Raw genomic sequence first — 72,089 nt, forward strand, 5'->3', positions numbered from 1 at the left:
TCTACCTGCCACTTCTCCTCCAGGTGGAAGAAGACTTGGCAGTGCTGAATGTCAGAGCTGTTGTCCACTGTGTTCTGTTGGGGGAGAGGAACACCTTTATAGCCACTCAGCTGCCATGTACTTTTGTGACATCACAGGTAGTCCGTAGCCAATGGCAACAGCTGGGGAGGCATCATCATCATCTCCTCGGGCCTCACAATTGTGGGAGCATCTCAGCAGTAATTGATACGTGTGCTTGTTTATTATTTAAAACGTGGACTGATACCAGGGAGGGCACACCATAAAAGTGTTATAGGGGACCTTTTTCAGCAAAAGGGCCGCATTCCCCTTCAGAGAAACACCCCCCCCCCCCAGGATTGCATGCCAGTAGTGGTGGTGGGGTCACAGGTGGAGGGGACCAGCCAATATGTCTCTTATCTTGTGCAGTAGGCTCCATTTCAACTATGCGGAAGTCAGAGGTTTCTACGGGCCCCGCCAGCTCATCTTTCAATCCCCTTAAACAAGAAGCATTATGAAAGTTCAAGGAAACATTCCAAACAAGCAAAAGCACTTGAGGGTGTGGAGTACAGCTGGTGAGGGGTTTGACTTGGAGAGAGGGCTGCACTTGACTCATGGGCTAGAAGTTACTTACCCCTGTCACAAAACCCAGGGCTTATATCCTACATTAGTTCTATTCAAAGTATTCTTCTTTCTTCTTCATAGCCGAGTAAGATTGTCTTCCATAAACACGGTTTTAACAGTGAGTCCGTAGGTGACTGTGGAGGCCAGTTCTGGATCCACACGTCCTTCCACAGTGGGGACATAGGTTTCTGGGCAGGAGTTGATCACGGTGTGGATCTGCCAAGCGTGCCTTCCTCTTAGCACATTTCTCCCTTTTACCTTTTCTATTCAAAGTAGGCCTATTGAATCAATAGTACTTGTACTTGAATCCATATATTTTGATGGGTCTGCTCAGAGCATTTGGACATCATTCCAATTATTACAAACACCAGCATACAAAGACAAGAAGAAAACTAAACAGAGGAGGAGGCTAAAATGCTAGTTTCACATTAAAAACAAACTAAAAAGCCTGAAGGCACATCTGAATAGGATTGTCAGGTCAGGAGTATCCCAGACTCTGAGGTTTTAGGCCACAAACCTCAGTGATGTCATGGGGCAGGTCCCTGTGATGTCACAGGGACAGGCTCTGATGATGTCATTAAGCATGACACATTAAGCATTAACCACAGCATAGCACCTGAAAATGAAGAGCAGACTTTTCAACCTCTGCCTGTTGTGAATTGTTGTTGTGAGGGAAACATGAGATACTTCTGGTCTTATCTAATGGATCTCAAATGATCCCAGGGAGGGGGACCTCCAGGGATTAACCAGAAGGTCTGTGTGGATTTGGAATTTCTGGATCCATGATCCAAATCTGTATCTCGATTAAAGGGTTGTTGAACTTTACTTAGACACCCTGAGCTTTCAGGCAAGCAAACCTGGGTATCAGCAGAAGCACTTGGCTTCATCAAAAGAGCCCTGGCATTGTGGGTGCAAGGCAGAGCAGGTCTGGCATCAAATCACATAAGTGACTGGGCATGAAAACACATTCAATTCCTGCAAATGGAGAAAATTGGGAGCATTTAACTTACAGAACGGAGAGCAGGGGGGAAAACACAGCGGGCATTGCTTCAAAACTGCTTTGGCAGGGAAGACTGGGTCAAGGAGACAGATGACACCATGGATTTTCTTAATGTAGGGTAATTACTCACCAAGGAAGGCATAGGATGACAGCTACTTTACCCTTGAGATGCCAACCATCCAACCATCATAGCATGCTAACCACTGGTCTTCTGGGGGACAGTACCAGGCGTCTGCAAGTAAGCCTATAACTATGCTTGCTTTGAAGTAATTCCAGTTTAAATCAATTGTGTTTACTCAGGAGTAAACATGGTTAGGTCGGAGCTGAAAGTGCACAGTGTAAATATGTATAACTGTTTCTTAAAGCAGATGTATTATATGTGGGTGGTTCCTAAGAACAATAAGTAAATATATTGAAGGTGGAATTTACTTGCAATTCATTAAGTACCATTTCAAGTCATTGCCAGGATTTCTAGCTGCTTGCCTCTTTAAAAAGTGGTTTTGTGTAATACGTGAAGTGGAGATGTTCAGATCTCGCATGTAGTGAGATGCACAAGCAACATGTGCCTCCAGAACTCATCTGTTTCACTACAAGAGCGCAAGGAAGAAGTCTGTGCCTCTCAGGGTTCCCCTTTTGCTTGCAAGAGATGAGAGAGAGAGCAGAGGTTTATTCAGTTTCATTCATGAACTTTCCAAGGGGCTCAGCACAAGTCCCTCTCTCCCTCTCTCAAGTCCCCATCCTTTAAGCAAGATTAAGTGTGGTGACCTTTCTCCCAGAGCAGTTTGGAGAATGGATGGAAAGAGATGGCAGCAGTGTTGGTAACTGACTAAAATTAATAAGTGGCCTTTGTACCCTCTGGAGGGCAGAAAGCAACACGAGGAAGCTAACTTTCATGAGGTGGCGATGGGGTGAAGGAGTATATATGTAGATAATACGCAACACAGACTGCTTGGGCATCTCTTGTGAGTCCAAGCATCTGCTTTCTCATGTTAGCTGTGCAAAATTTGAAGAGCAGGCATGTTGGAGAGTTCCCACAGCTGGAGCAGACTTTGGCTCTCCACATCTCTGTATCTTGCCAGCATTCTAGTGCATATTTTATTCCTAATACACACTTTTTAATGCAATTTTGCCTAATATAAATATTTTTGCAAGTATTTTCCCCTAATATAGTGCATTTTATCTGTTATCTCCACTAATACATTTATTTATGAGCACTTTCCCATAGAATATACCTTTTTTAGCACACATTACTTGGTTGGAGAACTTCACTGCAAAATTTGGAGTAGTGCACATTTTGAAAGATGGCTGCGCTTCAAGTTTGCACATGGTCTTAAGAAGCATCAGGTAGGCAAATTCGCCTTTAAATGTGAACTGAATCAAATTTGTCCTCCACCCTTACTTTGTATGTGTGTGAGAGAGTGCTTGAGACATAAAGTACAGCCCCTCACAAACGTCTTGAGCTGACAAATCAATTCTTATAAAAGGGCCATGTCCTTGTGGCCAGCTGGAATGTAGAAGGAGGCATTTGGAACGGGGAGTGCAATTCTGGGAGCAGCTGTCCTAATAATCTGATCTATTTCTGAGGCTGAGAAGTGTAGCAAATCCCTCATGCTGTCTACTTGAGATAAACATTTCTTTTAAATAACTGATGGTATCAGTTTCCTCACTGCCTGGCCCATATCCTCAGTCCCATTGAACCTGGGAGTTTGCTCCAGCTGGGATCTCATCCAGTTCCTGCCTGTTGACCGGCCAATTTATCTTTGTGGTCAAGTGCACAGGATTATGGCTATATTGATGGCTGTTTTGTGGCAGGCATTCCACCCCCAGATTGAAAGCCCAAATCTAGAAAATTCAAATGTCATGCTTGAGTGATCCTGGCCCCAATATTTGAAATTTTGAAATGCAGTTTAAAAAATGAATAAATTCTGGCAGGGAGCAGGATGGTGGCAGGTGGAGAACTATGGCTATGAGAGAGGTCATAGAACTACGTACCACCACTTACCAAATGTGGCTAGAAACCATAAGGCAGGAATTGGTAGCCATATTGGGCATCAAAGGTCCAACCCTTTCCCATTGAAATCCATGTAGAAATGGGAGGAGACAGACTTAGTCTCGCCCCCAGGTAGAACTGGGATGGAAACGATCATAATAGGCCCGGTCCATCCCTATTAATACATGAATAGAGATTAATAATAATAATAATAATAATAATAATAATAATAATAAATTTTATTTATATCCCGCCCTCCCCAGCCTTAGCCGGGCTCAGGGCGGCTAACAACAATAAAACAGTACAAAAGTACAGCATAAACAACACTCTAAAATCATTCATTCTAAAATTAATTAATTCAAAGCACTGGCAGCCATTGGGCCAGAGCTCCGCGAAGATTGCCGAAGGAGGGAGTCAGGCTGTGCCCTTGCCAAAGGCCTGGTGGAACAGCTCTGTCTTGCAGGCCCTGCGGAAAGATGTCAAGTCCCGCAGGGCCCTGGTCTCTTGTGACAGAGTGTTCCACCAGATCGGAGCCACAGCCGAAAAAGCCCTGGCTCTCGTTGAGGCCAGCCTAACTTCTCTGTGGCCTGGGACCTTCAAGATGTTTTTATTTGAAGACCGTAAGTTTCTCTGTGGGGCATACCAGGAGAGGCGGTCCCGTAGGTACGAGGGTCCTAAGCCGTATAGGGCTTTAAAGGTTAAAACCAGCACCTTAAACCTGATCCTGTACTCCACCGGGAGCCAGTGCAGCTGGTATAGCACCGGGTGAATGTGATCTCGCAGCGAAGACCTCGTAAGGAGTCTCGCTGCAGCATTCTGCACCCGCTGGAGTTTCTGGGTCAGTCTCAAGGGCAGCCCCACGTAGAGCGAGTTACAATAATCCAGTCTGGAGGTGACCGTCGCGTGGATCACAGTGGCTAGGTCAGGGCGAGAGAGGTAAGGAGCCAACTGCTTAGCTTGGCGGAGATGGAAAAATGCCGCCTTTGTTATAGCTGCAATCTGCACCTCCATGGAAAGGGAGGTGTCGAAGATTACACCCAAACTCTTAACGGACGGTGTTGGCACTAATTGCGCCCCCGCAAGAGATGGGAGTTGCCCCCCCAATCCCATATCGCCCCGCCCCAGCCACAGGACCTCTGTCTTCGAAGGATTTAGCTTCAACCGGCTCCCACGTAACCATCCAGCCACAGCTTCGAAACATCTGGTCAGTGTGTCTGGGGCCGAGTCAGGATGGCCATCCATCAACAGATAGAGTTGGGTGTCATCAGCATACTGATGGCAACCCAGCCCAAAACTCCGAACAAGCTGGGCGAGGGGGCGCATAAAGATGTTGAAAAGCATCGGGGAGAGTATCACACCCTGAGGTACTCCACATACCAAGGAGTGGCGCGATGACAATTCCCCCCCAAGCACCACCCTCTGTCCCCGACCAGAGAGAAACGAGCGCAGCCATTGAAGGACTGTGCCCTGGATCCCCACGTCGGCAAGGCGGTGGTCCAGAAGTTCATGATCAACCATGTCGAAAGCTGCTGACAGATCTAGAAGAATCAGCAGCCCCGACCCGCCTCGATCCAGCTGTCTACGAAGATCATCTGTTAGGGCAACCAGAGCCGTCTCGGTCCCATGACCAGCGCGGAAGCCGGACTGGAATGGATTAAGTTGCTTCTGGAAGCAAATCCCACTGAATAGGTAAAAGGTAAAGGTAAAGGATCCCTAGACGGTTAAGTCCAGTCAAAGGCGACTTTGGGGTTGCAGCACTCATCTCGCTTTCAGGCCGAGGGAGCCAGCGCTTGTCCACAGACAGCTTTCTGGGTCATGTGGCCAGCATGACTAAACTGCTTCTGGCACAGCGGAACACCGTGAGGGAAACCAGAGCACACGGAAACACCGTTTACCTTCCCGCCACAGTTGCACCTATTTATCTACTTGCACTGGTGTCCTTTCAAACTGCTAGGTTGGCAGGAGCTGGGAAAGAGCAACAGGAGCTCACTCTGTTGCGGGGATTCGAACCGCTGACCTTCCGATCAGCAAGTTCAAGAGGCTCAGTGGTTTAGACCACCCTCCTTGTCCCTACTGAATATTCTCTCTGTGATAAAAGTATTTTTTTTGTCCTGAATCTCCATCATTTAGCTTCATTGGACAACTCCAGATTCTAGTAGTATATGAGAGAAAGAGGCAGAGAGAGAGAGACAAATCACTTCTCTGCATCCACTTCCTGCTCACTGGTTTTGTGAAGATGAGGAGCTGCTTCTAAGCACTCTCTGAACAGAAAACTTAGGATGCCCTCAAGTACGTGCTGATTGAGGAGCTCCAGGGGTTCTTTCAAAACATGAATTGCAAAATAAACAAACAACTTTTGACAAATTGCATTAATATGATGATGGGAGGTGGGCAGGAGCTCAGCACTGCAGGATTCCACCTCTTCATATTTGCTGGATGTCCCTGACTCTGTAGCAATTTACCTTTCCCACTAATTGCCGTTCTGCACTAATTAGTGGGGAGAGTCCTGAGATTCAGGGTGGAAGAGCAAAACAGATTGAACTGGAAACTGGTTTATATCAATCCCATCTACAGCCCCTCAGCAACTCTCAACTTACTATGACTTTTACAGTGCAATCTTCTCAGAAGGAAGAAAATGAGGATAGGATTGTGGCCTTTATATATTTTATGCAAAAAAAACCCAAAAAGCGTAATAGAGTCATACCTTTCTTTTTGATAATGTCTTGCTTCCTTTTCAGGAAGTCTTTAAAAATGAGATTCATGTTTCATTTATATTCTCTCTCTGTCTTTCTGAATAGTAGCCATTCTGTGACATTTCCAATTGCAAAGTCTTATTAAATCTGAGGCTGTTGCCCTAGGGTAGGAATGAAAAACACCTTATTGCAAGGGGAGGAGATGTACTGCTATGACACAAACTCGATCACCTCCTCTGTCATTAAGGGAATTTTGGAAGCCTGAGCTGATCTATATCCTGAATTTCAAGCATTTTTAATAGGTAACATTCCACATTTGCTGAAATGATTTGGTGAGGACTAGTTTTAGAAGGGTTTTGAGAATTACATTTTAAATGTGAGTTTTAAAACTGCCCGTATTCAAATATAGAATATGTTGGCCAAATTTAAAATTTGTAAATAAATATTTTATATGTAACATTTAACCTCAAGCGTTTTAGAAACTCTTGATTGGTGGTGTTTACAATTCACAGGATAGAAACTGTCTTGGCTAAAATGGGGTGGCACGGGCAGGTTTTCAATTATCTAACTTTTCGCTCTGAAATTTCTTCAAGTTTCTAGGGTGGAATCTGCACACATGTTAAAAATGCTTGTGAAAATGATTTTTTTATAATCGTTTTGAAAAATGTATTGAATTTGCTATAGGTCACAGTTGCCATCTAGTGTCGCAATTGTATATTGCACATTACAACACATTCAAAACGTTTCATTTGCAGCTGTATAGCTGAGTCCTAGATCTCATTGTTGGTGAGAAAAACTTGACAAGGTGTGGCCAGCATTTTGCTCATATATCTCTCCATTCTGTGGTATGGATGTGCCCACTTTCCCTTGCCAAAACCAAAAGCACAACAGTGACGCCTCCAGGCTTCTTGCATTGCATCCCCTATCAGCCCAATCCTTACCAAACGACTTGCAACAAATGTCGCCTTGTATCTTCGCTTCCTTAGCAGAGAGCTCTTGTTCAGCAACATTCCATAGCTACTGATCATACTGTCCTAATTGCATTGGTTTCTGAAACACCTTTACCCTCTTCAAAGGGTTCTTTAAAATATTTGTTTTGTTCTTCTGCAAACTCCAGAACTCCCTCAGCATGCTGACACCTTCCTCTTGATTCCCAGGGGTTCTGTTCGGGATCCATTCTTTTGGCACTGACCGCTTGAATTCCCTATTATTTGAAAAAAGATACCTTGCAAGTTGCTTTTATAAAACTGGGTGCCTCTTTCCTTCCCATAGCTTACACTTCTTGCAGGTCTGACGTTTGCCGGTTGCTCAGTCTAAGGATGTCTATTATAGAGCTCAGGATACAAACTTCATAAAGTTGAATTAGCAAATTTAGTTGCCACCCCCCAACCCACAGTGCTGGAAATAACCCAAGGCACCTGTTTCAGCTAAGCTAAAATCTTTCCATTAACTTCAACATAGACTGTGATGAGACCTCATTTTGTATATTTCAGATACCCAATTGACTTGCATGGAAGCTTGATTACAGCAAAGATGGGTAATGCTCTGGCATGAATTAAACATAACTAAGAACTGAAAATACATGTAATATTCCCACATTAGTGTGATTAACAAAACAGAGTATCTTTCATTTATGTTGTCAGTTGCTCCGATAAAAATGCCAAAGCTATCAGCAAGCCTTCTGTTTATAGCATTTTGCTGATCTCCATACCGTATCTATACAAACCATAAGTGGGAGCTATACTTGAGCCGTGTATCAGCAATCCTGGATCTCCGCCTTGCAATTCCAAATGATGCCTCATCTGCATGTATCTCAGGGAGACAGCTGCCTTCAAAAGCACAGGATGGGTAGAACATATTACATCAAACAGAACATTACCTGCAGGTTCTGAAATATTATCTATATGTCATGGAATGCAAAAAAAAAATGGGATGCCAGACACTTTAGGTAGGTAAAACTGCAGGTAACCCACACACGTTAAAAAACACAAATCGGGAGTTTGGGGTGAAATAAAGTAAAAAGTGAAGCAAACAATTTAATTCTGAGAACTACCGGCTGGCTGACTTATCAGTACAGTGGTACCTCGGGTTACAGACGCTTCAGGTTACAGACGCTTCAGGTTACAGACTCCGCTAACCCAGAAATAGTACCTCGGGTTAAGAACTTTGCTTCAGGATGAGAACAGAACTTGTGTGGCGGCGGCACAGCGGCAGCAGGAGGCCCCATTAGCTAAAGTGGTGCTTCAGGTTAAGAACAGTTTCAGGTTAAGAACAGACCTCCAGGACGAATTAAGTTCTTAACCTGAGGTACCACTGTAGTTGCTACAGAGATGCCAACAGATCCAACAATGTTAACAAACAGAGAACTTCTGAATGTACTCACTGCATGGCCTCAACCAACATCACTTGGCTTCAGCAAATAAAGGCTCTGTAACTGCCACCTTGGAAACAACAGAATCACATTTTTATTGGAGCAACTGATGATGCTGCAAGCCGAAATGTTTTGCAGCATGGGGAAAAGATAGTCTGTTTTGTTCATCACAGAAATGTATGTGCTGTTTTAATGATTAATTGAATAAGGCAGAAGAACAATTGCTTGGATGTTGAAATAGAGAGAAGAGTCATTGCTGCCAGAGTGGGAGGGGAGATGTAAGGAAAGAGTTAATCTGATATATGAACAGGAAGAAATTGGACATTGTGGTTCTTAGAGAGAAATGATGGGGAGCTAGGCAATTATTCAGTACTGATCTGCCCTGTGATAATAAATGTGCTGCAATAGGGAAAGTGTATTATTCACAGTTTATCTTTTAAGGGGGGAAAAACACCCTTATTCTTGACTCCGTGTCAGTCTAAGCAATCACCTTTCCCGCAAGGACCCACCAGTGTACTAAGTCCTTCTGCTCAGTCCCTCAGCACTTGCGCTTTAGAGTTCCATGGGAGTCCCACCATGTCCCCTATTTTTTATTATTATTATTATTATTATTATTATTATTATTATTATTATTATTATTATTTTGCTGTCCCCTATACTTTTTAATATCCATAGAAAGCCACTGGGTGAGGTCCCCTGGGGATTTGGTGTGAGGAATCATCAATATGCTGGTGATGGTTTTATTTATCCTTGTCTTCATAGTCAGATGAGGCTGCCGAATTTCTGAACTGGTGTCTGGATTTGATCATGGGCTGAACGATGGCCAATAAACTGAAGCTCAGTACTAACAAGACAAAGGTCAGAAGCAGATTTAGGGGAGCGTGACTGGTTCCCCCATACTGGGTGCTGAGCTGAGAGGGTGCCGCAGGAACTGCTGCAACAATGATGGACAACAGAAGGCGGGAGGTGGGGCTGAATTTAGGTGTCGCACAGAGCACTGCTGAAATATTACAGCCCAAAGCCTGCCGTGTGCCATGGGTAAATGGTTTTCTTGTTCAGAAAAAGGATGTTCAACCAGTTCTCAACAGAGTGACGCTCCACCTGAAAATGAAGGGTGTTTTTTTTAGCATGTGGCTCCTCCTGGGTTCAAGTGGCTATATAGCACAGAGTTTCTTCCACAACTACGTATAACTTTGTTTGCCAGCTGTGGTCACTCCTGAATAGGCACAGTGTGGCCATAGTTAGCCATGGTAAACTCCCATTTTGATTGCTGCAATGTAATACATGTGGGGCTTCCTTTGAAGGAGGCTTGGAAGTTTCAGTCAATGCAGAATGCAGCTGCCAGAATTTTGTATGGGAGCAGTTCATTTGGATCACCTCCCACCTGGTTTAAAAAGTGCCTCACTGACTGCCTACACATTTCACAGCCTAGTTCTAAGTGTTGGCACTTACCTTTAAAATCGCTGCTGGCTTGGGATCCAAATACCTAACAAATACCTACCCATCTGCGTACTGTCCTGCCCACATTCTGAGGGCCACTGTTGATGCCCTTCTCAGAGTGCCTCTTCTATCTGAAGTGAGATTCATGCCAACTAGAGTGGCAGTGAGATATAATAATAATAATAATAATAATAATAATAATAATAATAATAATAATAATTTATTATTTCTACCCCGCCCATCTGGCTGGGTTTCCCGAGCCACTCTGGGCAGCTTTCAACAGAACATTAAAAATAGAATAAAACTTCAAACATTAAAAACTTCCCTAAAGAGGGCTGCCTTCAGATGTCTTCTAAAAGCCAGATAGATGTTTATCTCCTTGATATCTGATGGGAGGGCGTTCCACAGGATGGGTGCCACTACCGAGAAGGCCCTCTGCCTGGTTCCCTGTAACCTCACTTCTCACAGTGAGTGAACCACCAGAAGGCCCTCAGAGCTGGATTTCAGTGTCCGGGCAGAATGATGGGGGTGGAGATGCTCCTTCAGGTATACTGGGCCGAGGCCGTACTGGGCAGCCTTTTGAGGGTCACAAGCCAGTAGCGGGCAGAGCAGAGACAAAAGTGAGATGAACAATGAGTGGAACATGTTGCCTTTGTACAGGACGTTAATAGCCAACAAACATCCATCAGTACTATGTATCCAGGCCAGAGTTATTATCAGAGTTCAAGGGCACATTCTATCCAGACAATAACAGTCAAGAAGGATATGAAGCAAGGCCAGTGAGGGGGTGTGTCCTGGGGGAAGGGGTGTGACCTGGGCAGAGTCCAAGGGCATGAAAGAGAAGACTGCAGTTCTGCATTTGGCCTTGGGTCTAAGGTTCTCCACCCTGAAACAGAGAGAGGGCTTTTTCAGCTCCAGCTGTGGAACATCTACCCAAGAGGGCTTACCTGGCACCAATAAACCAGGCTAAATCTGTCTTGCTGCAGCAGGCATTTTACATATTTTTGCTTTTCTTTGTTGTTGCTTTTGTTTTGCTGCTCATCAGCCATGGTTTTGTGCACTGTATTGTCACCTGGCTGTTGTGTGTAATTATTGCACGCCACCCTGGAATCTGTTCTGATAGTTTCTTCTATATTCTGAATAGTTTAAAAAAGCAGTTGGAGGAAGAGTCACACCTCACCAGCAATTACCTTCAATGCATTGAAGGGGACATTTGGGTGACACATCAGCTGAGGTTACAACAGCCCATTAAGGCAGCAGTCTTAAGGTCTTCTTCTTTGGTGATCACTCAAAGCCGAGTAAGATTGTCTTCCATAAACAAGGTTTTAACAATGAGTCCATAAGTGACTGTGGAGGCCAATTCTGGACCCACACGTCCTTCCACAGTCGGGACATTGGTTCCCAGGTGAGAGTTGATCACGGTGTGGATTTGCCAAGCGTGCCTTCTTCTTAGCAAGTTTCTCCCTTGCGTTCTGAGTTCGAGTCTTAAGGTAGTGCTCCTATGGAAACACACTGCGTGGGAATCAAAGGGATCACTGTCAAAGTTTAATACGATGGTGATGTTAGTCACATTTCCCAAGCATTTGTGATCATTTCTGAAGATCAGAAGGTGGAGGTAAATAAAGCCTTGTCTTTAAGAAACCAGAGCAAACTTTTAGCACCTCTCTGACTGTTTCATAAGGAGATACATCAGGATCTGTACTCCAACGGAGACACTAATGGGCTCATTGCTTATCAGGAGTTTCAAGCATAGAAGCCATTTCAAATGGCTCCTGATTTAATCCACTGTCTGTATCACCTGCATGCATATTGTACAGACTGTCATTGCTTCCACACACACTGACAATGAGGGACAGGAGGAGGAATTCAGTCCAGTTAAGATTTCAACATGAGCCTACTTAATTCTCACTTCTTGAAACAAGATGTGAACCAAAACACGGCCATCCGTCAAAATTCGTGTTTCTCTAAATGTTGTGATACAGTTGTCCAAGCAAATATTTTGCAAAATAAATAAATAAAGTGTAGAAAAATGCGCGTATTAGGGGGGAATATCCATATGTGAAAGTGCACCTTGCTTGCAAAAATGTTGTTTGTTAGGCAAAATTGCAAAGACAAATGTGTGTATTAGGTGAAATTCGCACTAAGCTGATGGTGATCTTTTTGCGAGGAGCTTGTAAGAAAATCCATAATCACATCTGATGCAAAAACGGAGGACTGAAGTTAATATAGAAAAAAACGAGAAACTGAGAGAAACTGTAATTGACATATTCACTCCACCCTACTGATAACTGCCTGCTTTCAGCAGCCTAATGAGCATCTTCAAGACCAAAAATTGCACAGCGCTTTTAAAGGTGAACAGAAGCAGGGCCGCTACTGTCTTCTGCATTCTGTGTTTCTAGCATTTAACAACAAAGAACTTTGACAAACGGAAATGGCATCAGTTCACCAAAGTTAGATCTGTGCAGCAGATTTTCTGCCTGTGCGGCGCACACCTGCTGTGCATTTGACCTTCAAAACAGCCTCCACAGCCCCCACCGTTCACACGCCTCACGTTCAGCTGCGCTGCAGGTGGGACTGCATGTTCAGTCAGCATAGCAGAGGAAGGCACGGACAACGGCAGTCTAAAGCTGGTCTGTGGTTCTACATCTCCCCTGCTGCAAAAGAGGCTTCTCAGCGTGCCGTCGTTCGCTTGGCTTCAGCTAGAGCCAGGAGTGCCACGGTAGCAATATGACTTATTGCAGGCAATCAGCAGTGCCACATGATGCTCACTAATTACAGTTTTGGAATGGAAAACAACTTTGGATTTTTTTTTTCTCCAATTCTCCCCAAAATAACAATGATTGAAAAGTATGCCCTTTTCTAAACCTACTCACTGCCATAGTTTCCCCTGGTGTTGACACCACGCTACTAGGAGATTCCAGAGAAAAAACGTGGGACCTTCCAACTGCCAAGAAGATGCTCTTTTGGTGAGCTATGACCCTTCGCAGCCATTTCCCAATTCTACCATGATTAGATAACCATGGATCAGTCATCATTTCGCAGCCTCGCCTAGTACACGCGTGAACTTTCCTAGGGTGGTCTTATCTACCTACAGTAGCACCTCCACCCCCATCGTTCAGCCCAGACACTGAGATCCAGCTCTGAGGGCCTTCTGGCAGTTTCCTCATTATGAGATTACAGGGAACCAAGCAGACGGCCTTCTCAGTAGTCGCGCCCACCCTGGCCCTCACATCAGATGTCAAGGAAATGAAACAACTATCTGACTTTTAGAAGACATCTGAAGGCAGCCCTGTGTAGGGAAGTCTTTAATGTTCAATGTTTTACTGTGTTCGATGTTTTAATTTGTTGGAAGCTGCCCAGAGTAGCTGGGGGAAATCCAGTCATATGGGTGGCATATAAATAATAATTTATTATTACTATTATTAAGTGGGTCTTCTAAGTAATCCAACACTTCATTCCTAGTCCTACCATGGGGCCACACTGGCTTTTGACAAATGAGGCCTCAGTGGCCACAGATTTCCTTTTAAAAAAGTTGGGAAATACTCATGTCTGAAAAGAGCCACTGTCACGCAGTGTGGATATTACTGAGATGTATGGGCCAATGCTCTGATTTGGTATAAGGGAGCTTCCTACATTTCATGAAGGTCAGTACAGTAGTTGACTTGGACCGCTATGTCACAACCTAACCTACCTCACAGGGCAACAGTGAGGGTAAAAAATGGAGGTGAGGAGAGAACGGTGTATATCAGTCGATGTAGACAATATTGAACTAATTGGACTACTGGAGGAAAGGCAGGATACAAACATCATGAACCATAGGTAAGCAATGGGGTGTCCTCCAGATATTTTGGACTACAACACCTCTCATCACTGGCCATTGACTATGCTGGCTACAGCTGTATTCCACAAACATCTGGCAAGCACTACGTTGGCTACAAATGCAATAAACCAATAAACAGTAACAACTGCGAAACGTGCTTCATTTTACAACTGGAACGCAGATCGGTCAATTTACATTTCACGGTGATAGATTCAATAAATGATACAAACTGGAGTACTTCCCCCCCCCCAAAGCACATCAAGCCACCACAGTTGCAAATATTTACAATTTACAGGTGTGCACCAGGAAGACCTTTTATCCATCGCTGGTATGGCTGCCTGCGCAGAAAAAAATAACAACGGACAGCAACCCACCCATACAGTGACGACACACCCAGCAGTGCAGGACCAAAATATATGCTTATTCCGAAGGAAATATACTGCAGAGAAACTAAAACAGCTGACAAATCAGCTGCAACAATGAGGATAGCAGCTAGGTAAAATCTTAAGGGAATGTCTTTACTACTGCTGAGTGATTTAAGCCTTAAAAAAAAAAAGAAGTCTTGTGCTAAAGGAGCTACCCTGATGCTGTCATATGGGTCATTAACCTTGTAGCTTGAGATTTATTATAAATGACACATGCTACAGTGGTCGTGCATCAAGGTCACATGGCCCAAACTGATGGCACCCTGACAGACCTTTCTCCCTGATCACACCAAAGCCATGCAGGGAAGGACCACAAAGAAATAAGAGAATGCGTGTGTTTTTTTAATGCAGAAGGCTTTACCACTGGCACCCCCAATTGAAATGGCTTCTCTGGTATAGAAGGACTGGAAAGACGTCTCTGCTGAAAACAATGGAGAGCCACTGCCGGTCAGAACAGACGGCACTGAGCAAAATAGACTCAATTTGCTTAATGTAATGACCGCTCCCCGCTTAAAACGGGGGGTGCCCTTTGCGTGGACGCGTGCAGCCCCTAGATCTGGAGCGGCTCCAACAGCATAGGCTTGGCCTTGCCTTCCCTCAGGTGGGATACCTGGAGGTCTCCGCCTACCTCAGTCAGTTGTCCAATCCCACCTGGGGGAAGCGTTGCCAAGGAGACCAGGCCAGGTAGGGGAGGGATTACCTGTCCACACAATAGAGGGAGGATCTTACCTGGGAATCCTCACTTGGCTCCAGAGCTTCTCCCACCCTACCCACCCTCAGTTAATGTCTTATTTTGCAGGTTAACTTTTCTTCACAGGTTTTGCAGGTTAACTTTTCTTCACAGGTATGCGGGCGCTGCTACGTTAAGGTCGCTGTTAAAGGGCTGGAAAGGAATTTCCCTGCATTGGCAGGTTTCGCCTTTCCCGTAGCAAAACGTCACAACTTTGGCGGTATCAGGCCTTGGGCGGAATCCTTTAGTCCATCTTCCTCTTTGCGGCGGCGATACCAGGGTTCCCCGTTAATGGGGTTTCTGAAGGGAGGCTTTGACCGTACGCTGAAAGGTCGTCATTGCTCTCCCCTGCGGCGGCGTCGTAACGGGGGCAGCTATCTCTGCTTGAACATATGTTCTCCAGAGCCGGCCCATCCCCCCCACACACACACTGGATAACCCTGATGCTCCCTAGGTCCCCGGCTGGGGACTGGGGAGGGAGAATGCCCAATGCCTGAGCCAAGGTCTACCCACATTTGAAATTTAATAAAGTTGTGGCCAATTTAATCCCATAGCATGTTGTCTTGAGTCGTTATTCCACATGACGGGGGGACCGCGCAGGATCTGGGGACTCCGCCTGTCCACGCAATGGGATAAAATGAGTTACAGTAACTTGGATATTCTACTAGCTCTTTCTGAAGTCTTCATGGTAACTATTGTGGGGCCTAAATGCTCAGTGAAAGCTGCTGCTGCAGGTAACAACCAAGCGTAACACAACTGCAAGTATTAGCTTTATTTTGGCATTCGCTCCCATGTGATTACACTCGTGTGAAGGGGAGAGTGGGGCCATATATGTTGGCCACGTTCTCTCAATCACATCCCTATTGGCCTAGCCCTCCCCTGCAAGGGGAGGTTGGAAGAGGAGGACCTGCTTCCCCCTTCAGACCATTCCCTCCAACGTGTGGACAGCAGTGGGGCCAGGCCAACGGGGAGGGTTGGGGTATGCGAACACTGCCCTCAGTCTCCCCTGACACAATTGTAATTGCACGTTGGGCGCAATTAGGAGACACATACGTCACAGGAAATTCCATCGCACCACAACAATCTTTACGGAACGCCTAATAATCCAAAATGCTGACCAAGGTTGACCCGAAGTTAACATTAAAGCACAAAACAAACTGGTTGGCCTTGTATAACTATTATGTACAAATGGCAAGAGGGAAGCATCAGGCCTGTGGCATGCTGTTCACACATTCTTGGAACTACTTGAGTAGGTGGCTGCCATTACTAAAGCTGGTATTGTGTGATGCGTTTATTTGGACGGTTTACTCCTCCTTGCTGATGATGGGTAGCCATTGAGATCTTCTTGTTCTGTGATGTTGTGCTCAGAACTGTCATGGGAATAGTCTTTCATGGTGCTGTAGAAGACAGGAGCATTGTACTGAGTGGCAATCTCTGTCCTCTTCCCCCCACATTTGCATAGCTTTTTGAAGGCAGCTCTAAACTTCTGAGACATCACATTGTAAATGATGGGGTTGATGGCGCTGTTCAGGTAGATGCAGAGCCTACAGAAGAGGACGAACCAGATGTTCAGGTAAGGAGGGTCCATGAAGGAGTTGACCACCACCAAGGTGCGGTACGGCATCCACAGGAGGGCAAAGAGGATCACCACCACCGCTAGCATCTTCGTCACCTTGGAGGTTGCAAGCAGAAAAACAAAGTGAGTGAGTTTACATCTTTGTCAATAACATTAAGATTTACTTAATAATCTGTGGTGGAAGGAAGAGGAGAAAATTCACTGCCACGTCATCTAATAGAAAGTTCAGAATATGGCACAGATTACATTTTAGTTTAGGATGCCTAAACTAACCCTGAACACTCTTAAATGGATGGAAAGTTCTAGACTTCTCCAGCCAGGCCCCCTAACTGGTGTATTTTCCAAGTGGTGCCAGTTTTTAATGAAATCTTACCAGCTCTGTCTCTTTAGATAGACTTATAATGAGTCTCAGTTAATTTTGGGTATTGCCTTCTACCTGGTCGTTTGCTGTCGCTCTGTTCATTTTCAACTAGTGTTACAAAGTTTATTTCTTTTCTGAGATTTCATCTTTGACAATTGGAATAAGCAACACATAATCTTTCGTCAGTCACTACAATGGAGGTTCCCAGAGCATTGAGCATTCATCCTGATTTGTCTACGGGGAGATTAGGCAACGATGGCTCTTAAAACCAAACTTCATCCTGATTTTTTTGCTGGGAGGCTGGATGCTGCTGCATCAAGCAACTGTCACCCCACCCTTTCCACTGCACTTCCCTTATCACAAAAAGTTCAGTTTGGAGGGAAGTGGGCTTGCTATGCAACAGCTCTAAATCAAATTTATTTGTGCACCCTGAATTTGCTAGTATGTGATTTGATCCTACCTGAAAATAGCAACAATCTGGAAGCGCCCCATAAGATAACTTACTATCAACTGAACAAGGACAGGTAAAGTCCATCAGCCCAAACCTATGTAGAGTTAGGGGCATTTAAGCCCACTCATTTTAATGGGCTCAGGTGTGGTTGACTATGTAGCATTAAGCTACATATGCACAATGCCAAGCACTTACCTTGAGACAAGAATCATTAGCATTCAGCACCGGTAAATAGTAAATCAGGATTAAATGACAACCATATGTCAGGAGTGCTCTGATGGTGTTTCCTGCTTGGCAGGGGGTTGGACTCGATGGCCCTTGTGGTCTATTCCAACTCTATGATTCTATGAGAATATAACATGGGGTGGCATTTTGCCCAGGATGATGTTGTGTGAACACTGCTCAAAATCTGCATGCAGGAACAGCACCAAGGCAATGATGAACTGCCACATGGAAGCGTCCACTGTTTCTACAGATGATGGAAGGGAATTTGAGCCAGTCTTGTAAAACACAAGCAGAGCATTTTCCTGAGCACATTTTTCCCTTTAGAGAAGGTTGGGAACTGGGGATGAAGGCCAGCAGAAGTCAACATTCATTTTCGGCAAATGCAATTTTGAAAACTCTTATCTCCCTCCTCTCTGCCCAATAGAAATAGAAAGGGCTCTGGTGGTAATACTGTAAACAAGGATGCTTGTTTTGCCTTAACTTTGAAGGTGCCGTAATTTCTCTCCTCCAATTTTTCTCTATAGTTTTTGAGCGTTTTTCCATTCTGTGGAAGCCTTGTAGAATCAAATACATCTACCGGTGGTTAGTATTAAGCATTCCCAGACACAAGCATGAATTCCAGATCTGGCCTGACAAAAGAACCTCTCCGCTCTTCTTCTTTCTTTAATATACAGCACGGCTAATGAATACACATATCAAGACTGTAACAGTACCCTGAGAACAATGAAGTGCTGTGAGTTAAATTGTACACTACTGTTCATCTCACTTGTGCATTCGACTCCCCCTTTCTTCTTAATGCATTCCCCTAGTATTGAAAGTTGATAATCATTGTAATCTTTACAAAGAGCTGTTCAGGGGATGGTTGATTATCCTCCCCCTCAGCATGTAATTCATTGAATTCAAAGGGGTGCACTCCCCCTTTTAGGAAGAAAAAAATGCTACAGTATATGCATGCTGAAAGGACATACACTCTTAAACATAAAAGGGGAGTTAATACATTTGCCAGAAAACCGACTTTTGTGCTGTAACTTGAAACACAATTACTAGGGATTAAGCTCCATTGAACTCAGTGAGATTCACTTCCATGAAAACATGAAAAAGAAGACTAGGCTGCTTGTCTTATTTCAAGCTCATATTCCCTTTCTGTCATGCTTGCTCTGCGGTTTAAGGCTGGAGGCAAGGAGCTGCTAAGTGCCCTTCAGGAGACATATGGTAGCTCAAAGATGGTAAGCTTAATAAAGATGTCGCACTTGAGAGCCTGGAGCAAGAAAATGACTTTCTAACAGACCTCTATGGCCAGCTATTATATAGGCAAGAGAATGAGGGGACAAGGACACTTTCTTCCCACCATGAAGGACTGCACTGTGAGTCATAGTTACAGCTAAGAACAAAGCAGACCTGCCATTTGGGAACTGCATGTCAAAACTTCAGTGATGGAGAATTAAGCATGAAAGGATAGACTATAATAGTAGATAAAGAACATCATTCAGATCCTAGCTCAGTCACAGATCCAACCTGTGGCCGGGTATCATGTCTTAGCTGTGGTGATGTGGCAGCCTCAGATAAGGGGCAGAAAGGCCTCAGGTTTGAATCAATGATTCCTCTGAAAACAAAAATGAGAGGTGTGAGGGAGGCTGCTCTTGCCTCACCTGTCAGAAAACAGGGGACAGAAGATTCCTCTCAAGGCATTAGATCCCAACTGACCTAAAAGATAACACTTTCTAAGAACAACAACAAATCATGTGCAATATATACAGCCCTCGTTTGCATGTCGCAGTAAGACATAAACGGCTTTTTGTAAATGAGCAGATAGCCTCCGCCTTGCTCTTCCCCTAGCATGGTTGGAAGCAACAAGCCATGAAGTTTGGCTTGTTGTGATGTGCAAACACACAATATGGTTTGTTTCCCTCACATATGCCATGATCGATAAACCAACAAATGGCTTCATGTTGTTCCAGGGGAGAAACAAACCATGATCTTGCATTCACATGTGACAACAAGCTGGTCGTTCCCACTTAAGCTAGGAGATGAGCAAAGAGGGATGTGGGAACACAGGAGATGCCAGGAGTTGAACTTCAGCGTACAACCCATGTGCTTTGCCACTGAGCCACGGTCCTTCTCCTGATTGTGAATAAGCAGAGTGGCATGCTAATGTCCACATGCAAATGTGGCTGTAATGCAATTCACCCAAATCCACAGCATTATGTGATTGCATAACATTTAACGAATGCATTTTAAGTTAATGTAGCATGAGCTTATAGGCTAAGATATTGAATGCATGAAATGTCATCTCAGATGTTTGTGATTACCACTGTTGGAGGCTGGGAGACGTAAGATGACTTGCTGGTGAAGATGGTTTCTCAGTTACCAGAAAAGATGCAGGTGACAGTCTGGCTATTGCAACTAACAATGGCAATGATGGTGAAGCTTGGATGCCAAGGATGTTTTGATGGTGAAAGAGAGAGAAAAAGAGAAATAATGAGTGCACACAGACATAATAGAAACAATTAATTGGAGTAAAAAACTGATCACAATGGAGATGAAACCTCATTATAGAACATTAGCAGTCAGCATTTTGAAAAGAGCACAGTGCTGTTGTGAACATGTAGTCGGGATGAAATCAGGCGAGATAGCATGTGCCATGAGCCAAGAAGTTCTTGGTTCAACTCTGATCTTTGCCAAGAGCTCATTCACTGGAAGATGGAAAGCTACCTTGTACCAAATAAGATCTAGCTCAGTATACCCTACACAGATGAGCTGCGGCTCTCCAGGAAGATTCAGGCAAGTCTTTCCCAGAGATGCTGGAGATGCTGAAAACTGGACTTGGGGCTCCCTGAGTGCAAGGCAGATGCTCTGCTGCTGAGTCTTTGTTGCTGTTAAAAGTTGACCCAGCACACCAGCCATATACAGTAGCCCACCGGGGTCCCATTGCGTTCCACAAAGGTAAACTCTTGCACTGATAGGGCACTTTAGTTGGGAACTGCCCAGGATGCTGTATGAGACTGGTCATTGGTCGGATCCAGAAGGGCTCTTTTTATGTTCTTAATCCAAATTGAACTCTGATTTTATCATGTGTGTGCTGAGCACATTTTGTGCTATTTTGAAGTAGGGCTAAATCACAAAATTAAGTGCCACCTTCAAATATCTAAAGGGCTGCCACATGGAAGATGGAGCAAGCTTGTTTTCTCCTTCTCTGGAGGGTAGGACATGAACCAATGGCTTCATGTTACAAGAAAGGAGATTCCGACTGAACATCGGAAAGAAATTTCTGACAGTAAGGCCTATCAGTAAGACAGTGGAACAGTCTCCCTCAGGAGGTTGTGGACTCTCCTTCCTTGGAGGTTTTTAAACAGAGATTGGATAGCCACCTGTCATGTATGATTTTTAAAACACCTCTCTCTCTCTCTCTCTCTCTCTCTCTCTCTCTCTCTCTCTCTCTCTCTTATCCTGGCCACTTCCATGTTGAAATAAAACTAACCCCACAGGCCCCTGGCCAAGAATATGCTTCTGTTCCAGTCTGAGGCCCTTCACACATTTCCTGCTAAAAACCACCCCCCACCCCTGGCAATTTTGACAGAAAACTAGTTCAGGGTCTACAACGTAGCCTTTAGTTTGGCTCTTCAAAAACACAGGAAGACAGAATGAATCAAAAGTGCTACTGCATGTGATAATTTGGGGATTCTGTTTCTCAAGCTGCATTCATCAGTGAGAAAGATTCTTTGTGGCCTTTTTATCTTTTGAAGAAAGTAGGCACACACCCGTCAGCCCTCCTTTGAAATAGCTTCGTGGAAAAATAAACACCACACCTCTGAACATCGAGCAAACTTCCTTGTAAATATCTGCAAAGTCTACAACAGTTTCCTCACTGAGCCGGAAACTATTTGCCATTTTGTCATATTGGCAAAACAGAGTTTCATTGGGTTGCTTTCTGCTGACTCGAGAGGTTTTCATTTCTATGTAAATGCCAAGAGGTTGAATTTTGAGCAAAACGACATAGCGATACTGAATGAAATTTGCTGAAAGAGGCAGCAATCATATTGTGCCTTTAAGGCGGACCTTAAAGGCTGTTTGAATAGATTCCTCAACTTTCAATATCATGGAATTCAAAATAGAACGAAATCAGCTCAACCAGCTCGAGTCAGGTAACAGCTTTTAAGAGAGCTGAAAGCAACAAATAATTGTTTTTGCCCCATTACCATCTCTAGTCCAACAGTGTTTCCTTGCCCCCTTTCAAAAACCCTTTTAAAACTTTTAACTTCAGTTTTTGAAAAGAATACAGAAACCTGTTTGCCAGAGGTGACAGAGAAATGAGAACAGAAACTAAGAGTGCACATTTTTGAACTAACTGCCACATGTCTCCACCCTTCATTGGACAACAGCCAGAACTCAGCAGATAGGACAATATCCACCAGGTTACCATTTATAACCCACTAAACGGAGGTAGACGACTGGTGGAGAACAGTCCAAAAGTGTTTACTGGCTTATCTACCTGAAGTAGCGCCTCCACCCCCATCCTTCACTCGGACACTGAGATTGAGCTCCGAGGGCCTTCTAGCAGTTCCCTCATTATGAGGTTACAGGGAACCAGGCAGAGGACCCTCTTGGTAGTGGCACCCGCCCTGTGGACCACCCTCCCACCAGATGTCAAGGAAATATACAACTACAGTCGTACCTCATGTTACGTTTGCTTCATGTTACGTTCTTTCAGGTTACGTCCTGCAGTGACCCGGAAGTACCGGAAAGGGTTACTTCTGGGTTTTGCCACACACGCATGAGCAGAAGCACAAAATGACGTCATGTGCATGTGCAGAAGCGGCAAATCGCAACCCACGTATGCGCAGACGCGCCGCTGTGGGTTGCGCTCTTTTCATGTTGAAAATGGGCCTCTGGAACGGATCCCGTTCGCAACCAGAGGTACCACTGTACCTGACTTTTAGAAGACATCTGAAGGCAGCCCTGTTTAGGGAAGTTTTTAATGTTTGATGTTTTATCGTGTTTTTAATATCCTGTTGGAAGCTGCCCAGAGTGGCTGGGGTGGTCTGGCCAGATGGGTGGGGTATAAGTAATAAATTATTATTATTATTAGATTATTATTCCCTTCCCCACCAGCTAGTGGAGGCTAACGCCAGAATAACTGCCCTGAGACCCCCAGGTATAGGGCGGTATATAAATTCAAACAACAACAACAACAACAACAACAACAGCAAGCAGAGCACCTCCTGCCTGATCTTAATTGGTGGGTAAAGCAATACTGGGGAAGGCACTCCTGGAAAATGGCAGTTTACTCTATTCCTGCGATATAATTAGTACCTGTCTGAGAGAGCACCAAGGGTTGGAACAGATGTGATGGAAGCACTTGCCATGAAGTGCGCTCCATCATGTATAAAAGCATTTACCGTATGAGCAAGACCATTCCTGTATAAAGGTAGTACAAGCAATTGAGTATACTCTGTGGGCATGCTTCACCTGTTCACTAGCTCTGCGTTGTGAATGGGTCAGCTCACAAAGGGTTTTTTTTTTTAATATACGATGAGGCACATCCAAAATCACTATGCATGCAAGCACTTGCCCTGTGGCTGCTGTTGTAACTGCTTAGGGGGAAGGGCTGTGGCTCAGCAGTAGAGCATCTGCTTTGCACGCAGAAGGTCCCTTAGGGTCAGACTCTGGCATCTCCAGGTAGGGCTGGGACAGAGACCTTTCTGAAATTGTGGAGACAACGCTGAGCTAGAGGGACCAATGGTTTGACTTGGTAAAAGCCATCTCCCTATGTTCTTAGATTTTGACCATAACGTTGCAAAGAAAGGAAAGCATTTAAACCCAAATGTCAAACTCTGGATAAGATGAGATGTGGACTGCATAAACATCTACACACACACACACTGTGAAAATCTGCTGGTGTGCACATACCCTAAAATACAATCAGTGCATCTAATCTACATTAGCAAATGCTAATCTACATTAGCAAACACAGCATGGGATTCTTTTCTTCCGTGACCCCCCCAGCCCATCAGTGAAATAAATGCCCCGTAAGATCACGACTGAATTCCTTCTAATAAAATGATGTGAGTTTTGGAGTACAGCCCGCCGGTGACAGGGGTGCTGTTTTTTCCATTTGACTTCAGTGTCCTTTAGATTATTCAATTACATCCAGCAGTACTTCAATTAGAAAAAAACAAAGTAGACCAATATTGCCAAAGTACATATATAAGCAGTTGCTCTAATCATGGCAAAAGATTAGCCTCTAAGGGCAATTTTGCTCATTGCTTTTGCTATCAGATCAGACAGTTTCAGCTCCAACAACTGTATGGTATAGACTAGTGAAAACAGCCTGTGAAACATGTTATCAGCTGCATCACTTCAAATATGGGTGTTGTGACTATGTGTATTTCTTGCTAGCTTAGCTGGAGAAGGTGACCTTGCTGTGGATGGCTGCTCCGATACAACCCTAATGGTATAACTCAGGAAAATTTTGTTGGGAAAAATTAAAAGAGGAACGAAGATTGCAAATACACGAATACTTACCAGATAGAAGGCAAGATTGGGGGTGGGGTGGGGTGGAGAGGGTGTCACGGTTATGATTAGTTGTCTAGTTGTATTTTGTTATACATCTATGAAAACCAATTAAAACTGCTTTTTTAAAAAAAGTCAATTTGCATGATGTCTCCATTTACAGACACAATGGTGACTTTCACACCGTGACTGGGTCCACCTGTCACATGAAACCATAGTTTAAAAACATGTACGGGACGCGGGTGGCGCTGTGGGTAAAACCTCAGCGCCTAGGGCTTGCCGATCGCATGGTCAGCAGTTCGAATCCCTGCAGCGGGGTGAGCTCCCGTCTTTCGGTCCCAGCTCCTGCAGTTCGAAAGCACCCCTAAGTGCGAGTAGATAAATTGGTACAGCTTTATAGCGGGAAGGTAAACGGCGTTTCTGTGTGCTGCGCTGGTGCTGGCTCGCCAGAGCAGCTTTGTCACGCTGGCCACGTGACCCGGAAGTGTCTCCGGACAGCGCTGGCCCCTGGCCTCTTAAGTGAGATGGGCGCACAACCCTAGAGTTGGACACGACTGGCACGTACGGGCAGAGGTACCTTTACCTTTACCTTTATGGTTTTGCAAGGGTCCAGGAATCAGATTCCTCTTCATCAAGAGATAGAGCTAAAGATTCTAAACCAAAAGGGGAAAGACACACAAAGCCAGCGCCAGAAGCAAGGCTAACAGATGAGCCTATGGGCCTCAGATTGTGACACTGCCCTCCCATACGCGGACTCCATTGCAGAAGCTCCAGTGAGCCCAGAGGCTCCTCACTCCATTACAGCAGGAGATTCCCTTTTAATTAAAGCAGCACCTTCCAGTGTGGGTGGGGCTAAACATTAGGATGCAGCTCCTCCTCCTATGATATAGGGCTCAGTTTGAGATTATTTTTGGGTGAAGCAACACCAGAGCTCCATGTTCACAGAGCCCTGCCCCATAACCTTCCCTTGCACCTAGCAGGGGCCTTGCCTTACCACACAGCAGGGTAAAGTTTCATGTGAGTGCAAAATACACTGCTGAATGGTTCTCACTATACTCTTCCCCCCTTCCTGTTTGAACCCGGGCATGTGGTGGTTTATTTGGATAGACAGGAATGACAAGCTCAGGTTCAAGTGCCATGACAAGTCAGATTGGCATAACAGTTGTGGGGCAGCCGGGAGCAGAGTGGATCAGCGTGGAGCAAAGACTTTTCAGCAGCATGCACTGGCATGATGCAAATTCACATTAAACCATAGTTTGGTTTTAACAACAGCATCTGAATGTGGTGTGTGAACCAGGCATTTGTGCTCTCAGTGGTATATTATAAGGAAACGCCAGCAAATACAAGGCACAAAGAAGCTTTAATTTTTAGTTAAAGTTTGGTGCCATCTCTTCATGACTAGGTCAAGGAAGCAGTTGCTGAATTTGGGGTTAGGGGTCTGTTCATAGCTCTCTGTCTTGCTAGTACAGTAGAAAACCTTGGATGGGTTAATCTGCAATTGGAGTTGTCTGAAATCTTGCCTAGGATCAAGGAACTGTTACATACAGGCATTAAAACTCAATGGGATTTACTTCCCTGTAAATTTACATAGAAATTAGGCTGCAAGTCATCTAGCTGTTTTTGGCTTCTTACAAAAATTGAGTTTTAAAAAGCTACACAACAGATAGTGGCAATTGTTTTTTTCTACCACAGCTTACTGTGGAGTAGATGTCACCTTTGAAGGCTTCGAGTTCTGTTTGATCTCTCCCTAAACTCTCTTGCCTACCAGGCAAGAAAAAATTTGACAGCCACTTTTGGTATTTCAGGGTTGTGGGTAAAACAGAACCTTCAAACAGTCTTACAAACTGGTTCTTCTGGCAGATTTCCAATAAATTTCAGTGAGGCAGTCAAACATGGGAATGGAAGAGGGGCAGGCTAATGAAATAAAACTGATGCATTGGATCTGAACCATTTCAAATTCATCGGAGTCTATTAAATTAATATTTTGCCTCAAGACTTCAGTGACTGAATGAGCAAAGAACTGTGCTTTTATTCACTTCTGCCTTCCCTCTGGGAACCTCTTATGGAATCCAAAACATATACTCAACTCAGTAATAAGAAAGAGAAATTACCAATTTCAAGAGGCCCTTTCTATTACTATAGGTTTATCAGGATTATAAAACAATGATGCAGGTTTTCACTTAACACTAGTGCAGAGATGGGGAACCTGTGCCCTGCAGATGCTGTCTGGCTTCAATTCGCGTCATCTCTTCTGGCTGGGATTGCAGTAAAAGAAGAAAGTTTGCCACATGGTCAATGAAAGATAAAGTAAATTTGCTCTGGGGAACAGCTGAGGAAAAAATGTGGTTCCTTTTTGTTTTTGTGTGAATACTGGAAAACCACGTAAAACATTATTAACGTGTCTCCATTCTTCACCCAGAAGAGCAATAAAAACGTTCTTCTGGAGAATAGATGGGAATAGGCGAAAATGGGATTAGCCTTTTGTGCTCTTGGGGACCATCTGATTCTTTAGGTCAGGGGTAAGCAAACTTTTTCAGCAGGGGCCCGTTCCACTGTCCCTCAGACCTTGTGGGGGGGGGCGGACTATATTTTGGAAAAAAATATGAATGAATTCCTATATCCCCACAAAAACCCAGAGATGCATTTTAAATAAAAGCACACATTCTACTCATGTAAAAACACCAGGCAGGCCCCACAAATAACCCAGAGATGCATTTTTTTAAAAAAAGTGTACATTCTACTCATGTAAAAACATGCTGATTCCTGGACCGTCCGGGGGCTGGATTTAGAAGGCGAATGGGCTAGATCCGGCCCCTGGGCCTTAGTTTGCCTACTCCTGCTTTAGGTGGTCTGTGTTTGCAGTATAAAGGTAAATGTAAAGGGACCCCTGACCATTAGGTCCAGTCGTGGATGACTCTGGGGTTGTGGCACTCATCTCGCTCTATAGGCTAAGGGAGCCGGCGTTTGTCCGTGGACAGCTTCCGGCTCATGTGGCCAGCATGACTAAGCCACTTCTGGCGAACCAGAGCAGTGCACGGAAACACCGTTTACCTTCCTGCCAGAGCGGTACCTATTTATCTACTTGCACTTTGATGAGCTTTCGAACTGCTAGGTTGGCAGGACCAGGGACTGAGCAACAGGAGCTCACCCCGTCGCGGGGATTTGACCCGCCGACCTTCTGATCGGCAAGTCCTAGGCTCTGTGGTTTAACCCACAGCGCCACCCGCGTCCTGTGTTTGCAGTATAATTGGCAATAAACCAGGATCCTCACTGACAGTTGGGCTCCCTTGTAGGCCTCTCTACACCAGATGCTGGAAATCTCAAGTGGGGAAGAGGGCTGTTGCACTCAGTCACCCATAGACATCTGACTGGCCACTGTAAAAACAGGCTGTTGGATAAGATGGGCCTTTGGGTTCTTATGTTCTGCAATAAAGTTAGAACTACATAATAGTCAGGACTATGTACCATTATGGAGCACAAGCAGACATGGCTGATGTGGTGTAGTGGTTAAGAGTGTTGGACCTGAGAGACCTGGGTTCAAATCACCACTCAGACATGACACTCACTGGGTGACCTTGTGCCCATCTCTCAGTCTAACATACAGGTGAAACTCGGAAAATTAGAATATCGTGGAAAAGTTCATTTATTTCAGTAATTCAACTTAAAAAGTGAAGCTAATATATGAGATAGACTCATGACATGCAAAGAATATTAAATGAAATCAGCAAAACAAGGACTGCAAATAGAGCAATATTGGACCTCTGAGAAGTAGAAGCATGCATATGTACTCAGTACCTGGTTTGGGCACATCTCAGCAGTGCCACAGGCTGATAGCATTCATGCCACGCCACATTGAGGCAGTAATTTGCTCTATTTGCAGTCCTTGTTTTGCTGATTTCATTTAATATTCTAATTTTCTGAGATTGTTAATTTGGGGTTTTCATCAGCTGTACGCCATGAACATCACAATTATAACAAATAAAGGCTTGACATATCTCGCTTTGCATGTCATGAGTCTATCTCATATATTAGTTTCACCTTTTAAGTTGAATTACTGAAATAAATGAACTTTTCCACGAAATTCTACTTTTCCGAGTTTCACCTGTACCTCTCGGCGTTGTTGTAAAGATAAAATGGGGAGAAATAAGTACGATGCCCTGAGCTCCTTAGAAGGATCTCATACACATTTTAATGAACCATGCACATATGTATGTGAGCATGAATTTTACATGTAAAATCTTCAAAATGTGGCACATATTTTTTGCAACTTAAGAACAGCTCCTGGAACAGAAAAACGTCTTTGCCAAAGACACTTCTGGCCATTGCCTTCACTATAAAAAATGTTGAGAAGGTTATGTAGCAAAGGCATTTTTCTGTTCCTTGAAAAGGTGTTTGGCTATATATTCTGGTATGGTTGAGAATAAAAAAGTTGTTTTCATATGCAAGGGGCTATAAACATTTTTAATGATTGGTTTACTGCCACTATTCTTGCAGTACTTGCAGATAATATCATTTTTAATCTGGGACTGAGAGCTCATAATGTACTCAGAGCAATACTTATGAATGAGAAAAGTGTGTCTATGTTCCATTGAAAGCTAAGGGTACACTATGGAATTAAAGATTTTTTCAATAATAGCATAATGAACAATCTAAATGGAAATAGGATTTGGGTTCTGAAAACCCAAGGAAAGTATAAAATGGCTTTGGATTAGAAGATCTACATTTTTTGAAGTACAAAATTAAATTAAAATATTTTAAAATGCTGTGCAATTGATACTGGAATTTAAAATGCATGGCACAATTATATACTGTTGCAAGTTGTGGAGATGGGAACTTCTTTAAAAGGGTCCTCCACCTGCCCCATAGATGTCTTAGAATTGCCTTATTCAAAAATGCCTGGAAGACATTTGGAGAATCATTTCAATAACTGTGGATTGTAAATTACAGCTTCTTTTACCAGAAATAAATAAGGGTTTGGTTCCCAGTGAGGACGCAGAGTTCATATTAAACCTTTTCATAGCTGCAAGGTCAATTATTGCTAAACATTTATATCCCAAAAGGCAACTTTTCGTCTGGGGAATGTCTGGAATACGTCTGTTCCACATTGTCCTGCCCTGGCTGTTCCGAGCTCAAGTAACTTCCTATCATTCAACTCCTACACATTATCCCTTTCTTTGCATTATGTTTTTGCTCAGCTCTTCCTTAAGTCTCATTTAATTTCTGTTGTTTTCCTCTTTCTCCCAGGCAGGGGTGTCGCAAGGGGTGGGGGTGGGGTGCAGTCCGCCTCAGGTGTCATGTTTGGGGTGTGTGTGACAAAATCCCCCCCGGGTGGATTAGCATGGCGGCGCTTGCACCCCGGCTGGCGGATTTTCGTGATTGGCGTGATCGTCATTGCCGAGGCGTAGCAAGGTCAAGTGGTAAAGGTAAAGGTAAAGGGACCCCTGACCATTAGGTCGAGTCATGACCGACTCTGGGATTGCAGCGCTCATCTCGCTTTATTGGCCGAGAGAGTTGGCGTACAGCTTCCGGGTCATGTGGCCAGCATGACTAAGCCGCTTCTGGCGAACCAGAGCAGCGCACGGAAACACCGTTTACCTTCCTGCCGGAGCGGTACCTATTTATCTACTTGCACTTTGATGAGCTTTCGAACTGCTAGGTTGGCAGGAGCAGGGACTGAGCAACAGGAGCTCACCCTGTTGCGGGAATTCGAACCGCCGACCTTCTGATCGGCAAGTGCTAGGCTCTGTGATTTAACCCACAGCGCCACCCGCGTCCCTTCAGGTCAGGTGGTACCCGACAGCAAAACAGCTAAAACCGTGCCAAGTGCCGCTCACTGGGCAGATTTGTGCGAAAATCAGTGCTCATATCCCCGGCGGGCGGATTTCCACAATTGGTGTGATAGCCGTCATAAAAATCCGCCTGCTGAACGCACAAATATGCCTGGTTTGGCATTCCTGGCATCGCAGATCTAGCTTACACTGAGAAGTCACCTAGCATTATTTCTGCCATCATGGTAGAACATGGCATCATCTTTGTAGCTGCGCAGTTCCCCTCTTCTGTAATTGCTTTGTTTTTGCAGGTCTTTTGGTTGACGTATCGGTAAACAAGCTCTGTCTGGTATTTTGGGAGGGAGAGATGGCTTCCCACTACCTCATCATTCATGACCACAATTACTGGCTTGCCCTTCCACAGCAAAAGACTCTCACACAGTGAAACATCAAATAACAAGAACGATAGGCCAGCTTCTAGAAAACGAAGGGTTTCCTATGACATTTCCACTCGATTTTTGGCAGACCTTTGGCTGGTCTTAAGAAAGAAAGGAGCAACAGAAAGCAGGCTGCCCTTAGCTGCCTTAATGAGCCCCACGAAATCCTCTACTGGAGAAGGGCAGACAGGGTGCACATCTTAAATATTTAATTGCACTGGAGGAGGGAGGAGTTATCAGCCTCAAAGGAAGTCAATAAACGCATTAAACCTTTTCTTGAGGAGGAGAAAGGAATGTTCTGCTCCTCACGAGTGATTTCCCAATACCTGTCCAGCTTGGAAAGGTGACATTCCATTCAATATAGGCGACCCCCAACTTACAAGGGGGTTACGTTCCAGGCACAGCACACAAAGCCAAAATTGCATACAGTCATACCTTGGGTTACAGACGCTTCGGGTTGTGTGATTTCGGGTTGCGCACTGTGCTGAACCTGGAAGTACTGGAACAGGTTACTTCCGGGTTTCGGCGCTTGCGCATGCGCAGAAGTGCTAAATCACACTTTGCACATGCACAGAAGCTCTGAATCACAACCAGCGCGTGCGCAGACGCGGTGCTGCGGGTTGCGAATGTGCTTCCCGCACGGATCAAGTTCGCAACCCAAGTGTACACTGTATAGTCAAGACACACTGTGTGCAATGGCAGGTGGGATTGCCAAAGTATTGATTTTGATTTTTTCTAAAAGCATCTTGATGATTGCTGATAGAACAGGGACTATCAAAAGTACACAGTTAATAAGAAAAGATGAGTCATAATTATATCATCAGCTTTTACAGCTCAACCACTCTTAAAAACCTTTGCATCAGAGTTCTTCATTATAGCTAATGATCACACAATTATCCTTGTTATTATCTTAATATCACGCCGTATCTTAACATCACAGTGTAAAAAGATGAAATACATAACATAATATCACCAACATAATAAATAACACCCCTTTTTTCTATATGTTAAGTGATATGTACCTAGAATTCTCTGATCACTGTGTTTCTTGAAGATAGTATTTTATTAGCATAGTTAACTGTTCCTTCAGGGCAGTATCTTCTTCTTCTAATGTAATCCGATGTGGTTACTAGCGCTGTGGCTGTCAATTCAAATGGACACAAATTTCCCTTTTCCTCAGTCCTGGATACTTGAGAAGCTCTTAAAACTGCAGTGCTTAATTTCATAATTTTTGGAAGGGTTATTGATCCCACTTCTGTTCTTCGTACAAGTTGTTCTCATTTTCACAAGAACCAAATGCAAATTTGACCATTACAGTTTTGTCGGGGAAGAATAATACGAAAGCTCTGGGGATTCCTACAGCTCAGGAAAGGTCTGAACGAGAGTGTTTTAATGGCAGTTTCCTCTAGAAAATGAGTATGTCCTCAAATCTCATGACAACTCTTCTTTATGCAAGAATGTCAGTCATTAAAATAGGCACGAGGGTTTCCAGGTCTCCTACTTTACATGCAACAATATTTCAAGGACTGTAGAAGACAATCCTTTATTTAAAGGGGTGTCTAGTCCAAGTCTGATTCAAGGATCAAGGATCCTAAGAAGGGAGAGAGCAGAGGGCCTTGAAGTTGCTACCAGCAGTTAGTACACAGACAAGAGACAGATCAGGCACAGGGGCTACCAGTTCCCAGTGTGCTGTAGTGGTTAGAGTGCTGGACCAGGGTTCAAATCCCCATTCAGCCATGAAGCTCGCTGGGCAACCATTGGCCGGTCACTGCCTCTCAACCTACCTCACAGGGTTGTTGTGGGAATAGAATGGGGAGAAGTTACGTACATCACATTGAGCTCCTTGGAGGAAAGGCAGGACATAAATGTAATTAATAAATAATAAGTAAATAACATGGCAAAATGTGCTGTATTTATATCTTAATCACAATAATTATTTCTAAATTTGCAAAGACATAAATTAACAGATTAATAATGCCATGTAAATATGTGGATAAGTGGCTGATCTAGCAGAATGAGTGTATCACAGGCATATGGAATAGTGATCTGTTCTCTTTTCTTAATAATAATAATAATTGCAAGTTGCTTTACAGTGTTTTTAACATTGTGTTTTAATTGCTGCAACTCCCACTGGGACCTTAGGTTGAAGGGCAGATAAATAATAATAATAATAATAATAATAATAATAATAATAATAATAATAATACTGAGAATTTACATTTTCATTGCCTTGGACTCAAAAGTAACATAAAGGAAAAAGACAGTCTTATCATAAACACAAAGAAAATTGAGGAGAGCTTACATTTGCATCTCTCCTTTTTGAGTTCATCAGTAAAGAAAGGCTTATTGAAACATGCTTTATTTATTCAGCAATGTTTTGCACCTTGTTATTTCAGTCTTATAGTTTGTGCTGTTGTTTCCACCCCCCCAATGTTTTCTCTTGCAATTTAATTTGACCTGAAAATAGTAACATGATTTTCAAATGGCAAATAATATTACTACTCTCAAGTTTTAACAGTTATCTAAAACATTGTACGTGCTGTCTGTGATTTTCAAAATTAAGCTAGAGGAAAACAAGTAAATCAGACACGGTTAATAAAAGAGTAATACCCAAGGCTGTATGTGTGGCAATTCAGGTTACTCATGCACCCCTGAGTGGTTTGATCAAAAGTCTTGGGGTTTTTTTTAATGGAAATAAAGGCATAAAGCAATATTAAGTTCCCTAATTCTGAATGTGATCAATGCATCCGTCTCTGTTTTCCTGCATGAGCTACTCTCCAATAAATGTAATGTGATCTAACCAATTTGTCTTCAGAGCCAAACACTGTCTGATTTAGGTAAAACATCAACAACAACAACAACCACCCACAAGTATCCAGGGAATTGCCTAATGAACAAAGTATTGGAAACGCAGACTGGATATGCATTGGGTTGTATTGTGCAATTCTAAGAAACAGAACCCTTCTGTCTCCTTGAATTAGATTAACTACCGGTATATGAGGTGTAGCCAATGTAGTCCCCTCCAGACACTCGTGGACTACAAATCCCATCATCCCTGGCCCCTGGCTATGAAGGTAAAGGCTGTTGGGAGTTGGAGTCTAACAACAGCTAGACTATATTGTATCATTTTGAGGACCTTACTCTGTTCTCAGTGGACTTTCAGTTATCTAAATATATTGCTTTTAGGCTCTAAAGTAAAGAAACTGAAATCTGTTCGGGTGTCTCTGTGATGTAACTCCTTGAAAAATGTACTTTATGGAACAATACCATTTACCTTAATATCTGGGCTGCTAAACCTCATTCTTCAGCCTTCGACAGGTTTGCCTCTCTGGGGAAGTAGCAATGATGGAAGGTTTCCTTCAAGTGGTCTTTGTTCAGTGCAGCCTACTTGAACAGATGGTTCTGCCTGTCTAGACCAGGGCATTGAAGCTTAACCTGAATTGAAAGGTGTTTTCCTGCTCATTGCTTCCAGGTTGAAAGTTCTCGTTTCACTTTTTCAATAAGGAGAGATTGATTTTGCCCTTGAGTTTGTGTTTTCCTTATGAACTGGATTCCCTTGGTACTAGCAATCTAAGACATTCGCTTGCATCTCGCTTACCGCAAGCCAACAATCAGGCTTGGACCTGAGGCACAAACGACGTCTAACATCTTTTATTTTGCTAGCTAGCCAACTGAACAAAGTCTAGCTGGGGACTTTTTCTTGTCATTAAATTCGGCTCGAGCAAAATGTGCCACTGGAGTGCTTCGTAACAAACGCCTCACGCATCATGGCGATCAAACCACATGTCAACGAGGAAATTCCCCAAATTGACATGTTGAGAGAGATGTCCAAGCTCTGTGGTATTAAGCAGCAATCCTTCTGACAGGCTGTTGATTTCGTCTGTGAGGCAGAAAACTCAAAACAATGACTACCGGCGATAAGTTTGCCAATCCCACAAGGGCGAAGGATTTTATAACGGCAACTGGCTAGGCTCCACCGACTGCCAGGAGTACAGCTCACTTCTGCTTCTTGCCTTCTATCTTGTTGGCTCCAAGAAAAAACAAAAAGCTCACAGAATATGAACCCCAGGAGGCAGGCTGTCTGACATCAAACTCCTCAACAGCCCCCAAGCAGCCATCTAAACGCAGTGCCTGCTCAGATTCCAAAGCAAAAGGCCTTATTCAAACTACATGCCAGCCATTTGAGAAGATCTAGGATAGCTCTTAGTGATGTATGGAAGTGAGAGCTGGACCATAAAGACGTCTGATCGCCGAAGAATTGATGCTTTTGAATTATGGTGCTGGAGGAGACTCTTGAGAGTCCCATGGACTGCAAGAAGATCAATCCTATCCATTCTTAAGGAAATCAGTCCTGAGTGCTCACTGGAAGGACAGATCCTGAAGCTGAGACTTTGGCCACCTCATGAGAAGAGAAGACTCCCTGGAAAAGACCCTGACGACAGAGGACGAGATGGTTGGACAGTGTTCTCGAAGCTACCAGCATGAGTTTGACTAAATGCGGGAGGCAGTGGAAGACAGGAGTGCCTTCATGGGGTCACGAAGAGTCGGACATGACTAAATGACTAAACAACAACAACAAAGGATAGCTCTCCCCAACATGGAGCCCTCCAGATATTTTGGACTCCAACAGCCATGCTGTTTGAGGAGGTGTAGCATCTGCAGACCACCAGTTTGGGGAATCGAGCACATTTCATCCATCAAGTGAGCACACTGAAGATTTACAACAAGGAAGAGGGAACTTGTGAACACCAGATGTTGCTGGACTGCAATGGCCATCAGCCACAGCCAGCATGGCCAGTGGCCTGGGATGATGGGAATTGTAGTCCAACAACATCTGGAGGGCCACAAGTCTCCCCAGCCCTGTTTGGTTGGCATCTGTCTGTCTTGGGAGACAATGCAAGAGTATGCCTTCAGGAGGGGAAGGCAAACCATTGCAGAGTTACAGCGCCTGCCGTGGCTGTAGAGACCGATATGGGAGAGACATGTTGAAAGAGGTGAAGACATCTGCTAGGGCTGGTGCAGGTGTTTCTTCATTCTGCCCTCCTCCCAGCTGTCATTTCTCCTCTGGTCATACTGGACTGTGCTGTGCATGTTCTCATGGAAGGACACGACCATCTTCTGCACATCCTATCTTGTTGGGCAGTGTGATGAGTCATTTTCAGCTGCAAGGTCCAAGGCCTTCAACAGGTCTATGAAGGGGATGAACAAGGGGCACCTCTGCTCTCAGTATCTCTCCTGCAACTGATGTAGTGAGAAAACCATGTTGACTGTTGACCTCTAATCTCTAATGCTGCATTGTAACTCAGAATATACCCTGCTGGTGAGTGACCGTAATCTGTTGAGAACTACATGAACAAAGGCCTTCCCCACAGTACTCAGCAGGGGAATTCCAGTCAGGACTGCCACCATTTTTCTTGTAAAAGGTAAAGGTAAAGGGACCCCTGACAATTAGGTCCAGTCGTGACTGACTCTGGGGTTGCAGCGCTCATCTCGCTTTATTGGCCGAGGGAGCCGGCGTACAGCTTCCGGGTCATGTGGCCAGCATGACTAAGCCGCTTCTGGCGAACCAGAGCAGCGCATGGAAACGCCGTTTACCTTCCTGCCGGAGTGGTACCTATTTATCTACTTGCACTTTGACGTGCTTTCGAACTGCTAGGTTGGCAGGAGCAGGGACCGAGCAACGGGAGCTCACCCCGTCGCGGGGATTCGAACTGCCGACCTTCTGATCGGCAAGTCCTAGGCTCTGTGGTTTAACCCACAGCGCCACCCGCATTTTTTCTTGTAGAGGGTCACAAAGCCGGAGTCACCCATGTCTTGTGGCACGGATCCTGTTTCTCAACACTGCAAGAGAAGGCCATGGATGTGCATCATGAGGGAGGAGTTCAGGCCGGCTTTCAGCACTTCTGTTGGGGTCCTGTCCTGTCCTGGGGCTTCAACACATGCCTGGGATTTGATGGCATTCTTCTGCTCATCAAGGGAGGCAGGGACATCCAGCTCTTCTAAGACAGGCAGAGTCTGAACACTGAGCACAGGGACCACGTTTTCCCGCAATTACAGTTCTTGATAGCGTTCTGCCCATCGCTTCATCTGCTTGCTGTGGTCTGTGATGATCTCTCCAGGCAAGGTTTTCAGGGGTGCAGTTTTCCTGACTGCTGGTCCAAAGGCTGTCTTCATGCCTTTGTGCATTTTGCATGTGTTGCCGCTGTCAGCAGCGAGCGGAATGTATCGTAATACTATCATCAACAGTGCCATTTCATGCAGCGCAGCTGCAGTTAAAGCAAATATAAAATCCCATCATTTTAAATCTGCAACAAATGTTCTATTTGCAGCTTCCATTCAAAAAAAAGGTGATTTACAGACCCCTTAAAGAAGAACCCAGCGTGGGGCAATTTAAATCCATCAGGTACTGTATTTCCAACTCAACTGTAGTAAAATGAACATTGTCTTAATTGTGGGTCTTACGGACTGTAGCCCAAAGGACAGAAAACTCAGATGTAGCTTGAGTTTATGGCATAAAAAAATTACTTCTTGCCATACTAAACACATTTTTGTTTTGCAAGCTGCCCTTTAGAACTGGTAATTTGGGGTGGGATATAACGAGGAATATAGAACCAGGACAAAGATGCTAAGAGAAAGCGGAAGGCTTCCCCCTACTGGCTAAAAACTGCCATTATTACCATTCAGAGATTCAGTTGGGCACCTGCAAGTGAAAAGTATAAACTAGTATTACTTGTATGCCACTTTCGTTTTTAGGGGCTTTCTGCACAAATGTATCCCAACTATATTTCAGCCTTTGCAAGACTCTCCTGCAAGCTTCTTTGATATGGGATCAATGCTAAAACACTGTTTAGGTAGTAGGCCTGAACTGGCCATTCCCAGCAAAACCACCTGCTCCATCCCAGCTTTCCATCTTTTAAAATCACTAAGAATCTGCAACCTGATTAGAAACCCACAATAATAAGGCTCACAGATTACGCTGCCTTTGAAAACTATTTCCAGAATCACGGACGAATAAAATGTTTATGTCATGTCCACATCATACATATAAAGTACACGACTTCCCCTGAAGTTTGTTAAGGATTCTGGAATTTGCAGCTCTGTGAGGGGTAAACAAACATCTGCCAGGTTTCTTTTGGGGAAGCCATGACTGTTGAAGCGCTATAAATGTGCTTTAAATGTATAGTATGGGTGTACTGTAGAGGCAGTGAAGAAAATAGCCTTGCCCCTGCCCCCCCCTGAAAACAGACAATGTGATAACAGCAGTATATTCTTGAGAAAGAGACTTAACCATCAGATAACCGTCTGGAAAGGCCTTCTGAAAATCAAGCTCTTCTGCTGTTCCTCTGGGTTATTTATTTATTTTTCCTGCCTCAGCAATGATCCCAAATTAGAGGAGTTAATTAAACATGATCTCAGCTCGGAGAGAGCCACTCTGGTAAGCAATGTGTGATCTAACACTCTCCTAATCAGGCGCATAATTAGCAATTACACGGCAACAATAATTGCCGCTGCTCACACACACTTTCCCCCCTTTTCTTTCTTCTTCTTTTTCTTTTAAGGAAAGCACCACTTCTCCTCTTTGACCATGAGCTGCAGAAAATCCATGTCCCTTTTGACTGCAGGCCTGCGACGTGTTCAGCCTTAGCAGGATTTTGACCGGGGCGGGTATAGTGACTGCAATCTTGCGCAGACTGCAACATTTTGTTGCAGGGCAACACGTTTTATCCATGCAGCTCAGAATGGTGTACGTAATCTCTCTCCCGCACCTCTCATCACAATAATCCTGTAAGGTAGGGTAGGTTAACCAAAAATGACTGGCCCAAGGCCACCGAGCGAGTAATTTTAATCCAGCAGAGGCTTACTAGTTTAGAAGAGCAGGTAATAGCAGCTGCAAACTAGGAATTCCAGAGTTTAAAAACCCACTTCTGCTCATTAGGAGGCCTAGAGAAGACTCAGTTACTTCCTCAGACTTCACAATCTGCAACATGGGATGATGATAATAATAATAATAATAATAATAATAATAATAATAATAATAATAGGTAAAGGTAAAGGTACCCCTGCCCGTACGGGCCAGTCGTGACTGACTCTGGGGTTGCGTGCTCATCTCGCTTAAGAGACCGGGAGCCAGCGCTGTCCGAAGACACTTCCGGGTCACGTGGCCAGCGTGACGAAGCTGCTCTGGTGAGCCAGCACCAGCGCAGCGCATGGAAACCCCGTTTACCTTCCCGCTATAAAGCGGTACCTATTTATCTACTTGCACTTAGGGGTGCTTTCGAACTGCTAGGTGGGCAGGAGCTGGGACCGAACGACGGGAGCTCACCCCGCCGCAGGGATTCGAACCGCCGACCATATGATCGGCAAGTCCTAGGCGCTGAGGTTTTACCCACAGCGCCACCCGCATCCCGATAATAATAATAGCAATAACCTATTTAGAGGGTATTGCAACCACGATGACTAAGATAAAACTTTACAGAGATGTCGCAAGGATAACAGCATTTCACATAAATTATATCCCTATTATTATTACTTCCTATCTGTTTAAGAATCCTGTCATTTTAACAGGAAGTGGTATATAAATACAATCTTTTGCTATTTTATTACTATTAAGGAGACCTCCACCAATCAGAAAACCTTACCCCTACAAGGTTTGCACATGTTCAGAGGCTATCTTTTAGCCAGGTGGGCAGTGCCAGGTCTGCCATTTTATATATATTATGGATGCGTTTTTAGGCTTTCATTTTGTTCTATTTTTATATACTAGGTCATTTATGTTTTTGTCCGTTGTGAGTCGTTTTGGAAAACTTTTCATGGGGGGGAGGGGAACTAATAAACGCAATAAACAAAGAAAGAAAGAATACAGTTTTTAAACTCTAGCTTTCTAAATGCACTTTCAGAGTTGAACCCTGCCATTTCAGTGGAGTCCAGGGCTCATGTCAAGTCCTTAATTATATTTAAATGACTGACAATGGAAGTGAGCAGAGGAGTGCATCTTCATAGGGTCTTCCTATAGTTGCTTACTTGGAAGGAAATCCCATGGTGCTCAATGGGGCTTTTTTCCTAGTGAATGGGAAGAGGTGTAGTTCAGTGGTAGAGAATTGGCTTTCTGTGCAAGAACTGCCAGGTGTAATCCTCAGCATCTTCAGGTAGCGCTGGAAGAGGCACCTGCCTAAAACCCTCGAGAGCCACTGCCAGGTAGACCAATATAAGCAGCTTCCGCAACCTCGTTCAGTTTTTTAACCAGAAAATGACCTGGTTGGCCGGTGTTAACTGGAACAGTAATGGCATCTCAATGGCCTTTTCATCCAGCTTCCCTAAGACAGGCAATATAAATCATCCTGAGATAATGACACTGCTTTGAAGTCAATGAAGGCTATAACCAGGAAAAATCGTCCACGGTCTAAAAGAAGCAAGACTGAACTGATCAAATCTAGAGAACTGCTCATTTTTATATTTAAAAATAAACCCGGGGAATCAGTCATGGCATCCTTGTTTATCTCCTAGGCTTTTCCTTAGGATGTTGCTATTTTCATTGGAGAAATGTTGCAGGACATGGAGTTATATGTTTAATATTTTATTATGTTTTTATATATGTTGGGAGGGGTCCAGAGTGGCTGGGGCACTATTATTATTATTATTATTATTATTATTATTGACTAGGACATCCCTATTTCCATTGGAGAAGTGTTGGAATGCTAACACTGCACCAGATACCAACCAATGATTCTGAAGTCCTGGGATACAGCTGCCTCCGCCTCACTATCCCTGCCACACACCTCTTCCATTTGCAACCACCCCTGAAGAACATTAAGAAGAAAGACCTGTTTCCTGGAGCTGAGAGCACCCTTGTTCCCCCGGCAGGAGAGTTTCATGGAGCTGGAGGTGCTGATAGAGCCACCATGTTTGCTCGGCCGGCCAGCGTGCTGCGGGGTGGCAGGCAGAGGGTTCATGAAGAGGATGCGGGCAATGAGGCCGTAGAGGACAGTGGCCAAGCCCAGGGGGATGATGTAGAAGACAGTGAAGTCCAGGAAGTAGATGGGCATGTAGAGGTTCCTGGAGACCCGGTAGCCGCACTTGACTTGCGTGCCGTCGGCGAACAGGACTTGTGACGTGTCCACCAGGAAGAACCACATGAGGCAGTAGAGAGAGGTGAACAGCCACACGCAGGCGATGATGCGCTTGGCCCGGGCCACGGTGCAGAGCAGCTGCGCCTTGATGGAGTGGCAAATGGCGATGTAGCGCTCCACCGTGAAGGCCGTGATGGAGCAGGCTGAGATGTTGATGCCAAGATACTGCAGGTAGGTGATGCACAGGCAGCCGGCGTAGCCGTACACCCAGGAGGCCACCACTTCCGAGATGTTGGGCAGCCCCGCGGCCAGCAGCACAATCAGGTCGGCCACGGCCAAGCTCACCAGGTAGCAGTTGGTGGGGGTCACCATGTGCTTGGTACGAAGGACCACCAGCACCACCATGACGTTGCCGGCGATGCCCACCCCGCAGATCAGCAGCACCAGCAAGATGGTCACCACTTGCACTTCCAGGGGCAGCTGAGGCATCTTGTCCAGAAGAGTCTGGTTGGCGCTGGCATTGCCCACCGGAGCCCCAAAGAAGTCCCAAGACTGGTTCTCCATGGGTGGGTCCCGGTTGGGTTGTTTTCCTTGATGCTGATGGTGACTGAGCCTGATTAGGGCTCCCAAGCCAAGAGGAACTTCAGCAGGTATCCTGAGCCGGAAATGGGGGTGGGAGAAAAAGGAAGGTTAGTTGGTTAGACCAGAGTCTAATAGTTAGAAGAGGGATATTTAACTGGGAGTTTGGGTTCAGGTTACAGCTCAGCTTGGAGCTCATTGGGCAGTCTTAGGCAAGCTATTACATCTCAGCCTCTCTCCCACCCTTCTTATATGGAAAGAACAACAGTGGCCTACTGTACAGGACTGTTGTAAAGATTATGGACTCGATAGTTTCTTGCAAATCATCTTAAGACTTGGACAGGTGTATACTCAGATTAGGCCCACTGACTTCAATTGAATAATGAGAGATCCTTTCCAGCTTGATTTCAGTGGATCTAGAATCACAGAATTGCAGAGTCGGAAGGGAACATGAGGATCATCTAGTTCAACCCCCTGCAATGCAGAAATCTTTTGCCCAACGTGGGGCTCAAACCCATAACCCTCAGGTTAAGAGTCTCCTGCTCTACCAGCTGAGCTGGCAGACAACAGTAATACACTGTATATGACTAAATCACATTATAATCAACAGCCACGATTTCTGTGATTCCATTCCGAAATGGTTCTACTCTGGGTGTGATTTTGTCAGATACAACAACCATTATAATTATAATTGATATTAATATTAATTTATATTGGCAAGTTCTAAAACCCAACAAGAAGACAGAACACTGATCTCTAGGGATTAATCTGACCCTGGGAAGTGTGCCTCTGAGCATGGACAGACTGCATTTACCTCAGCACAAAGTAATTACAGCTTACCACACCCACATCTGGAATAAGGGCACAGGCTTCCAATATCAGAATGTGTGATCCCCATGGACATTTCACACACACACAAACACACAGTTTTTGACGGTGGCGACAGCATCTCCTTACTGCCACAGACTAACACAGCTTCTCTTGAAGATAGACAGCGAAGCTTCCGTTACTCCATTGTAAACTAAAATAAGAAATGATCCTGTCTCCACCAGCAGCACTGTCCAGCTCTAAAATCAATGCTAGAAAGTGTGTTTATTATCACTTGCACATTCTCTGTGAATGATTTCTGTTAACAACTGTAATTGTCACTGTCTGTACCTTCTGCACTTCCTTGCCTTCTGATCTCACTTTCACAACACTCCACCCAGCTTTGTATTTATGCACCTGAAATTCAGGGAAACATTTAATTGATCTGATGGAAGTGGACTAGAGTTCTCAAAAGCTTATGCTGTAATAAATTTGTTGGTCTTTATGGTGACACAAGACAATGTTGATTTTGCTGCAGTTACTAACTCTACTTACTTGGGAATCCTAACCCCCTCTTAGCCCCATTGTACTGAACAGGGTTTACTCTGAGTAGACATGGTTAGGGCTGCAGCTTTATACAGCAGCTGTCTCTGTGAAAATTGCTCCATCCTAGTTGAAGAATCCTTCCCTGTCCTGCACCCTTGAAGAATTTCTTTAGCTCTATCTGTAGCCAACAGAATCTCCCGGACCCTTTAAAAAGTGCGTCCAGAGTGCTGTAGCACCAGCAAATTTTTGGTGATGTTACGTTTCGTAAGGAAGACCCCGCATCCATCAGAGGCTGACACATGTTGGCAAGGATCTTCCCTGCCTGTAGGGCATGGGAAAGAGCCATTGCGCAGTGACAGAGCACGGGAGGTCCGAAGTTCAGTCCTCAGCATCTCCTCTGCAATGATCAGGGAAGTCAGTGACAGAAAAGATCCTCTCCCTGAGATCCTTGGAGAGCGACTTTGCTAGTCAGAACAGATCAGTGATCTTCAACGAATGAGCCGGGACCCATTGCCAAACCTATAGTCTAATCTATGGTGGGTCATTATTAATTACTTACTTAAATTTATATACCGCCTGTTGTCCATAGATCCCAGGGCAGTTCACATCATAAAATTACAATATTACAAAAACACAAAATATGTAATTAAACAACAACAACCAACCAACCAACCAACCAACAATTCCTCCTTATAACAGCAGCACTACTCCCACTTTGCAAATATATGGTTTATGCGTATATATCTGTGTATGTACAGAGAGGCTGGGAGAGAGAATGAAAGGAATCGGCCCCCCCCCTTTTCCTAAAAAAACGTTTAAGGGTACTCTCATTTTCCTACTCATATCGAAATACTGCCCCTCAGTGAGGCCAAACTTAGATTCGCAAAATGTTTAGGGGTATGCGTACCACTGCGTCCCCCAGAAAAAAACCACTTGGTATGTCTAGGTTCAAGTTGGGTCTGAAAAGGCTGGGGGCAGCTGTAACAGACAACGGACCAATGGCTCAAATCAACAGAAGGCAAAAGCTCACGATGTGCCCCGTAGTTCTCACGTCACTCGACTTGTGTCAGCCTCGAGGGTGCCACAGAGCTCTTCTTGGGCTGCAGGAGGTCGCGTCGGGGGTCTGGCGGGGCGCGAGCTGGTTTGGGGACTGGCGCGCACATGGGCGCACGACGGAGGGGAGGACGCGCGTACCTGGGAGAGACCTTGGCGCGCGACGCGCCTCGCTCGCCGCAGCCCGGAACCAAACTTGAGAGTCCCAGATGCGCACAGAGGAATGCGAGCAAGTAAATCCAAGCGAGGAGAGGGAGAGAATTGGGGATGGGAGAGAGAGAGAAAGAAAGAAAGAAAGGAATGAGATGTGGGAGGGGATAGAGAGAAAGAAAAGGGATCAGACAGGAGAAGGAATCCAGGAAAAGTGAAACTTTACCATTGGAAGGCAGCGGCACCGGCGCGGGCATCCGAGGGCGCGTCTGCGTCTTGGAGCGACTTCCTACCTCCCCAAGTCGCGTCCTTCTGCCTGTCCGCCCGCCTTTCCCTGGCTTCGGGTATTTACAGCGACCCGGAGCTGCCGCAGTCTGCTCAGCATCTGCCTGCCAGCCATGGGTGGGCACCCAGGCACCTTTGCCAGCAGCGGGGTCCTAGCGCCCCCTCGATGCGTTTGGGGGCGGCGGCGAAGGATGATGATCCGGGGCGAGGGGAAGATCCTCCAGTGGAGATCCTGTTGGTCTTCCCTCCGTGGCTGAACCCACCTACCCACCCGCGCCTCCGCCTCCTCCTACCCCAGGGCGCAAGACCAGCCCGTCTGGCCATTCAGCGCCGCCGTAGCTAGCAGGGGGTCGTGCGCCTCTAACAACCGCAGTGCAGGCAGATGTGCAACAGGGAAGGCTTCCCTCTGTCTCTCCAAACGAGGCAGAAACTTCACCTGTTGATTTTCGGCCTATTTTTTAGCTGATAAGGGCGCAAGTGTGTGGGGGAAAGAGAGGTAACCTCACACTTGTGGCAATGTGGCATTTTGGCTAGGCTTAAGTAGGTCTGGACGTGTTGCGTGTGCCCTGATGGGAGACTACCTGCTAGATAGTACCTGCCTTGTACCGAGTCAGGCCGTTGGTCCATCTGGCTCAGGGCTTCAGGTGGGGGGACATTCCCAGCCCGGGTTAGGGATTGAACCTGGGAACTGCAGCATGAAAAGCATACGCTGTACCCCAGCCCTTGTCTTGCCTCCTCCTTGAAAACATGGACATACTCCCTTGAGTTCCTCAGAAGAAAGGTAGGAGCTGAACATAAGGAAGGTGGGGATCTCCCAACAGCAGTTAGCTGACTTATCACAGACCCTTAATCCATCTAGCTCAGGGCTGTCTACTCAGACAGGCAGTGGTTTCAAGCAGGAGTTTTTCCAGCCCCAAGTGGAGACACTAGCAGTTGAATCTGGAACCTCCAGTCTGCAAGGCTTTGCCACTGAGCCGCAGTCCATTTCCTTTGTTAAATCCAGGGTGGTTTTTATCAATGGGCACTTATGGTTTCAACAGGGGTTGGCAACCTGCTCCCTTGAGGGTACATGCAGCTTGGGGCCTGGTTATTTGGCGAGAACTCCAACATATTGACGAGGCAGAACTTGTTTTGTAGAAGCCATGCTCATTCATCCTCCACAAAGCTTGTTCTTATATGCTTAACAGGTCAAGCTTCAATATGGTAATGTTTTTCATCAAATGACAGAACAGTGCAGAATTTATTAGGCGTGTGAGTCTGAGGTGTACATGAGAAATGGCTTTTCCAGAAAGGTTTGCGTTATGATGACATCTCAAAATCCAAGCTCCTGGGCACAGCTAAGTTTGACAAAGCGTATGAGCAGCTCGCCCAACATGTTTATTGAATGCAGGAAGGAAGGAGTGGCAGAACTTCTGCTGATCTTGCTGGCATCAGCAGACCTGCTGGTTGCCTTCCTCACCCCGCTGTAAGGTGCTAGACACATAGAAGCATGCATGGTCTCCAAGCTGTCAGAAACTCTGCAAAACTGGGACTCCTGGTGGCATGAAGGAGCCTCCCTGTGTTGAATAGTTTCATGTTCGCACTAAGCACACAGAGGTTGGGGTGGACCCAGTAGGTGCACCAGTGCTAATGGTTGTGCCGCTGCAATGAAGGTGGGTGTTGCGGGGGGGGGGGGGGCAATTGTCCAGAGCTGAGATTTTGTTTTTTGAGTTTTGTTTGGTTTTTTAAGTTTTTATTTATACTTTTCATGTTTATACATATCATTAATTTTACAATCATTTTCACATTTCAAAGCTTGACTTCCTCCCCCCCCCCTTTCCGCAGAGGCAGACCAGGCAGAGGGCCTTCTCGGTGGTGGCGCCCGCCCTGTGGAATGCCCTCCCATCAGATGTCAAGGAGATAAACAACTATCTGACTTTAGAAGACATCTGAAGCCAGTCCTGTTTAGGGAAATTTTTAATGACTGATGTTTTAATGTACTTTTAATCTTTTGTTGGAAACCGCCCAGAGTGGCTGGGGAAACCCAGCCAGATGGGCGGGGTATAAATAAAATATTATTATTATTATTATTATTATTATTATTATTATTATTATTCCTTAAATTATTTTTAATATCTTCTGCATATCCAAATTCATTTAATTTGCTCATTTAATTATCTACTTTGAATATATACTCTTACAAAACTGCAGATTATTGCAATAATCCTGCCAATGTTTTTATCTGTCTGCAATTTATCTGTAAATATTCAATAAACCATTTCCATTCTTTTATGAAAAGTTTGCTATCTTGATTTCTTATTCTTCCAGTAAGTTTCGCCATGTTTCCATATTCCATAAGTTTTTGTACCCATTCTTTCTTTGCTGGGACTTCTGCTTCTTTCCGTTTTGGGGCGAGTAGCATTCTTGGTCGTTGAATCCCTATAATTCCCAAAGGAAAAGTTTCTGTGTTGTTGTTGTTGTTGTTGTTTTTTTACAAAGGTTATTTTGACCATCCTTTTCAATTCCTTAACCTTACTACAAGACCATCACATATGATAAAAAGAACTTTCTTTCTCTTCACATTTCCAACACTTGTTTGATTTAGATTTACAGTGGTACTTCGGGTTACATACGCTTCAGGTTACAGACTCCGCTAACCCAGAAATATTACCTCGGGTTAAGAACTTTGCTTCAGGATGAGAACAGAAATCGTGCTCCGGTGGCGCGGCGGCAGCAGGAGGCCCCATCAGCTAAAGTGGTGCTTCAGGTTAAGAACAGTTTCAGGTTAAGAATGGACCTCCAGAACGAATGACGTACTTAACCCGAGGTACCACTGTATACATTTGGCAAAAACGGCAGAACTGAGATTTTGGTCACCTAAAGCAGGAGTGTGGAGCCCTTCTTATCTTGATGGCCACATCACGGGGGCAGCCACATGCCAGTGCTAGATAGAAATGGAAGAGTTGATTCAAGCAGAACTGTTCCCCAGGCTGAGTTTTGTCTATTCTGCACACCTCATTTTTTGTCAAAAAAAATCTGCATAGTGATTCTTTATCCTTTAGGAAGCTGTCAGCTAGCAGTTTTGGTCCTATCCACAAGGAATCAATTTTTCATTAAACAATAACTATGTTTGCCTCTCTTTCCCCCCCAAGCACAGCTTTCGATAACAAACAGGATTTGTCTAAAATTAGTTTAAGCGAGGTTTTTGGTTTTTTGTCTAAACAAAAGGTATACATGACAATTTAATTTGGAGTGTAGTTTCCCTCCCACCACACACATAGAAAATTACACAGTTGCATTAAGAACCGCCTACTAAATCATCAAAGGTAATTGAAATTGCAAATGCCACAGACTCAGTCTTTGTGGCAACCTTCTCAAGTATAAAACATGAAGCACTCTTTGAAGAGTCTTGTCCTTTCTTTGACTTAAACAATTTATGAAATCTAATTAGGTTGGTTTTCATTACTGAAATTGGAAGTGTTTGCTTCTTTTAACTGTAACTCGTACCCATAGAATCTGGTAATGAAACCCTTTTTTTTATATCTGTTGTTAAGTTGTGGGTGAACATATCAGACGACACAGCGATTCTTCAAACAGCTCTTGTTTATTCACAGGCCAGAACAGAACTGAACTGAAGGGTTCAGTCAGCCTGCTTATATAGAGCTCCAGTAAAACATAACTGTAACAATTTTCTAAAACTATCCAATCACTGAACGTCACTTTCACCTTATTTGCATAACTATCTACAGTATCCCCCTGCTGGCCCAGGATGAGAACTTCAGTACATAACATCTGTGATGAGTTCATCCTTCCCAGTGGCGTAGCGTGGGGGGTGCAGGGGGGCCCAGCCGCACCGGGTGCAACATCTGGGGTTAGGGCAAATCCATGGGTTAGGGGGCGCAAATCCACAGGTTAGGGGGCGCAAATTACCTGCCTTGCCCCGGGTGCTGACAACCCACGCTACGCCGCTGATCCTTCCTAGTCTTCTTGGTTTTCATTCCTGCTGCCCAAAGAGAAATCTGCTGTACTTAGTAGGTGAGGAGATCATCATGATAATCCTGGCATGTTCAAAACAATGAACAAGGAAAAACAAAACTCAGGCATCATCTGTATATGAAATGCCACCTATTTCAATAAGGTGCAATCTGAAAGCATGTCGCTGATCCATGAAGTAATCTCCCATCATTTTATTCTTTCTTAAAAGGTGGTACACAAAGTCACAAAACTCTTTTGTGATAAAAAAAATACCCCTGCCTATCTCATGCTGATAAAATTGCTAGACTTATTATGAAGTATTCATTCTAACAGGCACAAAAATATTGTAAGTACACTGGTTTTGAGGGGAGGTCAATATAATTTGAATATAGATTAAAACATGTGCCTTTAAGACTCTGCCACATTCCATATGGGTCTTTCATTTCCGTAACTTTGAGTACCTTTTGGTCCTGGAAACATGCCATTATTCTTCCCCTCACATAAGTTTATTGCCTTTCAGACAATAGTAGGATCCCAAAGCAAGGAAGGCAATTTTCTCTTGCTGTTTTCTGTTGTTGCACACCCTCCAATACTATCCATTTACCCAAGTCAATATCAGTTTTGGAGATGTGGTGCTGTGCAAATGGGTACATATTTGAAATAAGGCTGGGCACCACATAGTGCAGAGACTGGGAACCCGATGCAAAATAAGGAATAGTCATCAAAAAATGAACACGTATCTCATACCTGCCAAGTGTCCCAGAGGGAAAAGAGACGTCCTGTTTTTTCGCCTGATAATGCTGTAGCAATTTTGGGTGCTGCACTCTCGCGCTGCAACTTCGCCCCCCAAAAAGCACATGGGTCACGTGATTTGCCCGGGAGCACGTCCTGGAAGACGTCCTGGTATTTGATCTGAAAAAGTTGAACACTATGATATCTACATCCTGGCAACCAGGAAGAGAGCCTTTTCTGTTGTGGCTCTAACAGAATACCCCACCTACCTGCCCCCCCCCCAAGAGATATCATAGAATCATTGAATTGTAGAGTTAGACAGCTCCACAACGGTTGTCTAATCCAGCCCCCTGCAATGCAGGGATCTTTCACCCATTGTGGGGATCAAACCCACAACCCTGAGATTAAGAGACTCGTGCTCTACCAGCTGAACTAGAACAGCAGCACGTATGACAAATGACATTGTATGATGTCTTTTGCCTTCTTATTCCTTTGGTCAAGGCTGATTTGAATACCTGGCTCTTGTGAGTATGTCCTATTATTATGTACTGTGGTTTGTTGTATTGACAATTCTGAGTTGTCCTTTGGTACATAGGTAGGCCAATTCAATGCACTGGCTTTGATGCAGATGAAAAACCATTTCATTTAGTCAAACTCACCCAGATGTGCACTTTTATTATCTTCAGAGTTTTGTTTTGTTTTTTAATCCATTGATTTTGGGTTGCATATCCAGGACTGTGCTTGTACTTACACAACAAACTTCTATTTCTGCAACACAACTTCCTCCTCCTCTGCTTTCCCCAGCCGCCCATCGCACACCATCAAAATTTGTTCCAGAGCATTGAGATGAGGATCTGAGAGTGCACAGGGAGAGGAAGTCCTGTTGTGCAAGCAGAAAACCACTCATGCAACATTGGATCCTCCCCATTATCTAGATTTTTTATATTTTTTTATGTCCACTGCTTAAAAATCAGCTTTTATTGCTACAGTGGTACCTCAGGTTAAGTACTTAATTCATTCCGGAGGTCTGTTCTTAACCTGAAACTATTCTTAACCTGAAGCACCACTTTAGCTAATGGGGCCTCCTGCTGCTGCCGCACTGCCGGAGCACGATTTCTGTTCTTATCCTGAAGCAAAGTTCTTAACCTGAAGCACTATTTCTGGGTTGGCGGAGTCTGTAACCTGAAGCGTATGTAACCTGAAGCGTATGTAACCCGAGGTACCACTGTATTTTTAATTTCGCACCACTTTCTGTAATCCAGTTAGAATTCTTTGATTAAGCGGTATATATCTCTTACTGACATAGGAACCAACTCAAGAGGGCTGGGTGCCTGGGCACCCACACTAATATAATTGTGGAGATCTGGCACATGTGTGGGTGTGACTTCAGCCAAAGCATGGCTCAAGTTTGGTCAGAAACACACAAATCTAGGGGAGAAGAAAGAATTGACTCACAAAATGAGAAAAGCCAGCAGGCAGCAGTGGCCCTGCCTCTGAGAGAGAACCAGTTCAGCTCCACCCTCCGCAGCCTGCTAGCAGGGCACCATTTCTAGGGGGCTGCCTCGGACATGGTGGCAGGGTCGTTCTGCCTCCGAGTCTGAGCTCCTCCCCACAGAAAAGGGTGCCTTGCTGGCTGTGGAGAGGAGGAGGAAGAGGAGCTGTCGTTGGCCGCCACAATGCAGACGTACGACTTCACATGCAGACGTCTGCATTGCGGTGGCGGGCACCCACAATCCTGAGGGCAAGATGGCACCCCTGCTTACTGATTCCTTAATTTGAATGTGTTTTGTAAACTGTCCTGGATTTTGATAGCGGAGTGGCTGCCGGGACCACATAACACTGGTCTTGAGAGATCTGCATTGGCTCCCAATACGTTTCTGAGCACAATTCAAAGTGTTGGTGCTGACCTTTAAAGCCCTAAACGGCCTCGGCCCAGTATACCTGAAGGAGCGTCTCCACCCCCATCTTTCAGCCCGGACACTGAGATCCAGTGCTGAGGGCCTTCTGGTGGTTCCCTCACTGTGAGAAGTGAGGTTACAGGGAACCAGGCAGAGGGCCTTCTCTGTAGTGGCGCCCACCCTGTGGAACACCCTCCCTTCAGATGTGAAGGAAATAAGCAGCTATCCTATCTTTAAAAGACACCTGAAGGCAGCCCTGTTTAGGGAAGTTTTTAAAATTTAATGCTGTATTGTTTTAGCACTTGATTGGGAGGCACCCAGAGTGGCTGGGGAGACTCAGCCAGATGGGTGGGGTATAAATAATAATAATAAATAATAATAATAATAATAATAATAATAATAATAATAATAATAATAATAACATATAATAATAAGATAATTAAACAGGGAGAGCTGGAAACTGACACTGGGAACTTTTTAACACTCAGTAAACAGAAAAGCCAGAGTCAATTCTTTCTTCTCCCCTAGATTTGTGTGTGTCTGACCAAACTTGAGCCGTGCTTTGGCTGAAGTCACACCCACACCATGCATTTAAAACCCATGGCTCCCCACAAAGAATCTTGGGATCTGTAGTTTGTTAAGGGGGCTGGGAATTGTAGTTCTGCAAGGGGTAAACTACAGTTCCCAGGACTGGGGGGGGGAAGCCATGTGCTTTAAATATGTGTTAGATGCGTAGTCTGGATGTACCTGGTACGGGAGCAGCATGCAGCTTTTCCATTTACTTCAATCATAATTTGAAGGCATATCTTACTGCTTGCTGTTCAGGCTCTCGGTCCTGGTTCTATGTACCTGGGAGTAAAGAGGCCAGGCATATTCAAAGAAGCTCTCTCCCATTTTGCAGAGCAATTTCCCTGGGCACATAAATGTGTTTACAAATAGGAATTGCTATCAGTGAATTGCTAACATTGAGTGGGAGTGAAAAGGGCAAAGGGGGAAAACAGATTTGTTTCACTGAGACATTTCAACATACATTTTAAAAATGCTTTGTTAAATGGGAAGGCTATCTAGCAACTCAAATGCAACATGCATCCATAGATTCAGTATGTTTTGAAGCATGTGCCTTATTAGCGCCGCAGGATTGTTCAACACATTAAGGGAAGAAGACTTGCTAATTTAGGAGTTACTGTGCTATTGTGTACTTATAATTCTACACATACAGATACTTGGGACTTATTTTTCTGTAAAGATTTTGAAGATTGGCTGACTGTATGTATGCTTTCTCTCAGAAAGGCCTTTTCTGTACAGTAATTATTATTTTTTTTTAAAAAAAATTAAGCTCCACCTGTGTGAATGACGCAGTTAACAACGTCCAAGATCACAGGGCCCTGCCCCAATGAGCTTACAACCCACAATCTGAAACAGGGAAGGTGGCAGTGGAAGGACAGGGAAAAGGGGACAGGTATAAATGGCAAGATCATGCATTTGGAATTGAAAACTGTACAGTGACGGATCCTGCCTAATGTCAATAGGCAGGGAGTTCCAAAGCTTAAGCGACCCCACACTGAAAGAGCAATTCCTAGGAAATGCAGAACAAATATTATGTGGCTCTTGTACAAGTGCCATTTCTGCAGATCAAAGTGGTCAAATAGGTCCTTGTGGGGCAAGCCGATCCTTCAAGTAGACTGCTCCCAAGCTGTTAAAGTCTTTATATACTGTTAGTAAAATCTTCAGCATCTTAAAAAGCAGAGACATCACCTTGCCAACAAAGGTCCGTATAGTTAAAGCCATGGTTTTCCCAGTAGTGATGTATGGAAGTGAGAGCTGGACCATAAAGAAGGCTGATCGCCAAAAATTGATGCTTTTGAATTATGGTGCTGGAGGAGGCTCTTGAGAGTCCCACGGACTGCAAGAAGATCAACCCTATCCATTCTTAAGGAAATCAGCCCTGAGTGCTCACTGGAAGGACAGACCGTGAAGCTGAGGCTCCAATACTTTGGCCACCTCATGAGAAGAGAAGACTCCCTGGAAAAGACCCTGATGTTGGGAAAGATGGAGGGTACAAGGAGAAGGGGACGACAGAGGACGAGATGGTTGGACAGTGTTCTCGAAGCTACCAGCATGAGTTTGACCAAACTGCGGGAGACAGTGGAAGACAGGAGGGCCTGGCGTGCTCTGGTCCATGGGGTCACACAACTAAACAATTAAAATCTTAAGCTTGTCATCAGTGGCTTTGTCTAATAAGGGTCTCTGAGTCAAACTTCCTTTTTCTCCCCACCTTCCCATGCTCCTCATATGTCAAGGAGTCAAAGATGCATGGAGTTTTCTGCACTTTGGATGCCCAAAATCTTGTCTTAGGAGAAGATGCTAGTTTAAAACAATCCAGAGTGTCAAAAATACTGAAGGAGGTGGAGCCAGGGGTAGGCGGGTGGAAATGAATGTCAAGTCTTGTCACACCAGAGCCTGTAACAGCACCTGAAATGGTGAATAATTAACTTTGAGAAATATCTACCAAGCTAGTCATATACCCTCTTGCTTGTTTTGAACTTATTCCTCCTTCTGACACATTGCAAAGGAAGTATACACAGAAACTGAGAAATTCCATTGTGAAGTGTGACTAGCTGAGGAAGGCAGGAAAACAAGGGGGGAGGAAGAAATTACTTAGGAAATACAGAGACAACAGTTAAATTGCAGCGTTCAGCAAGAAAATAAAATTTTAGAATAACATGCATGGAAGACTGGGATGTGAAGCAGCTGGTGGAACCATATTTACCAAGCTGCCCATAAGGAATGTGAGAAGAGGAGGCACTGGAAAGTGTGGGCTAATGCTTGTCTTTCACTTATTTGAACTTCATAAAATGTCCCTGCCATCTTAGACAAATAGCTTGGACCATTAAGAAGTGCTTAAAGGTAAAGGTAAAGGGACCCCTGACCATTAGGTCCAGTCGTGACTGACTCTGGGGTTGCGGCGCTCATCTCGCTTTATTGGCCGAGGGAGCCGGTGCACAGTTTCCGGGTCATGTGGCCAGCATGATTAAGCCGCTTCTGGCGAACCAGAGCAGCGCAGGGAAATGCTGTTTACCTTCCCGCCGGAGCGGTACCTATTTATCTACTTGCTTGCAAACTGCTAGGTTGGCAGGAGCAGGGACCGAGAACGGGAGTTCACCCCGTCGTGGGGATTCGAACCGCCGACCTTCTGATCGGCAAGTCCGAGGCTCTGTGGTTTAACCCACAGCGCCACCCTATTAGGCCCTATTTAAACATTACACATAAGCAAACCTGGGCTGGCCTTCAAGTGCACCATCAACAGACATGCTTAGAAACATGATGATGTGGGAGAGAGATTTTATTTAGTTTGCATTTGAAGCTGAATATATCAAATTTGCACTTTCCCAAACCTTCTGAGAACCAGGTAGGTAGCCATGTTGGTCTGATGCAGTTGAAATATAATAAATAAATAAATTGTCCAGTAGCACCTTAGAGACCAACTAAATTTGTTCTTGGTATAAACTTTCGTGTGCATGCACACTTCTTCAGATACCATGAGCTACTTATGAGAACCAAAATGCAGCCATCCTTTGAAATTCACGCTTATCCATATTTTACAATGCACTTCTCCAACCAACCAACATGCACAACAAATGTGTATACTAGGGGGAAATGTGCATAAAAATGAATTTATTTGTGAAAATACCATGCAATAATAAAGAAATAAAAATTCCAAGGGAAATGGCTTGGGGTAAAATGCATACATTAGCCAAACTTGCATATAAAAATGTGTTTATTTGGAGAAATGTGCACTACAATGCTGAATAAAGTGGAGGGCTGGATTTAAACTGGGGGAAAATAGGAAAGTCTCCCTTTCAGATCTACCAAGGCTGAATTCATCTTGCAGTCAGGAACCTTAGTGACTGTGAAATCCCCGACAACAGTTTTGCTAATTTCTTTGAACTGCTTGAACACTGACTGTTTAATTTTCTGTATCAGAGCAATGAAAGTACCCGAGCAAGCATGATTCTTTCATTCCCTCTTAATTACTGCAATACAGCAGAACGAGCAATGTGAATAAAAATTAATTTTAGATTGTGTTTTTGCTGTCAAACTGTTTCTGCCTCATTACACATAATAGCCTCTCATTGGCCCGCCCTCCTGGAAACTACTGAGTGTCACATCAACAAAGAGCAGATTGCACACATGACTATCTTGGCCGCCTGGTCTTAGTGACCGCAAGCATGAATCCAGCTAGCAGAATATAAATGTTCTTGTATCAGGAGGTGCAGCATTCCACTGCCTGCAAGAGATACAGCTGAGGCAGCCTACAAAAGCAGGAGGGAAGAAGGCAAGATATATTTCAGTCAATAAGGGTCACAACCTAACCAGTGTAGCGTAGCAGTTAGAGTTTCAGACTAGCACCTGGGAGACAAAGGTTCAAATCCCCACTAGTGAAGGGAGAGAAATTCAGGTCACTTTTCATTTAAAGATAATTTGTTTCAAAAGTGGGAATTTCGCCACCGTTTCGTAGATGCAGCGAAAGGTCTGGTGAACTTTGGGCAGAAGGGACAGGGAACTGGGGGTTGCTTGGCATGGAAAACTCCGCTTGCAACCACTCAGCGCCACATACACAAGAGTCACGGTTATGGAGAAAGGCTGGATTTGACCCATATCTTGCACACCGCCATGTTTACCTGGGGAAAACTGGAAGCAAAACTCTTTCAGCCTCCTAAGAGTTTGCATCACCTATAGATCCTGGATTTTGTGTGTGTGTGTGTGTGTGACAGTGCTTTATAATACTACATTTAATAGTAGATTTTCATAGTTGTACTTAAAAAAATTTGTAACCTGCCCTGGGGCCTTAGGGTGAAGGGCAGGTAATAAAATAAACCACCACCTCAACAACCACATGGATGCTTTAGTTGAGATTCTAGCGTTGCAGGGGGTTGGACTAAATAACCTTAGGGTCTCTTCCAACTCCACAATAGGATTCTAACCAAAAGTTTCTAATTAGAATTAGCTGTCTCTGGGGTTCTGCCCAAGCTGCTCTTTGAAGAAGAAGAGTTTGGATTTGATACCCCACTTTATCACTACCCTAAGGAGTCTCAAAGCAGCTAACATTCTCCTTTCCCTTCCTCCCCCACAACAAATGCTCTGTGAGGTGAGTGGGGCTAAGAGACTTCAGAGAAGTGTGACTAGCCCAAGGTCACCCAGCAGCTGCATGTGGAGGAGCGGAGACACGAACCCAGTTCACCAGATTACGAGACTACCGCTCTTAACCACTACACCGCACTGGCTGAGGACTCTTGGTCTTAAAAGAATGCCAGTTGGGCTCCGTTCACCCTCTGCCAATATATTTAGAAACAAAACAAATAGGACAAAGTCACCACTAGTCTGCAGCGCTCTCTCACCCAAAGGAAAAGAAACCCGTCAAGGCTGCTCCTGGAATATCTCACAGAAGCATGCAATGACCAAGTTGCCAGCCAGTGCGCTACACAAGCTAGTTTGAGTGACTCGAACAATAGAGCACCTCAAGTACAGAGCAGACGTGGGCACTGAGATGCATCATGCCACAGATTCTTGCAGGACAAAGAACACATTGCGCAAACCCCACATTCATTCAAGTAAGTGATGCCATGTACAGCTGCAAGAGAGACAGGCGGCGAGGGGGAGGTTGATAGCCAGTCTAGTTGGAAAGAAATTGCACCCCGATCCCATGTCTTTTTCAATTTTGAGCATGAATATTCTCAGGCTGGGAGGGGTCTACCCTACAGATTCATACCTCACAGCTCTTTTTTATTGTAATTTTATTTTGACAAAGTAATAATCACAAATAAATAAGAATAAAAATGTGTGCCCCACCACCAAGACCATTCCAGTGTAACTATCCGACCTCCTAAAATTTCAACACCTCTTGCGATGGTTTGGTCCCTTTCCATTTTAACAGTACAAATTCTACAAACACCGTCCATATCTCCTCCTTTCCTGCATATTCCCCATCTTACCTTAATGGCACATGTTAATTTATCATTAATAGCTATATCCCACACCTCTTTATACCATTCTTCCATTTTATATTCTGCTCACTCCTTGAACTTCCTAGCTATCATGATTTGTGAAGCTGTCAATAAATGTGTGAGCAAGTCCTTCATAGCCTGCAAACCTTCCACCCCATCGTAAATTGATAATCATGCTACCTCTGGGCTTTCGGTCAGCTTTAAAACAGTGGTTTCTGTTATCTCGTCTCACAGCTCTTCTTGCCTTACTCTGCCTCATGGTAGGACTGACCCAGGACAAGAGAACAGCATGGTCCTTTTTGGCTTCCTTTGTTGTATTCTCCTAAAATGGATTAATATTTGTGTATTTGTAAAGTCCTGAGGGGTGGTGGTGGGGAACATAGCAATTGGTAAGGTAAATGGACCCCTGACCATTAGGTCCAGTCGTGGCCGACTCCGGAGTTGCGGCGCTCATCTCACTTTATTGGCCGGGGGAGCCGGAGTACAGTTTCCGGGTCATGTGGCCAGCATGACTGGCAAACCAGAGCAGCACACCGAAACGCTGTTTACCTTCCCGCCGGAGCGGTATTTATCTACTGGTACTTGCACTTTGACGTGCTTTCGAACTGCTAGGTTGGCAGGAGCAGGGACCAAGCAACCGGAGCTCACCCCATCGCGGGGATTCGAACCGCCAACCTTCTGATCAGCAAGTCCTAGGCTCTGTGGTTTAACCCACAGCACAAAACTGCCTATAGCACATGTGGTTCCATTGCAGAAGGCAATCCCCATCTACACCCTTGCAACCACAATTCCTTGGGCCCTTGTAGGTCTCTGATTGGACTAAGTATCTTTGTTGCTTCTCCTGGAATGGTACTGCTATCGCTACTAGAATTTTAACTTTTATGCATGTAGGACTGATTGCATACCCTCCAACATTTTCTGATGAAAATAGGGACACCCTATTCCAAAGTGGGACATTCCAGGATAAAATCAGAAACTGGGATGGCTTCTGTAAATCCAGGACTGTCCCTTGAAAATAGGGACACTTGGAGGGTCTGTGATAGTGTTCTACGCTCCTAGGAAAGATGCAAAAATTCATATTCAGAGCAAATATGCAGTGCCCTTTTGTGTGGATAGATGGCATTTCACGCTGTTTTTTTATTACTTTGCTTTTATCATCATGTTCTTTTGTGTTTTTCTTTCTGGCTGTTTTACTTGGATGATTATTTCAGATCAATACTTAGCTGCTCCCTCAAGTCTCTTCACTTTCCCAACAAACCTCCCCTCAAGCCCAGGCTCTTTGGCCTGCCTCCTTCCCACTTTGTGCTTTTTCTTAATTCTGATAACAGCAAGCAACTGCCCCTGATTTCTTCAGTGGGTAATAAGCTGTAAACATTGCCACAAATTGAAGTCAGGAGGTCGACAGTTGGGTTGTCCCTCCCACCTGTCAAAGTTGGCCCTCAGGAATGGTAGGGAGGTACTGTCCAGGCAGGATTGAACTCTGCACACATCATTTGAAATCCTGATTTCGGCGGGGCTTGGGTGCAGTTCCCCTGGGAACTGGCTGGTTTGCCCAAACCAAGCAAGACTGAACATCACATGCTTCAGCTGATGGGCATGGGGCTCAACCTCACAGGGTTGTTGTGAGGATAAAATGGGAAGAGGGAGAATCATGTTTGTGTTAGAATATTCCGTTCCACCTTAAGAGGAACAGACATGGCTGTTGTGTGTCACATGCCTGTTTACACTCCAGCACAGCTTGCTGGGAACTTCCGTTTTGTGTATAGCTTTGCTTATGCTGCTTGCTCTTGGACACGAAGGAGAGAAGACATGTTTTTCCTTTGTCCTGATGTATGCTGAAATATACTCAGAGTCGAGAGTGGATTTCATGCTCTTTATTCAGCTCATAGTGGTGACGAGGAATGAAAGTCCCCTCAAATTATCTGCTTTATATACATTATATACATGTGCTCCTTCTATGTTTAATTGATCTAGGAAATATACTCATTATATTGCTACAAGCTGTAAAAATCTGTGTTTTGCACATACTGTATGCTCTAACTCTTCCCCAGCCCTAGTCCTCCAGATATTTATTATCACTAGTACTTGTACTATTTCCATCCCTTCATCCTAAGGTCCCAGGATGGGTTACAACTATTTAAAACTCAGTTTAAAATGGTTTTGAAACTTGCAATTAAAAAAAAATACTCTGAATATTGTGAACTACAATTTCCGTTGGCCCCGTACAATACAGCTACTAGTCAGGGATAATGGGAGTTGTAGTCCATCCAAAACATCTGCAGGGCACCAGGTTGGGTAAGGCCACTCTAGGTCTTTCTTTCTCTCTCTCTCTCTCCCTACACATGATTTGCAAGCACAACCAGATGTTGAGCATTTTATGGCAGAGAGCCTAGAGCTATGGATGTATGCTTCGCTTGAGGTGTTGAATCATGGATAAGTTGGGTGACTGCATATGTTTTATTGTTTGAATGGAGCATTATGTGGCAAATATAAAAAGAAACATCTTGCAGCAAGTTTATTGCTCGAATCGAGCATTCTCACCTGAATTGAGCATTGTGCTGAAGTATTCAAAGGGAACCATAGATTGTAACGAGTGCATTGAAAAGTGAGGAACGTATGTGGCGAGGAGAGGAGGACTTCTTAAGTGCTGCCATTTCTTTGCTAACAAAAGTTAGGTAATTTAAAAAACAACACATGAAACCACAATATTAAAAAGAAAATGTGTATGCGTGGACACCTTAATATCACGTCCACAAAAATCCATTTTGTATCTAACGTCATATACAATGAAAGGTGGACTGTACACTTACCTAGAAATGAGTTCTACTGAAATCTATCGAAATTACTTCCAAAGAACTCTGTTCGGGATTGAGCTGCGTATTTACACAAGTCGTTGCCTTTGCCACAGTAAAATGTTCTGGGTGCTCGAAGCTGGGATTGCAAAAGACCTTGTCTGTTTTCCTAGTCTTCATGGGTCTTTGAGTATGATAACCCTTGGTGTGATAAGGCAACTTTATCATCCTTTTCTGGTGATGTGTAAGTACCGTATCTTATTCCATCAGGCAAAGGATTTATTTGCCCACATCTGCTCCAGAGGGTTTGGGGAAAACCCAGGGTAGATTTTGCTGGGTGGCGGAAGAGGTGAGAGTTCCATTGCACAAGTGTAAAGCCTTGTGCTGACCAAAAGTTAGTTGGATATTGCCCTTTATGTTTGGCCCTGAACAGTGGCGTGCGGTCAGTGGGCTAGGGGGACTAGGCTGGTCCTCTAAATGTTCCCAGTAAATTAGAATGTTAAAGTATTAAAGCCTGGTGCCTCCTTCCCAAAGTCCGGGAATCTTCTGCCTGGCTTAGGAAGGGAGGTGTGATGCTCCGATGGGATCCAAGAGCCCTTCTGCCACCTCCCCAATAATAATAATAATTTATTACTTATACCTCGCCCATCTGGCTGGGTTTCCCCAGCCACTCCGGGCAGCCCCCAACAGAATATTAAAGAAATGATAAAATGTAAAACATTAAAAACTTTTTTAAACAGGGCTGCCTTCAGATGTCTTGTAAAAGTCAGATTGTTGTTTACTTCCTTGAAATCTGGTAGGAGGGTGTTCCACAGGGCAGGCGCCACTACTGAGAAGGCCCTCTGCCTGGTTCCCTGTAACCTCACTTCTCGCAGTGAGGGAACTGCCAGAAGGCCCTCGGGACTGGACTTCAGTGTCCAGGCTGAACGATGGGGGTAAAGATGCTCCTTCAGGTATACAGGGCTCAGGCCATTTAGGGCTTTAAAGGTCAGCACCAAAATGACTTGAATTGTACTAGAAAACATACTTTGGGAAGGAGACAGCAGGGCTCCAGCAACCTGTCAGAAACTTGGCGCTTCCTTCCCAAAGCCCAGGAAGCTTCTGCCCAGCTTAAGAAGGCATGGTGCTGAGGCACACGATGTCAGGATGTCACAATGTCACACGCGCAATGAACGTTCCCCTCCATCTCCTCACCCTGTGCACCCCCACCCCCCAGGTTTATCCCCAAGCCTCCAGAGTGGATTAGGACTTGCTGATCAGAAGGTCGGTGGTTCGAATCCCCGCGACGGGGTGAGCTCCCATTGCTCGGTCCCTGCTCCTGCCAACCTAGCAGTTCGAAAGCACGTCAAAGTGCCAGGAGATAAATAGGTACCGCTCTGGAAGGAAGGTAAACGGCGTTTCCGTGTGCTGCTCTGGTTCGCCAGAAGCGGCTTAGTCATGCTGGCCACATGACCCAGAAGCTGTACACTGGCTCCCTCGGCCAATAAAGCGAGATGAGCACCACAACCCCAGAGTCGGCCACGACTGGACCTAATGGTCAGGGGTCCCTTTACCGTTTAAGCGGAGAAGAAAGAGAAGTTTTGTCACATGAGTGGAAGTCGTTCCACTCACACTCAGTCCTTTTGTCTCACTACCTTAGTCCTTAGCTTTCCCTTCAGTAGATCTCTATCAGGCAAACTTCCTTTTTAGGGATTTAGTTAAAAGTACAATCACAGAGTGTACTTTGATTACCTTTCCCCCTCCTCTTTTTCTCAGGCTGAAAAGTTCCCCCAAGTGAAAAACGTGTCACCCAGGCTAAAATGTGAAAAAGGAGGTGCTAAACAGTAGCCACCCTTTCTTGAGCCTCTTGACAGATGCAGAGGACCTGACACTGTTGATGGCAGGGCAGTTAAGACCTGGAATCATTTCCTTCCCTTGCTTCAGTATTGATTTAACCATCATAGAGGGAAAGTTCATACTCTGAGCATAAATGTGCTTTGCTTCTAAGTTATAGCTCTGGCAAAAGGAAAAAGGGGACATTTAAAGTTTGGATAATAAACGTGTTTTTCATGTGGCATGGCTTAATTTCTAAATAAGTGTTATGGAATCAATCCTGTCTTAACATCATACTTGGACCCTCTTTTATAGAAGCTTTCCCTAGATATGCTGAGAATAATGGCTTTCCCCCCCTGCACACATGCAATGACACACTTTCCTTTAAAAGGTGCTATAAAAGCCTAGACAGCATCTTGAGAAGTAGAGACGTCACCTTGCCAACAAAGGTCCGTATAGTTAAAGCCATGGTTTTCCCAGTAGTGATGTATGGAAGTGAGAGCTGGACCATAAAGAAGGCTGATCGCCGAAGAATTGATGCTTTTGAATTATGGTGCTGGAGAAGACTCTTGAGAGTCCCATGGACTGCAAGAAGATCAAACGCATCCATTCTTAAGGAAATCAGCCCTGAGTGCTCACTGGAAGGACAGATCGTGAAGCTGAGGCTCCAGTACTTTGGCCACCTCATGAGAAGAGAAGACTCCCTGGAGAAGACCCTGATGCTGGGAAAGATGGAGGGCACAAGGAGAAGGGGGCGACAGAGGACAAGATGGTTGGATAGTGTTTTCGAGGTTACCAGCATGAGTTTGACCAAACTGCGGGAGGTAGTGGAGGACAGAGGTGCCTGGCGTGCTCTGGTCCATGGGGTCACGAAGAGTCGGACACGACTAAACGACTAAACAACAACAACAACAACAACATAAAAGCCCTACAGTGATGAAAACAGCATGGTTAAAAATTGCAGCCCCACCAAGTCAGAATATTACCAGCAGCTACTAACAATATGTGTACAGTACAGTGGTCAAATATCCTTAAGGAAGATGAGGTGGGATCCTGTGGCCAGGAATGTACACCACACATTTACTCCTCATCTCCAAACCAGCAATTAGGCTTGGGAAAAGATGGTTAATTCTCCCACTCCAGGTTAGGTAAAGTGCAATAATTCATTTCACTTCACATTTAAAAGTAAATCCACCTAATTCAGACTTTCCTTTGAAATTTGTATTTCTCCAAATTTTGCAATGTAGTTTTCCAGCCAAGTGATATGTAAAGAAAAATGCACATACCGGGGTAGGTAAAAGGTAAAGGTAAAGGACCCCTGGACGGTTAAGTTCAGTTGAAGGCAACTATGGGGCGCGGCACTCATCTCGGTTTCAGGATGAGGGAGCCAGCACTTGTCCACAAACAGCTTGAGTAAATTGCTACTGGCGCAACGGAACACTGTGATGGAAGCCAGAGCGCATGGAAACGTCATTCACCTTCCCGCTGCAGTGGTACCTATTTATCTACTTGCACTGGCTGCTTTCGAACTGCAAGGTTGGCAGGAGCTGGGATAGAGCAACGGGAGCTCACCCCGTCGCGGGGATTCGAACCGCCAACCTTCCAATCAGCCAATCAGCAAGCCCAAGAGGCTCAGTGGTTTAGACCACAGTGCCGCCCTCTTCTGGGTAAGGTGGGCATAAAAACACATATATTAGTTCAAATAAACAAACATGCATTATAGCAGAGAACATTGCTTTGCAAAAAAAAAAAAGTGTATTAGGCAAAATTGCATATAACACACCTGTGTTGGAAGAAATCACACTAAACTGCTGGGTTGTTTGTGTGTGTGTGTTTTGCAAACTGATATGAAGATCTGGAGAATGGAAAGTGGGGGAAATGAGAAACAGAGAAACAAAAATTGACAGATTTGGCTAGCCTTATCAAAGCTACAAACTCCAGGAAGATCAGTCCCATGCCCTGCATGTTACGTTTGCTTCATGTTATGTTCTTTCAGGTTATGTCCCAAGGTGACCCGGAAGTACCAGAAAGGGTGACTTCCGGGTTTCGCCACTCACACATGCGCAGAAGCACTAAATTGCACTTCGCGCATGTGCACAAGCGCCAAATCGCACCACACACCTGCTCAGATACGGCGCTTCAGGTTGCACTCTTTTCATGTTGCGAACGGGCCTCCGGAACGGATCCCATTCGCAACTAGAGGTACCACTGTAATTAAGCTTGAAAAGGACTTTCTACTGGGAGCAACATCTATTAACCCTTCACTCTCCAGCTGTGCCCCCCTGAAAATGCTTCCTTCGATGTGGCAACTGGGTTTGAAGAAATCCTATCAAACCTAATTGCAACTGGGCTGAGGAGGGGAGGAGACTCTGTCGGAAGTCCGGGGAGAGGGGGGTATATGCACACCATCCTGGCCACCATAACACAAGAGCCTCCCTCAGCCAGAAGGAAAAGCGTAAAGGAAACCAGTAAATGTCTGCTTTAGAGGAAATGGTAACAACAAAGGCAACACAAGGAGGATACTTTACCTCAGTGCTCCCTGGCCGACTACTCACCCCCAAAGTTTGTCTTGTGTTACAAATGTTTCTTGCTTAACTTTGCTAAACATAACATGGTTTTTGTTGTTTGTTTCACAAAACACAAACGACACTGTGACAAACAGGCTAAGAAATTTGCATTCTCTCCCACGGGCAAGATTTTTGCTGATAGACTGGCATGCTAGATCAGACATCAGAAATGGGTCTCTGTTCACTCCAGCAGCAGAGCAGTAAAAATTATTAGATGGAGGGCTGGCACTTGTTATGTTAGAAAATAAAGCAAGCTGAACTGAACTTGGTTACTATGGGACTTAGAACAGCAGATTCCGCAATGTGCAGAAACTACCTTCTTGACTGGTGGACCTACCACTGGCCTTGTCTGCTCAATCCACCAGAGCCTATCCTCACATGCATGGAAAGACTTCTGAAGCACCTAACTCACTGAGAGCTTGAGCACCCACGACTGTGAGTGTCTGGGGCCAAGGGCGCCATGCAGCTTTCATGGCCCTGGCGCCGAAATTTGTGGGTGCCTGGCCCCTTCATGGGGTATTTTGTGGGTGCTCAGGCACCCAGGGCCCCAGGGAGCCGACACCTATGCTAAGCCCTTTGAATTAGGCCCAGAAATGTATAGGAAATAAAATGTGAAGGTAAGAGACACATTGGGACGCGGGTGGCGCTGTGGGTTAAACCACAGAGCCTAGGGATTGCTGATCAGTAGGTCGGCTGTTCGAATCCCTGCAACGGGGTGAACTCCCGTTGCTCAGGCCCAGCTCCTGCCAACCTAGCAGTTTGAAAGCAAGTAGATAAATAGGTACCACTCTGGCGGGAAGGTAAACAGCGTTTCCATGCGCTGCTCGGGTTCGCCAGAAGCGGCTTAGTCATGCTGGCCACATGACCCGGAAGCTGTATGCCGGCTCCCTCAGCCAATAAAGCAACCCCAGAGTCGGTCGCGACTGGACCTAGTGGTCAGGGGTCCCTTTACCTTTCTAAGAGACACATTGTAAAGCTCTTTTCATGTACAGATGCTTACACAAATGATGGGGTAGAACAAAGACAAAGCACAGACGTCACATTTGAGCTTGGAGTATTGCATTTCATAACACTGATACTCCCAAAGTCGGCACAGGGACATGATTTGGAGCACATCAGAATACTGTGGATAGGAAGAAGTTGACTACTTAAAATAGTTCTCCGTGTGGCTGAGCGAGTACACCAAATGTTCCTGAGGAGATAATTATAGGGCTAATGGGGAGAGGAGACACGAGGATCAAATACATTATTAGGAGGGCAGAGATCCATGGCAGAAATACAGGAATGTAATTACCCCTGATTTCAATGCCTATAATATCTAAGTGTCAACTTTTTGACACTACAATAATAAACGCTTTAGCTACAAAGCCACCACATGGGGCTGATTTATTGCAGCCCTTTGGGAAGATAAAGCTACAGACATTATTCCTTCGCTTTTGCTTATATTAGAATGGACAAAAAACACACAAAATGTTAAGAACCTCTTTTGCGGTTTCTGCCTAATGGATGCTAGCAATTGCATCCAAATTGAAATGTCAAACACAGCTGATTCTTCACAGACCTAAGGACGGAGGGAGGGAGGGAGGGCATGGTTTTTTTGCTGAGGTGCTTTTGTTGGCCACTGTTTTGCTGCAAAATTATAGGCATTTACCTCTCAGGTGGCCCATTTAGGAGGAACAAGAGGAAGGTTCATCTGATTCCTCTCCATGTTGTGAGCTGGAAGGGTCTGTAAATGATGAGCAGCTAGACATTTTATAAAGCTAACCTGAGGCAGTTATTCAGCTTTCGCACTTCTCCAATTGTGGCAGTACAACTCTCGGCTCAAAAATATGCCAAAATGCTCTCTGTAAAGCCCAGACAGCCACTTGTCTCTTTGAGCTTTCCTTCTCGATGTGCTTCACCATGGCTATATTTTTTTTCCATTAACGGCTGTAAACTTTTCAGCTGATGCAAGACAGCCTATTTGCTTTTGAATAGGTCATTTCAAACCATAAAGGTGAAGACAGATGTACTTGGAAACAGGAGCACCTCCAGGGGGGATGGCTTTGTGTGGAGTGAGCTTTCAAGCTTATAATAATGCACATATAGCCAATGGGCTGCATCCTGTTCACTTGCTCCTGTTTGCCCAGCATCCCTTGCTTCAGGTAGGCTATCTGCTGCCCCTCACTCCTATTCGTCCCCCTCCTTCAAGTCAATGGCGTATTTAACCCATTAAATGTTTGTTCAAAATTTTTGCAAAATTTGTTTTGCTTTTTTAATACTCATTTTGGAGAGGGGGGATGTTTGACGCTGTGATTAACACAAAGGTTAGCAAATCAGCACAGCCTTTCCCTGAAAAGGAGGGAAAGTGATGCCATCTGTGACTCGGGCGCTAGCCAATCAGTGCTGTACCCAGCAGACTTCTGCAAAGAGCCAAAAGCATATGGCTCCCTCAGGACCAGATCTGGGTGAGTAGACTGCACATATCTCCATCTAAATGACAGGGAGAATACATCAAAAGCAGGTTCACTACCTAAGCTAAGGACTTGTGTTTTCACCCCCACCTTCCCCAGGAAAAGGCACTCTCAGTTGAGATACTAGGAGCTGAAGCTGGCATACAAGTCCCGCCCCCCCCCCCCATTTTATCAACACAACAAACCTGTGAAGTAGGTAAGGCTGAGAGACATTGATTGCCCCAAGGTTATCCAGTGAGCTTTATGGCCAAGTGGGGATTTTGAACCCGGGTCGCCCAGATCCTACACCACACAGGCAGACAATGACCCTAGGTGATTGCATCAGGGGCAAAATCACAATAATACATGCCTTTTTGAATTATTGAAGGAAGTATTTTTAAAAAGCTATGAAAAGTCTCTCTCTCTGTCATATTTTCTTCTTTTTTGTGTGTACCTTATCATAGTAAAACGACAACACCAAAATAGGGGTTATCCACACTTCCTCTTGTCAGCCGCTTTGCTCTGGGAAAAACTGCTATTTAGCACGCTAATGGAGCAAACAGCACTTTGGGCTTTGCATGGATTGTTGTTTGTTCTGGTTTAGAGCTAAAGAGTGAGTTTTCCCTGGGAAAGGAGCAGGGTAAGGGGAAAACAGCCCACCTAGGATGGAACAAGCAAAAGTGTGGAAAAGCCCATACTCTCATAAAGGCCACATTCAAGTCACACCAGTTAACTAGGGTTGCAATCCTATGCATACCTATTTGGGATTGAACACTATTGAACTCAGGAGGGCTTGCTTTCAAGTACGGTGGTACCTCAGGTTAAGTTCTTAATTCGTTCCGGAAATCCATTCTTAACCTGAAACTGTTCTTAACCTGAAGCACCACTTTAGCTAATGGGGTCTCCCGCTGCTGCCATGCCGCTGCCATGTGATTTCTATTCTCATCCTGAAGCAAAGTTCTTAACCTGAGGTACTATTTCTGGGTTAGCAGAGTCTGTAACCTGAAGTGTATGTAACCTGAAGCGTATGTAACCCGAGGTACCACTGTATGTGCACAAGACTGAGCTTTCAGGGCTGTAGTCCTAAGCCTAAACATGTGGAAGCAACACCCACTGAACTCTATGAGACGTACTTTGGCAGGGGGAGCAGGGAATGCTCCAGAGAGCTTATTGATTAATGATCATAGACTCCAGTACACCATACAGGATTTAAAAGCACCTGGCTTCAGAAACATGCACACAATTTAAGTTTTCTCACATCTTAGCCCAGCTCTGCAGTGTTCACAAATGTAGAACTATTAATTATCTACCTTGCACTTACATGTAACGCCACAAAGGTAGAAATTTCCAGCAACTGCTGCTTTGTTTTCTAACTATTAAAACATAACCATGCCAGATGTTCATGCTGGTGAGCACATTTGCAACATATATGGCTGATGGGAACTGAAGCAACAACTGGAAGGCCACAACTTCCTTGTCCCTGCCCTATAGAGCCCTAGCTTAGGGCTCTTGCATGTGCTCTTTTCAAGAGATCCTTGGGAGTGGAATATTGGAAGAAGCTTGTTCCCACGATCTTCACTGAAGCTCTACAACAGAAGAGGCGACACTGTATGGGGCCAATCTGCAGAGCAACCCTAAGTGTTTTATGTCAATTGAAACAATCCAGTCCCAACTTACTCGGTGTCCTTAGAATTGCATACCTTAAGACCTGCTAATGAAGTTCTGCTGAAAATGCCATTTCAGCAGGAGTGGAAGTTAATACCCAGGAAACACAGCGCAGGACCTTTTCTGCTCTAGCCCAGAAATTTGGGGTGACTTCCTGCAGAATTTCCAACACAGGACTCTGCTTTATGCCAAATCACATCACCAGTCTATATAGCTCAATGTTGGCAGCGATTTCCCAGGGTTTCAGACAGGAAATTTTCCCAGCCCTACCTGGAGATTCACTGAATTGAACCTGAAACCTTTTGGGCACAAAGTATGCAAGTCTGTCACCGAGCCACATTTTCTGCCCTTCTTTTTGGCTCCCAGAAGCAGACAAAGCCTTCCTTTCTTCCTGCCTTTGAAAACTGAAATGAGGAGCGTTTCATAACTTTTGGAGCAGCTCTTGAAGCAAAATGGTCCAAAGAGTCTCATTTACTTGGAGAGAACGACCCTAAAAGCTAGATTAAAAAGAACAACCTTGCTAAAGCACTAAATTCGTTTTACAGATTTTTTTAAAGCAATTTGTCCACATTATTAATCCACTAAAACTGCAATTTAATTACTCCATCATAGTATTTCATAAATCTTTGCATATAGAGTTAGGTATGCAATTGATCATGAAAGCAACTAAACAGCACTGGAAATAAGTAGACTTATCCAATGGGAGGTAGCATCTCCGTTGCCCTGGCAACGGGAGTGCTCATCTCTGCCCTGTTCCTATCTGACTCGGCAGCTTCTAGCGATGATGCTGTCGCTGTTGCCTGGACAACTGCAGGGCTGCCTGTCCTTTAGGGTGGCCATGTGTCCTACTTCCAGGGGGTGGTCCTCTATTTGAAAGGCTAACAGAGGACAGGTGGCTATTTAAAGAGGTGTTCAGTCCAAGTCTGATTTAAAGATAAATAACTGTCAGAAGGGAGAACAGAGGCCTTGGAGTTGCCCATTAGCCCCTGGCAGCAGACTCAGGCAGCAAACTGAGCAGGTACATGGGTCATCCACTATGGTGAGATGCACCGTATTTCTCTTAAAATTATGCTCATTATTTCCACATTAGCATATATACACAAAAATTACCTTGTGCACATTTCATGGAAAACTTGTGCAAAACCAATAACTCTTTTGTCTTCTTTTAGAGGACAGTGCTTTCCCTCTTTTTCTTTTCTTTCTGAAATCATTTGTATTTGATTTTGCCAGTACAAAATTATAAAAATCCAAATATATATCCATATACAGAGATTTCTCTGAATCTCAGGACTTCCCCCAACCCCCTCCATGGAGTCCCATTTTAAGCATTTAAAACTGCATATTCTTCCAATCTCTAACTTTTATATCAATCCTTATTGTCCATGGTAATTGTTACGCCACAAGTGAAAGAGAAAACCTGCCAATGTTTCCATCTGCTTACAGTGGTTTCCTAGATAGCCTAATAAATTTTCCCCATTCTTTTGTAAAGTTTTTATCCTCTTGGTTCCTGAGTTTTCCAGTCAGCTTTGCCCTTTTTATTATTTGTTTTAATGCCTCATTCCCCAGTTTTTTAACCAACTCTTTTTCTTTTTTCATCAAGCTTTCCCTCTTTTTCACTTGTGAAGTTGAAGTTGCTCAGTGGTAGCCAACTCAGGGCTTTCCTTGACCTTGATTGATGGACCTCTGGCAGGATGAGAATGGTAGACTCCTCTGCAAAAGTTGGGGCATATCTCCTTTTAATAAACTTACGACAACCCTGTGAAGTTAGGCAAGTTAGAGTTAGAGGCAGCTGTTTACCCATTTACCCAGTACAGTGGTACCTCGGGTTACATACGCTTCAGGTTACACACGCTTCAGGTTACAGACTCCGCTAACCCAGAAATAGTACCTCAGGTTAAGAACTTTGCTTCGGGATGAGAACAGAAATTGTGCTCCAGTGGCACGGCAGCAGCAGGAGGCCCCATTAGCTAAAGTGGTGCTTCAGGTTAAGAACAGTTTCAGTTAAGAACGGACCTCCGGAACGAATTAAGTACTTAACCCAAGGTACCACTGTACTTTACACAATTGAGTTAAGGGTTGAGCCTTTATTTTTTCCAAACCAAACATCTGTTCAGCTGCACCAGACCAGCTTACTGACTGGAGCTTCAGTTCAGTTTGAATACTGCTATTGATTTTGAAGAGCTTAGTCTTTGGGGGAAAGATTTAACATTTAGTTTTGTGCCCGACCAACCCCCAACCCTCTCCAAGAGTACAAAAAGCACCAGCTCACATCTTGCAGATCGACAGCACCCTTAAAAATACATTACGTTGTCTCTTTCATCCAGTTCCAACCATTAAGACAAGCTGAATTGTCATAATCTGCCAAATCGTGACGCTTAATTTTCCATTAGTGAAGCTCTCATTAAGGACACAGAATGATAAGACAGGAATGACACCTGTTCTTTGTTTCCATTTCATATCAATAGCTTCTCTAACGAGGTTCTGCAGCTAATTAAAGTTGGATCTGACCCCTGGAGGTACAATAGAATCATGTACTGATAGAATAACTATTAAGTACTTTTCTCCTCTGGAGCATAAATTAGTTGAAAGAAATCACCAAGCCACAGAAGTGTTGTCTGTGGGATCTGTGTCTAAAATGTCAAATATGAACATCTTTTGTGAACAGAAATACCTGACCCCAGAGGGGTAGATGTCACAGAAAATGACAAATGTGCCCTTATGGCACTTTAAAGACTATCAACTGGAATAGCTCACAGTCAGTACAGCATGAGACTCTTAATCTCAATTATGGGTTCGAGACCCCCATTAGGCAAAATGTGGATTCCTGCACTGCCTGGGGTTGAGCTAGATGACCTTTGTGGTCCCTCTAAGCTATATAGCCTCTTTTGGCTAAGAAAGAGGTGGAAATTCAAACTGGTTTGCATTTTAACGTAAACCAAGCTAATTCACACACCCCGAAACACCATGCAAACTGAACACAGCTATCCTTCGAAATTTGCACCTCTACAAATTTTGCGATTCAATTCTCCAACTAAAAAATGTGTATAAAAATGCATATATTAGGGTAGAGCATGCATAAATATGCACATATTATTGAAAATAACATGCAACCCTATACAGAATTGCATAAGATGACAGGAAGGATTCAAAACCTGCAGGATCAGAGATTCTCAGAGGACTGGAGTAAATATATGAACTATTTGAAAAGCAATTGTAATCAACAGATTACGCTAGTAGGATCGCAAGAAGTTTTGTAAGGAGGACAATGCGAAATATTGCAGAGAAAACTATAATCAGAATTATTAGTGAAGGAGTATTAAATGTAATACTGAAAATAATGAAATGCAGATTAAGTGATAAAGACTGGAAAATCTTCAGATGCAGTTGATGGAAGTCCAAAACATTGTATAAGATAAGAAAGTATGTTGTATGATTTTTGGAAATTATTTGTAAAAATCAATAAACATATTAATAAAAAAGGAAAAGAAAAGAACATAGAACAACAATCCCAAGGTTTGAGAGTCAGTAGCAACTCAAATTGTGTCTACTAGACCCTTTTTTAAAAAAAAGTAGCAATGTGAACTTAAGTTGCTTCTGGGGGCCCTCCAGGATTAGGAGCCCTAAAGCTTAGGCTTCGTTCATTTCATAGTAGAAGAGTTTGGATTAGATATCCCGCTTTATCACTACCCAAAGGAATCTCAAAGCGGCTAACATTCTCCTTTCCCTTCCTCCCCCACAACAAACACTCTGTGAGATGAGTGAGAGACTTCAGAGAAGTGTGACTAGCCCAAGGTCACCCAGCAGCTGCATGTGGAGGAGCGGGGATGCGAACCTGGTTCACCAGATTACGAGTCTACCGCTCTTAACCACTACACTACACTGGCTCTCCTCTACTCCTGCCCTATACAGCTCAGGACCAGGTTATTTGAGAGAGTGCCTTGTTCCTTTTATACCCAATAGATCATTGCTGTCTGTGAGAGAGCTTCTCCTGCAAGCTCCAGAGATCTCAGGGACCTGCTCCATAACAACTCAGAGCAGGGCTTTTAGTGTAGCTGCCCCTGTTGTGCATAACAGAATTCCTGTCAAGATACAACAGATCTGCACTTTCCAGAAACAATTGAAGATATTTTTGTTCTGGCAAGCCTTACTAGGATGAATAGGTGTCTCCCACGGGTACTGGTTTGTTTGTTTTTTAACCTGTTGCTATTTTCTGTTTTTGTTTTAATCTGTTTTCAGCTGTTTTACATTTTTGAAATGTACATGGAAGGGAATTAAGAAAAGAAAATAAATTCTCTATGTAGGCAATCAAGACAGGTCAAGGACACAT

The 72,089-nt window shown here is 44.5% G+C and overlaps 1 protein-coding gene across 2 annotated transcripts; it reads right to left on the minus strand.

The window, feature by feature from the left end:
• Nucleotides 1-11,317: 11,317 nt before the first annotated feature.
• Nucleotides 11,318-44,135, minus strand: LOC114599600 (thyrotropin-releasing hormone receptor-like). Of its 2 annotated transcripts, XM_028735094.2 has the most exons (3): nt 43,847-44,135; nt 40,240-41,140; nt 11,318-16,762 (listed from the first exon to the last, which is right to left on the minus strand). In XM_028735094.2, exons 2-3 carry the CDS (start codon nt 41,047-41,049, stop codon nt 16,382-16,384), a joined length of 1,191 nt encoding a protein of 396 aa, XP_028590927.2. In that variant the 5' UTR covers nt 41,050-41,140; nt 43,847-44,135; the 3' UTR covers nt 11,318-16,381. The 2 variants fall into 2 exon arrangements, with proteins under 2 accessions (XP_028590927.2, XP_077785393.1); XM_077929267.1 differs by lacking the exon at nt 43,847-44,135 and having other exon boundaries at nt 40,240-41,728.
• Nucleotides 44,136-72,089: the final 27,954 nt, after the last annotated feature.

Source organism: Podarcis muralis, chromosome 5 (assembly GCF_964188315.1).
Source record: "Podarcis muralis chromosome 5, rPodMur119.hap1.1, whole genome shotgun sequence".
Taxonomy (NCBI): Eukaryota; Metazoa; Chordata; class Lepidosauria; order Squamata; family Lacertidae; genus Podarcis; species Podarcis muralis.

What these genes read in the sequence shown, in the direction of transcription:
- LOC114599600 (XM_028735094.2), bottom strand. Translation starts at nt 41,049, where the DNA reads ATGGAGAACCAGTCTTGGGACTTCTTTGGGGCTCCGGTGGGCAATGCC. An exon ending in CTCTCAGCTCCAGGAAACAG is followed by an intron (nt 16,763 to 40,239) that starts GTCTTTCTTCTT and finishes GCAACCTCCAAG; the next exon opens with GTGACGAAGATGCTAGCGGT.